We start from the raw sequence: 69,763 nt of genomic DNA, 5'->3' as shown, positions 1-69,763 counted from the left end.
GTAGCAGGCCGCTATTGCCAGTATTGGTTTACTTCGGCTTAGTTCGGGACAGACGCCAACATGATGGAAAGGAGGGTGGGCACGGTTTGTGGGTGAGATACGAGCAAGGCGCTGCAGGCGGCACTACAGTAATCTGTATCGATATCGTCAGTCCTGTCAACAGCTCATGTAATGATGTAGTAGAGTCTACTGACTGGCAATGGTGCTGCATGTTGTGCATACTATTATTATGATGGAGCTGTTGATGGAGTTGAGTGTTATTTCGAGTCGCTGGGCTGATCTCCACCTGACTTGTGCAGTAGAATTTGCGATATTCGGACCAAGACTAGAGCCAGGTAGCGTGAAAGGAAGTATAGTACTAGTAGCTACTTGTAGGTGTATGACCCCTTGTAAGTACAATGTACATGTAGCGGACACGGACATCCAGTCGATTGACCGGGCCCGCGCCCTCAGCGCGCGTACAGAACGCTGCGTGCAGTGCGCATGTTGATCCTATGCGACCAGCGCGCTGCAGCGCATAAATGCATGTGTGTACAGCAGGGAGTCGTAAAATACGTATTTTACGACTCCCGTACAGCTTATCCACGGCTGCGTGGCCAGCGCCCTGGGGCCGCTAGACGTGCGACCGGATTTCCATGTCCACAACAGTAGTATCGTATGGTATTTAATTGTATTGCAAATGTATGATGTGTAATCCTGACGTGAGGGAGTGCAAAGACAAGTGATGTACTTAGCATTTCCATTGTATCATCATGGTCGTTATGAAGACAGGCCAGACAAACACGAAGTAAGTAATTAGTTAGTGAAAAGAATTCGGGTGGACACACCCATTCCCATAGCGCTGCACATCACATCCGAACCAGTTCCGTTATTTTTACAACGTTTCGGCACTTGGCCATCGTCAGGTAATAACAATGAATAATTAGTTAGTTAGTTGTTTGGAGTTTGTGACTGTATAGTACTGATCACTCAGTGTATATGTGACTGCAACTGTACAAGAATGCACACCAGTACGTGTAGTGATCCAGGGAGTAGGTATTTTTTCGCTGGACCACTCCAGTGGTTGTTAAAACTACTCCTTGATATGAACCGTCATGGGATACTGTCTCCCTACAGACTGTCAGTGTAGGCTACTACGGGGTGCTATGTTTGCGACAGTAACTAGTAGTAACTACTTCGAAGTAGTCCATTTTTTATACATGTACATGTACGTCCGGCCATACCATAGCCTAGGAAAGAGACTAAGGAACTACAAGTTACGCTATACATGTAATGTCCACTAACACCACCAGTTACTAAAATAAGCTCATGCAATAACATTGCACGACACTGACCGACGGTACTGACATTATATACACTGTACATGGACATTATAGTTTAACCTTGTAGTTAGTTCCTTGGTCCTTTTCTATAAATGTATCATTACTAGCTCTCCATCCGAGTCCATACCATAGTCTGTCATACGTTGTGTATGATATGGAGGGTATACACATAGCATACACATAGTATACACATGACCTCCTCAGCAGTAAACACATGTTAGTGGCCAAAAAGTTGAACTGTATCAGTTCCGCCGGGCCTTAAAATAACTGCCCACATCATGGTACACATTCCGAAGAGCTTACTACAGTAAATAATATGGAACCTGGTAACAATGCTCGTCCATTCTTTCTGTCTTTTCTTTCTTTCTTTCTTTCTTTCTTTTTCTTTATTTGAATTCGCTAAAACCAAACGGACAGAACTGTCCAGTGACAAGGGAGCGAATGATGAGCGTCATAATCACTATGCATAGGGGTGACCAGTCAACCGTTTCATGTTCCCGCTGTCCTTGAAACAGGTGATCACTGAAACCAGGATAACACCTAACTTCCTAAGGAGTGAAATATGCAGGAATATTTGACTGCTTAGGTATCAAAAATCTGTGGGAGTCAACCCGGGAGTGATCATAATAATTATTATGTAGTATGTGCACATGTCATGATCGTAATACTGTCAGTGGATCAAGCGTAGCCACTGTCAGCCTACTGAGTCGATTCTTACATCATATAATAATAATAATAATAATAATTCGCGGGATTCGCGTTGGCATCGCTTGAATGTTCAGAAACACACAAACTAGCCTTCGCTTCCGCAGGCCACCACTATGCCTATGCCTTGCACACCTGAGTGGCGAATGCAGACCTCACAAGTGAGTCAGGGGAGAGTAGGTGAGTCTCTCAACCAATCAGGCGTGTAACGGCCCATAACCCTGTAAACTGCATCCTTACATCATATCATGTCAGAATATGAGCCTGAGAACTAACTTGACACTGACACAGTGACACTCACACCAATAACTTGAATAAGGCAATATTTTCAAAAAATGACTTACATACTTCATTCTTGTTCTAAACGAAGGGAAATTTTTCTTCAAGCAACGTACCGGTAATTTATAATTGTAGCCCAGCTAGGTTCAGAAAATTCATCAGACAGAAATATCGGACTACTGCCGTACTGGCACATCCACGTGTTTCTTACTTCAAGTTAGTTCTCAGACATTAGTGGTTTTGGGAGATTCTCTGCGTGATCTGCACTGCCGGGTGAAGAATGAAGATGCACGTTGTACTCATCTCCGTCGTTGCGCTGGCTGTAACTACTACAGCGGCCGCCTCTACTACTAGCGATTGCAGCTCCACTACTGGCCGCTGTTCGGCCAGCACAGGCCATGGCAGCAAACTGCACAGCACTGAGTCTTTCGAGCGGCGTCGAGTGCAGCTCCCAGAGAAGCCAAACATCATCATCGTTTATGGCGATGACGTCGGCTATGGCGACCTGAACGGTTACGGACACCCGACCTCGAGGTACGAGGTACAGACTTTTCGACCGCTAGGATACCCTTGGACAACCGCGAATACTAATGCAATTATTATGTAGCAGGGTTGCAACACTCCCATGATCAAGGGTGCAGGGTCATGCAACCATAACCTTACATAGCGGAGTATCCATACTGGACCATAGCGCCATTAGCGGACATCTCCCATCAAAATCAATGATACATGATTATTGTGTTCAAGTAAACTCCTGCCTGGGGAGTGTAATAAAAATGTACAATTTTTACTTTCTATCACACCCATGTCGCACTAATTAGAACACCTCCACACATGATAGATATGCCTGGACCCTCTTGTGTCCGCAACCCCACTGTACCAAGCATAACAAAATCAGTCTAGTGCCGCGAGTCTCCGCCCGGTGGAACCTCCGAATTCCACCCCCCCCCCCCTTCGGACTGGGCAAAGTCGTCTGATTTCCGAGGTAGATTCAGTCCTCGGGGACAGGTGGTCGCCTTGACAGGTTATGGATATAATGTGTCCAATTGCTCTGCCTGACTTTCTACAGGCCACAATACGACACATTGCTGCAGTCGTGTTTGGGGCTTGTGCGGCTGCGCAGTGTATAATGCATGGCAAGAGAGGAAGCTAATTGGTAGCCGAATTGGGAAATGATATTACGTGCCGTGCGGATTTTCCAGGAGTGTCAAACGAAAAAGAACAGGCATGACATGCGCATGCCAGCACCAACAGCCTTTCAGACCTTTGAAGATGAATCATTTCGTTGGTTTGCAGACTCTCATTGGCTAAGACAACCATTGACTGATTTTGATATACCTCATGCATGTTTTGAATGTTCACACCCCCCCCCCCCCCTATCTTTCTTTCTTTCCCTCTCTCTCTTTCTTCTGTCTCTCCCCCCCCCCCCTCTCTCTCTGTATGTCGGTCTGTCTCTCCTTCTCTCTTTTTCCAGCACTCCCAACTTGGATCGCATGATCAGCGAGGGCATGCGTTTGACTCAGTTCTACTCCGCAGCGCCGGTCTGCTCTCCATCGCGTGCGTCGCTGATGACCGGGCGACTGTACCCACGCACCGGAGTATACTCCGGTAAACCGGGAACATTCAACAGCACTGGTAAGCAGATGACCGTGCTAGCAGTTATAGTGTAGATTGAGACATTTGTTAATTGCAGCAATATGTTGAGGTCTTTATAATGGACAAACTGGAAGCACCAATCTGCCACTCCATACGGCTTCACATCAATGTAGATGTCATTAACAATAGTATACTTGGAAGTACGGATGGTTTCACATCTTGGTCACGTGACTGCTGTAGAAAGTGTACATGACATGTGGCCTACATCATGTGACGAATTGATGCAAGGATGGACTCAAGGAGTTGGAACCAACATTGCATCGCTGCGCCGCGTTACCATGTGGTAGATATGCAACAGCTCTCGCACACCTCTGAACTTTTAAAGTAAATCGCACTCGAGCTTCCTCGTGCGTAAACCCACTGTAAACCAGGATACTATTTTGGCTTGCTGGCTTTAATAGAGAATAGGGAGGTTTCGCTCCACGGAATTACATAACGTAGGAACTGCATGTAATTTTCATACGTAAAAATCAGAGCTGTTGGGTTTCGCTCTATGTGATTTCTCCACGAATGCTAAACATGCCGTGTTGCTTTGGAGACGCGTTGGCTGCATGCGCCCACTGCACGCACCACGGACCGAAACCGCGTTTTCCATTTAATTTTGCACGTGGTGTGCGGTGTGTGTGCCTTGTGTTTCGCGCGGCTTGAACGTCGCCATGGATAAATCCGGAAAATGCGAAAAACATATTTCAAAAAGTCCTACGGAGGACCGAAAGTTGCCCTCGCTCCACGGCGCGTACGACACGGATTTTCATACGTAATTACGTAGAGCGAAACCTCCCTAATAACGTGCTCTTTGACTGTGCCATCTGCCGATGCACTGTGTAGGTCTGTCGGTATTCAGCCCGTTCAGCAATGGCGGCATGAACCTCTCCGAGATCACCGTGGCCCAGATGCTCAAGCCACTGGGCTATGCAACGGGAGCACTGGGAAAGTGGCACCTGGGTATCAAGACCCAGTACCTGCCGGCCAGTCGGGGCTTCGACAGCTACTTCGGTGTGCCCATGACGCAGAACGAGTGTACGTCGAACGTTGAGAGCAACAACAAGTTTGGCCCGTGCCCCACGATGCACAACAACACCGTCGCCGTTCAGCCCACGGACGTGCTCAACATCGACGCGGCGTACGTCGACAACATCAAGGAATTCATGACCGTGCACCGCGAGGGGCCGTTCTTCTTCTACTACGCCTCGCATCACACGCACATGCCGCAGTTTGCCGCTCCGGGCATTCGCAACACAACAATGCGAGGACTGTTCGGCGACTCTCTGGCAGAGCTCGACTGGTCTGTTGGGCAGATTCTCGATCATATTGTCGAGCTGGGCATTCAAAACAACACACTGGTTATGTTCTCTGCGGACAATGGCCCGGAATTGAGTGATGTGGATCTGGGCGGGGAGCAGGGACAGCTCAAGTGTGGCAAGGGAACGACGTACGAGGGCGGCGTACGAGAACCCGGCATCTTCTGGTGGCCATCTGTCATCGAGCCCGGCAGCATCTCCTATGCATTGGGCAGCACGTTGGATTTGTCGGTGACGGCGGTCAGCTTGGCGGGAGGCAAGCCGCCGCAGGACAGAGCAACGGACGGTTTCGACTTAACGCCGGTGCTGACGGGCCAGTCGGAGAACGGTCCCCGCGATCACATGTTGTACTACAGCGGGCACATTCTCATGGCCATTCGCCTGCACCAGTACAAGGCTCATTTCTACACAAAGGGAAGCCACTGCCGCAGCACCTATCACGATCAGGACTGCTGGGACGCGACGGGACTGCAGCAGCATGACCCGCCGCTGCTCTTCGACGTCGAGACGGACACGAAGGAGCGATTTCCGCTGGACGTTACGCAGAAGGAGTACAGCGCTGTGCTGGCCGGCATCGTGCAGCTGAAGGCCGAGCACGGGAAAGGCATGACGTTTGCGCCGGGCGAGATGAACATGGGCGGCGACGAGATGAACTTCCCCTGCTGCAACCCCGCCTGCACGCCCCGGAACGCGTGCTGCGCCTGTCCGAAAAGAGAAGCAAGTCAACACAAGGCAACCAATGCTGTCTAAATAGCCTGATTTGTGCAGCACTGAAGAGACCATCTTATCATTCTATTTTATTATTCGGTTTCAGAACTACTGAAGTCATGATTGTCTGCTATGTGGTATGGTCTGTACTTGGCCTGTGGCGGGAATTCCTATTCTTCAACAATTCATAATCTATTCTTACTTTAAAAAAGACCCCTCCTTCAAAACCGTACACATAATTATAACAGTATTATTTATGTTTCCCATTTGTGTCTTTCCCTCAAACTGGTCAAGATATTATGTTTATGTTTACATCGTGACATAACAGTACAAGTCATGTACTTCACTGCGCCTTTGCGGGCCCCTTCCACGATCTTCCGCCGGTGTGCTGCAAAATGAAGCGACTTACAATCGAGTGTGCACACAAGGTAACACACTGAAACCATACGGCGGAGACTTGAAAATGGGGGGGGGGGGGGGGGTTGGAAGACAGGTGTAAGTTCTGATGGCAGGGTCGTTACAGTGTTTGCCTGCTTACAGGCCGCTTTCAGACTAACGATAAAAACTTAAAAAGTGACGGAATGGGAGAGTTTCCAAGGTGATTTGATCTCGGGACGTTACAGGCACTTTGCCGGTGGACAGGTTTTACTCCTGCGGCGGAAACAGCATTCCAGCAGTAAAAAAGGCGCTCAGGGTGGGAGTAGGGGGAAATCTCTTCTCAGTGCCGCGGTGAGAGCTGTACCGGTAATGGTAAGTTCACCGGTAGTGCGAACGTCCATCACGGTTTATCGCCATTTACGGTTCGACGGGGTTCTCGGTAGTCGGAATGCGCCTTAAGTGGGAAATTTTTTGCAAATCGTTTAAATTTAGAGTCGCCACACGTTCAACTCTACAGTAAGTGATTTCCGAAGATCGGATTTAGTGACAGATTGAACATGGCCTCAAATCAACGAGAAGAGAATGAACAAGAATCCATTGCCCCACTCTTGGTGTACTGTATGACTGTGTTAGGAAAGGACTTCTTCTCACGCTGGGCTTCAACAGGAAATACATTGTATACTGGTGAACACTGCCATATGGCTTTACACACATGCAGAAAACATTGTCAAGGAACAGTTGCATAACGGCCAGCGAGGGCATGCGATTATGGCACCATTTCTTTCCGATGCTTTGCATGGAGTGGCAAAGCAGTGGCACAAGCACTGCTGTACTACTGTAATCTAGCACTGCCTCCATGGCTTGCCACTCCATACAATAACCTATGACTTCCACTGATTTCTACTCCACACAACGCATAACACAACGTGCTATACGATGGAGCGCAGCGATCAACCTGGCATTTTAAAGTCAATAAATATCACAAATGTGTTTCATTTGCCTGCGGCAATTCCAATAATGGACAATGGAATGCCGGGATATTGCGGTAAGAAATCAGTAAATCGATGCAAGAGCCAGCTTGCAGAATCAGTGCTGACAAAAAAAGTCCGCAGCCTAAAAATGAAGTCGTGCGAGAATCCACAGCATAAATAACGGAAAAAAAACTCCTTGATAAGATTAGCGGTGAAGAAAGTTTTAAGTAGCCGGGTTAGCAATGCGGTAGCATAAGGAGTAGGTAGGGTATACGTGTTTGTGTGTTTGCGTGGTGGGGATAATTGCATATATGCCTGCAATGAAAGTGGATGTGAAATCTACGTCAAGACCCCCATCAGTTCGGGGCTTGCTCAAAGTAAGCCGACTGCGGCACCAACAGGACAGATCCCCAGTTGCTCCTGTCCATGGCGAACATCAGAAGCAGGTACTCACTACTTAGCACTCAGAAGTACTGGAAAAGAACGAATGAAGGCTCCGTGGGAGCTCCGCTCGAAAACACAGGGAACTGACAAGTGAGAAACGGCGTCGAAGCAGGTAAATAAGCCATGCTAATACTCATGGCGCTGCATGTACTGCAATGGCGATCGAAATCCTGGTCAGCACTTAGATCAATACATGGGCGTTGGTGAAAACCCGAACATCCATGACTCTTCGGGAACCACTTGTGCAGCTGATAAGCACTTTGAGCGTGCCGGCGTACACAATAACAAACCGGCTGGCAGCGCCTTGCCAAGCGCACGGAGCTGCAACTAGATTCCCAGGCAAACATTGTTGCACGTGGTAGTAGGTGCAGCAACTTGCTCCAGGCTGCGCCGTGTGAGCAAACACACGCAATGTTACAGCCTGGCACGGGGAAAGAGCGAGCCATGCCAACACGGCGAACACGCTCAGCGTTGATCGCATGCCAGTGATAGATAACCTGTATGCCCTGGTCAAGAGTGTGTGCGTGTGGATCTACACACCCGGTTTGAATATACACGATAAACCGGCGGCATGGCGAGAGTATACACGGGCAAGGCCACGGCACGTGGCGGGTGCAAACTTGAAAGGCAGCAGCTCACGTTGAGGTCGTCACGTTGCCGTCGACGGGCCGGCTACTGCGTGTTGACCTGCAGGCCGCGGAGGACATGCGAGAGCTTGGTGCTAAGCCATTCCCGCACCACGGACGGCGGGTAGATCTTTCCCAGCTCGGCCTCGGCGTCTTCCATCAGCTTCACGGCTTTCTTCGACAAACTGTGTGACCAGTGCAGGAGGACACACAGGCAGTGTAAAAAGAAAAGAAAAGGGGATACAAGCAGTAGAAGGAGGCACACCTGCATTGATGGTATTCCCGTGCTTGAAAATGGCAGCCCCTTAGTCTGTTTACATGTGGGTGTAGAAGAGAAAAAGCATGCCACCAGCCAACCAATATCTAGCATTGCATATGCTGGAGTGTTATAATACCCCCCCCCCACCGATAGAAAGGGACGATTCCAGGCACATGTACACTTGGTAGCAGCAGCTCTGTAGCCAGTGAAGCTTGTGTTTCTCTATAACCCACTTTCATGTAAAAAATACATACGCAAACCTACACATAAATAGAAACACAAATAGACACGTAAACGGACAGACAGACACACACACACACGCACACGCACACGCACACACACACACACACACACATGACACGCACGCACACACACACGACGCGCACGCACACACACACGCACGCACACACACACACGCACGCACACGAGCGCACAGTTTCAATATACCACGCTTACACTTCAGAGGCACGCGCCCGCTCCTTTCCGTCAAAGATCTGCCGCACCTGGCTGTACTCGGCCAGCAGGAAGGCCTGGCGAAAGATTATGCTGTAAACACCACTGCCCGGAAACGAGAGCCCGTCAGCATTGTCCGAAAAGTGCGGCTCGTTGCGGATGGGAATCTTTTGGGGAAAACCCAGCGCCGACGATAGCTGTGTGTGCTGGTCAGACGCCAGTTGCTGCGTGTGTTCTGAGGCCACGGCGAGGCAGAGTGCCAGCGAAGGAATGGCAGAGGGCATCAGCTCGCACAGGGCAAAGTGGTGCATGTAGCGTGACCAGCCAGTCAGGACAAAGCCGCCGATTGAGTCGACGCTGGTGAGCTGTAGCACCAACGAACACACACACACACACACACACACACACAAATCTGCACACGCACGCACGCACACGCACGCACACACACACACACACACACACTAGCACGCAAGACGAGGCAGCCGAAACACAACAAAAAAGTATTGATACCTGCAGAAAGTGACGTGATGTCGGAGAGAATGGCATCACCAGTAGTCCCCAGAGATACACAGTGTACAGGAAAAGACCACTCTGATAAGGCGACTACCTGCCTCAGAAGACTACTGTAACCAGGACCAAGGGATGCTATTTGCAGCCAAACGACCCTGGATAAGGAGACCACCTGGCAACAGAGACCACATTTTGCAGGTCCCTTGAGCGGTTGTCTTAGACAGGTTTCGCTGTAGTTGCTCACTGCCAAAAACTGGCCACGTGGGTCTTAGCAGAGGAGATCCACAAGAAATCTTGGAAAGACGACACAATTGGCTATTGAACCGCCCGAAGGCTGACAACCCCCAAAATCCCCAACCTACGGATGGACTTAAAAACACGACTCTACTACGTACGGGCTCACCACACCGCAGTAAGAGACAGACAGACAGACAAACGGCTACACCTGCACACACACACACACACACACACGCGCGCACAACACACACACACACACACCACCCGTACTCACGCCATGCTCAATCAGCCTGTTCCACGAGTAGTGATTGTTAATGTGGTGCTGCACCGGTACCCAGTCTATATCCTTTCCGCCTGATCCCTTGAAAGAGCTTGCCGGCCACACGCGGGGAAACACCGAAGCGAACTTCTTCAGCAGTGCCGGTGTAATGAGCCGCTCCACGTGATCTATATAGCCCCAGACCATTGGGTCACCATACTGGGCAAACGTCTAAAAAAGCAGAACAAGTAGAGACAAACAAGTAGCCACACACGCACACATACACATATGCACACACGCACACACACACACACACACACACACACACACACAAACACACACATGCAAGTGCACAGACGCACACACATACACACATGCAAGTGCATTTGCACGCACGCACAAACCTTTTGACGCCCATTGCCGGAGGCGATGATAGCGATGCTACAGCAGAAGCTATAGCAACTTGTGCTGGGATTGCACCATTCAACAACTTGCAAGGCTGAAGAATAGACTGCCACCATTCAGCCTGGTATATGAGCACACCACACAGCTATTTGAAGTGTTTTTTCCGGCCAGTGAATCCCTACTTCTTGGCCTTTTTCTTCTTTTTTCCCGCACACACATCACATCACATACTTCAGCATCCACTGGCTGTAGGTAACCACCCAGGAGAATGAAAGGAAAGTCAGGAGGAGACTGAGAAAGAGAAGAAAGATGTGTGTGACCATAACCGCTGGGAATTGAACCCGCAACCTCTCGATTGGGAATGAACTGCACATGCCACTGCACCATATGGGACACACACGCGCACGCGCACACACACACACACACACCACCTTCACGAACCAACAGGGGAAAAAGCCCAGTGCTAAAATTCACCTTGAGGTGCTCAACATCCCATCCACGGATCATGTCGTCCCAGAACAAAGACCGGACATGCGGCCAACGAGAAGCGATGTACTGCATAATGTTCAGCAGGTGGAACCGGTAGAGGTCCACGCGACTGTGCTGCGAAATGAACTGCCGACACGCCGAGCAATGGCCCATGTTGTCCACCTCGTCCCCGCCAATGTGCACATACTTGGTATGCGGGTGCAGCGCCATCACCTGATCTACCATCTCTTTCAGAACGGAAATGGTGTCGTCCCGCAGCGGGCACACCGACCAGTCGTTCTTCGGCTCCTCTCGCAGGCTGGCAAACTCTGGGTGCTTCAGCACAAATTCCATGTGCCCGTACGTCTGCACCAGGGGAATAATGGAAAGGTCCAGGGAGTGGGCGAGCTGCACCAGCTCATTAATCTCTTCCTTAGAATAGCTAAACTGGGGCGAGCGCAGCACTTCCAAGCGCCCACTGTACGGGAACGTGTCTTCATACTCCACCAGCAGGCCTCCAGCTCCAAGCCTTTTCAGGAACGGCAGAAACTCTCGCAGGTAGGCAAACTTAGGCGGAGCACCCTTCAAGTCCAAGTGTACTATTAGAGGCATTTTATCCCTACGGTGGAGAAGGATGTCTTTTGCTGCTGCTCCTGCTGTTGGCGGGGGGAACTTCTGGTTGTTACTCGCCTCCTGCGCTGCACTATCTTGATGCAGGCCCAGCTTGGGTGACTGGCGAAGTGGGTGCGTTGATTCTGTTGTCAGGAGGCGATAAGCGAGGAAGACGAACATCAGTACTGGAAAAACCCACAAAAATCTCTGTAGTCGTCTCGCAAGGAAGCGCATGGATAATGGGGTGAAATGCTGCATGATCTCTCTGACAGGGCTCTCACTCAGATGTCGACAGGTAGAGCAATTACATTGATATCGAACTGTGAAGCATGGCGAGAAAACTGAGCAAATACTTTCCTCCGCGATCCGGGTTACAAATAATGATATAGCCCTCTTGTACAGTGTACTTGGATTGTCATTGTGTCAAGAAGTCTAATCATTGAACTAATTACTTTGAAGAGTTATTTTTTTACGGGAACAATCATGATCGATCGAATCAAACTTTCGTTTCGCATTCGTTTCGTAGCAAATGCGAAAGGTCCCTGTACAAATATTGTACAAGTAGGTCTACGTCCGGTACGCGGTCCACGAGCAAAATTTTTGCACTCGGCCTCGTACTGTACATAATAATAATTATTATGTAGTACGAGGCCGAGTGCAAAAATTTTGAAAAAGAAAATTCTTGAATCTTGTTGTAGCATATCATGATCGAAATCCGGGGCCATGTGCGAAAGAAAGTGGTGTTTTTCACTATTTTTGTAGGAACAGAATCGATTGCTCGAAGACGGCGATGTGAATTGTTATGTTGTTGCTGTTACAATAGTCTGGCCACAGCCATCATGTGGAGGAATGCTCTGCGCACTCCAGGTGCACTTCAGCGCCTGCCGTGCATAGGATCCGGAATAAGATCATGGAGTGTGTGCGCTGTACAGCAATGTCCTCAAAGATTTGTTGAGTTTTCCCTGCTGCCAACATTTCCCAGAGATGAAGTGTTGATGCTGAGTCGCAGTACACAAAACAATGTGGACCGGGCGCGCTGCGTAGAAGCGGTTGCGAAGGAGCATGGTGGTGTGCCAACTGACGTGGGTCAGCGTGTGGTGGATCAGCTGCTTGGTGACCTACTTTCCCAGTGCAGACAGCAGGACAACACTGTTGGCGAGGAGGAACTGAAGATCCTACTGGACAACTCAGACACGCGTACCGCCGTGTTGAACTGCAACCACGCGCTCTTCTCCAAGCTGCATGCCCTGCTAACACCGGCAGTGCTGCAACTGTGCGATGCTGACCACCTGGCCAAGCTAACCACATTCTTAGATCAGAAAGTGGCCGGCCTGAATGTTGCCGAGAGCATTGTGAACGAGTACAGAGCGAATGTTGCCAATATTGAGAAGTGCCTGGGTGATATCTGTGATTCTTCAGTCCTGGTCGCGCTGCTCAACATGATTCAGCGTGACACAGTCACCGAGAGTTATCAGCTGATTACGGTTCTGTGTAGGCGCCTGATCGCCATTGCTAGAACTGAGCAGCAAACACTGGACGAATGCTTGGACATAGTTCACTGCCTGTCCAAACTCGCAGTTTGTAACGCTGATTTGTTATCTATCGTGCTTGATAGGGTGACAGCCATTCTTGCAGAGCAGATACGCGCCATGGAAGAGGACATCAGCGCTTACCCGGACAAGAAGTTCCTGCAAAAATTGGGTCAACTGCTGTACTCGACGGCATACCTAGATCTGGAGCACCCGGAGCTGTTCAGCACAGTCTCTGGCATGCTCGACCTGTTTCTGGATCACCATTATAAATTCTTCGTGCAGTCGAACTCCATGTCGCGCGGTGCTCTGCTCCGGTGCTGCTGGGCACTCCGCCATGCGGGCCTGAAGCCGTCGAGCATTCTAGAGGATGCACTTGCACTGTCGCTGCGTCGCCATGGCTTACTACCGGCTTACGGAACGCGCTACTCCCGTATGTGTAGCACTCTGGTCAGCACTCTACCCAACACCACCTGGCGTGCCAAGTTTCAGTATCAGGTGTGCGGCGGAACCACCAAAAAGTTATCCCAATTCTTTCCATCGGCCTCCGTGCCGGGCGTAACCACGCTGCCGTCCGTTCCCACCGAGCACGGCGTCGTCGACTTGGTGTACTTCTACGACGAGGCGACGGCGAGCCTTATCAGGTGCGATGAAATCAAAGAAGCAAACCTGTTCAATTGGCAGCCGTCTACGCCCGGTTTTTGGCCGGTCGCCGTGCTTTTCCAGGACTCGCGCGACACGGTCGTCAAGCCAAGGGCGGCGAATCGCGGCATGGCCGTGTTGCCGAGCGGCGTCTTGAGAAAGCAAGTGGACGACCTTCGTGCCGCTGGGTGGCTGGTGGTTATGAAGGATACGGATCGGATTGACGGGAAGCGTTTGACTTACTTTGGAAATTGGGTGGCGTCCAAATGTAAATATTTCATCAACTTGGAAAAAGAACGTGTGAGGAAGAAAACAACTGAAAAGGCCAGTAAAGGACGTGTGAGAGCAGCCAAGCAGAGACCTACAGAACTGTGTACGCAGCACTTGGCTTAGATGAAGCGGTGAGCTGCTGTCGTGCCCGTGCTTTCCAGACACTGCCGTATTCGGTCTCTCTCTCTCTCTCTTTCTCTCTCTCTCTCTCTTTCTCTCTCTCTCTCTCTCTCTCTCTCTCTCTTTCTCTCTCTCTCTCTCTCTCTCTCTCTCTCTCTCTCTCTCTCTCTCTCTCTCTCTCTCTCTCTCTCTCTCTCTCTCTCTTTGGTCTGCTCCACACCACTGTATATACGTGTATATATTGCAGTTAAACTCTCGTGTACATTTTTCGTGGAGTTTGCGCTGTCAGATTGACTCGCTGTGCAGGCTGATAAGATGCACTGATGACCCCACTGCTCTGCCATACGCTGTGGTTGTACATGTAGAACGTGATAACGTTAGTAATTGGCAGAATCCAGCCCATGATGGCCAACTGAGGGCAGCTCGAAACCAGTGTATTGTAAGTGTCAGGCAGCTGTAAAGCATGATTGCCACCTCGTGTATCTTAATCCTGTACTCGAAGAGCTCGCTCGAGCCTGTAACTGCAGCAGCTGCAGCAGGCAGGCATGGTGATGTTTGTGCCGGGCAGCTTTCAGTGTGGTCTCTGTCGGCAGCACGTGTGTAGCTAGCTGTGCAGCGCCGCGCTGGGTTCCCATGCTGCTTGCGCACAATGCCACCGCGCTGGGTCAGCACGGCTGCTGCCTGCCACTGGACATGCCTGCAAAGTATGTGCCCATGTACATGTGCATTTTAAATGGCTGTACATGTACTTGAAGCACGCTCTATCCTGTTCAGAGCTGTATGTAACTGTGACAGGCGTGCTACCCTAGTCAAACTGGGAGTACCTGCAGTAATACTAAAGGGTGAAGCAATTATACCGAATATTCGACTACTTGCTCGGCTGTTTTTTGAAAATAAGCGTACTCTGAATAAATCAGAGCATTTTTTCATGCATCGTACGTACATGCCTTTACTGAATCGGATTTGGAGGAAATGAAGGATACATAATTGAATATTAGATCGGAGAAAATTTGAGTACTTGAACTGGGGGGGGGGGGAGTCTTCCAAACCGGCTGAGGACAACAAGCCTCATATCACAGTCACTATGCTCCCCTTATGTCTTTGCCTGTGAGCTGTGATCATAGTAAACAACACATTATAGTAGTAACTGTGGCAATGCTGTGCAGTCTATCATAAATGCAGCAGCAATATAGACTTGGATGCACATGTACAGTAAAAGTGCCCAGATCCGCAGCGAGCACTGCACTGCCCGTAACTCAGATCTTGTATACTTTTAAATACTGCATGCAAGTAAGCTTTTTTTATTTTATGCGAATCAATAGTGTTCGAGGCTGTCTTTCGTTAAAAAGCCCAATTTTGTGTGACTCTAGATAGTTAGATGAGTCAGAAAGGTACCCGGATTAGGGGAGCCCGAATCTGAACAGTGAACGAGGAGTTGCGGTTGATCATGTCAGCTTATGGAAATCGCCAGAGTCTGTAAGAACTAACAAGCGCCCCGCACATTTTCGGTGTTGTCCCACCAGTGTTCACACAACAACAAAGTCAGTCTGTTCAGTTGGAAGGCCGCTGTCTGTCATTACCAAGAAATCATTTCATAACATGATAACATAACTTGTTTGAGACTGTGCAGAAGGGGCATGCATCTCTATGCAGATGGCACGTGACAAGAAGGCTCTTGTCTGCAAAGAGATCAAGGCGGCTAAGTTATGATGATGAACGCTAGTGTGTTTGAAGCCTAATCTAGCAAGAACTACTGCAAAAACGATGAACAATTAATGTATGTGTCCGCCATAGGGACCAAGGAAATAGTGTATTTTTAAAAATCATTTTCAAAAATCTCTAAAAGAGCAAAACAATGCGGATACTAGTATTCCACTTTACTTCAAGTAGAATTCTGCCATAGAGATTGAGTTGCCGCGGCCCGGGGTCCCCATACCAAATTATTGAGATCTCTCTTCATCTTTAGAAGCTGCAACACTTGAAACTGCTAACAATGCCCAACAACTCAACATCCCAGTTAGCAGAAACTGAGCTTGAGAGCCGGGAAAATAGTGCATACATGGGTAATAACGTGGCATTGCTCAGTGGGACCATATCCACAAGTCCTGATGAATACTGCAACGTTCCGGGGTCTGGTACAGTATCAAGAAATATCCCCAGCGTTAGGTAACGTTAGTTTGCTAGTCTAGCACTCTTCATTGAAACCAGCATTGCAATCCACAACTTAGGCTACGTACAGTTCAGTGATTGGGTAGGACATTGACAGCTTTATCGTACGGTCTTGTTCCGGATGTGGCTCGTGAGCTACGCTTTGTGATCATAGCCACTCGTTGCCTTGATGCTCAGAGAGTGAAAGACGGTGGAGGCACCGGCGGCTGTGGGTGAGCACGTGTAAACGCCAAGCTTCACTTTCTGATCACCCATGGCCAGGTGTGCAATGCGGATCATCTTCCAGTCATCACCCGATCCAGCTTCCACCTGGACAACGAGGATATGAACAGCAAAGTTTTTTCTTTCGTTCAGAGAAGTAGTTCATCAAGTGAACGAAGCTCATTCATTCAGAAACGCACACCATTGTTCAACGCCGTCAGTGAGCGTATTTTCCAACCGTGTGATATGATGTCAGTGATCAACATTAATTGTTGCCTTGTAGAAACTGCTGTGGGGAACGTTCCACCTTAAAACCTTTGTAGCTGCAGTATGATGTCATGGTTGTGGTTTGCCTCTCCTCCACCCCAACACAGCCCTTGACCGTGCCACAATAGAACCGTGATGATGAGGCAGGCCAGAACTACTACCAAGAGTCCATAAACAGTTTTTTTTGGTTGATTTTTTTTCATTATAATTTTTTTTAAATGTTTGGCACCTATGATCAGGGCCGGCCGGGGATGGCCCACGCCTGGTAAAAAGCAAATAATTAAAGAAAAAATTAAAAATATATGGTTCTGCGTTCCGGCTCTCCGCCTTCTCCGCGAACATAAGAAAACTAGAGGAGAACAAACAAACACAAGAAGCAAGAATGACACGAAATTCTTTTATGCACTCTTGCTACTACTGTAAGACATGTAAATAAGTAGGGCTGAGTCGGGTAGCATTTTCTTCGGGTATCGGGTCCGGGTAGTTTTCCACGGGTAGCACGGGTACCCGATCGGGTAATGTTTCCATGGTAAGACCACAAGGCACACCGGCCCCTTCCCTTTCGCACTGGGTAGATATGCGTGAATTATTTGTACACGTGCACTGTACATGATGTCATCTGCGACTTCGGGTTTTCGGGTACTATTCGGTACCCGTCTACCCGAGGTCCTCACGGGTAGCACGGGTACCCGGCTACCCGTGCACACCACTAGTAAATATAACGAGGAAGCAAATCTAACATTTTAACGGGTGACACTTTTCGTCTGAAAACCACTTTGAATAGCCCACTAACCAACCTACCACACAGCTGTCATTGGGCAGTGCGTACACGCGAATGGACAGCTTGTTGCTGGGCCAGTCTTGAGTCGACCAGTCGCTGAAACCATTGGTGACCACGCAGCCCAAGTAGATCTTGCCGTCACAATACTCCAGCCCCTGGGAAGCAGGTAGTGCAGCAGAGTACAAAGCGTTCAGGTCAAGTGACGGCACCACTGGCACGAGAAGGTAACATCCTCCTACATTCACATTTTTATACGCAGCTTCTCTGTGGAGAAACTGTGTGGCCGCTTAGGTGTATGACTGTCACTGAAAACCCACTGTTGCAACCTTGAAAATGTTCTGTCTCCAACAGGAGGCAACGTGTCTACCACAGTACTGGCCAAAGACGTCCAACCACACGAATATAATACTATTATAGCGCCGGGCGCTACGCAGCCCTAGCACCACACACACTGGTCTGTGCACTCGAAAGCGGCGCTACTATATTCACGAGGTTGGATTTCTCTGGACAGAAGTGTAGCATGCAAGATACTGGCACACAAACACTCGCGCACAGAGAGCGAGGATGCAAGCAGTCGAGTCCCGCTGTACTGCAGCTCCAAGTTTCGCATCACGTGATCTTCAGATAGCAATGCAAGAGCACAGATGCAACAATGAAACACACAATAATTATTATGATCTGAATAACCTCTTCCAGGATTTCTTACCAATCCCGGAGATGACCCAGTATACAAAATGAAATATTGATTCAGATTTTTTTTTATTTTCATGCACTTGCAGTTCAGAAAAAGTGAGTTGTGAGCAACACAGTCTCGCACTCAATCGCTGCATTTCACAAATTCATTTCAGGAAAAATGTATTTCAACGTTTCGGTCATGAAACAGCCTTGCAGTTCCGAGAGACCATAATATGATATCTGAATACTAGTAACCAGCAAACCCACCGTCTTCAACCAATGTTCATCGTCCACGAAGACCATGAGTCCAGCCTAGTCACATGCACAAACCATACACATAATGCACACGAGTATCTACATGTACGGTACACTCGGACGTCTCTTATCCGGGCACCTTGGGACCGGGTACTGCCCATATCTCAGATTTGCCCGTATCTCAGAATAACTCATCTACCATGTATCATATCACTTTTTGAAGAAGTTTATTTGGAACGTATTGCACATGTTCAGGATACAAAAGGAACCCATTGATTAAATATGTGTGGATTACATAGGTTGGCAGTGAAAAATAAGCACTTCCGAATACGGAAAAAGTTCAAAACCCCCAAATTCGAAGTATTTGTGCTAAAGGAACTAAAGCTGAAGGTGCCCGGTAGAGAGACGTGCCCGTATCTGAGGCGTCCGGATAAGAGGCGTTTGAGTGTACTTCGAAGTATTCGCAAAATACAGACTCCGGGCCTGCAGATGCAGCACCAACATAGGTATGAATAGTCATACCGGTGTCAATTCGGACTGCACATCAAGCGCATCTTGCTCGATCTTCAAGATCATGATAATCGAAAACATTCCGCCAATACGTTATAGCCTAGAAGTGGGATGCAGCGTCTAGGAGTAGAGTCGTGATACATGTGAAATGATTTCACCAACAATCCATTCTCGGTCATTCAAGGATTCGGACATTAGTGAGTAGAACCCTCTAGATGGTGGTCTGACGGAGCAAACTAGTCATGGCGTCAGTATATCGGCGGTTTCCTTTTATACTGAAATGGGGCCGTCCATAATTATCGATCTTTTGCACGAAGAGAAACAGTTTCGTTTATGGGTGGGTGGGTCAAGGGGAGTTTCGTTTTGAAAAATATTGATATGTGAGACGTCAAGGCATTTTTGCTATCAAGTCAATCTATTTTTCGTTCAGGGGGTGGGGGAGGGTCCCAACTAAACTTTTTCGTTTCGTGAAAAGGATCGATAATGCCGGATAGCCCCTAACATACTTTCAGAAATCCAGAGGATCTGACAGATATCTTTGCAGAAGGCCTCGGTTATATTCACCGGAGTTGATCTGCAGTTGGAGCGCAATCCACTCCACATTTAGGCCTGCACCCTATGTGTGTGTGTGTGTGTGTGTGTGTGTGTGTGTGTGTGTGTGTGTGTGCGTGCGTGTGTGGAGGGCGTGCAGCATAACATACTGCACTGCTGATACGGGACAACCGGAGTAATTAGACACGCGGGGACCCGCATGACTATGCGCATGTGTATGTGAGGTAGACTTGCGCATTGCAACTATGTAAGTCAAATAGTTTATTGTCGTGCCATACCTGATCGAATTGAGATTTGACATTGAGTGTGAGATGCGTCTCGGCCACCAGTTTGGGCGGTGACTGCACTGTCACTGCAAGGATATGGCCGTCAGACTTCAACAATAGAGGCTCATAGTAAGTCCTTGCAACAACAAGACAGTTGGAATACGTTGGAATAATTATTGTGAAACGAGTTGAACTATTGCAGTGTTAATGGAAGAGAGTGTGTGGACTCTACTCATAACTGAACAAGACAGTGTTAAACGTAATTTTAAACTGCTGCACTGACAAAGACAGCTTTGGTCGCGAGGAATGATTGCAAATCGACCAATCACGTGTGTTGTCCATGGCGAGGATGCAAATCAGATGACTTCGGGTCGCATCCTCAAGACCATCGGTTTGGCACACAAGGCATGTGCGGCTCCCTTAAAGTCTCGAGAGCATACACAAGATTTTCCAACGTTTTGCACATTAGACCCGGATGGAGAGGCAAGGAATAATTTATAGAAAAGAAAACGAGGACAAAGGGGCTACATGTACAAACTACGCTATAATGCCCATTAATACCACCAGTTACTAAACAATCAGCTCATGCTGATTGCTTAGTAACTGGTGGTATTACCGTCAAGTACCGCCAGAGTGCCCCGTCTCGCGAGAGCGCCCTACCTTGATTTTACAGCCAGGGAAAGGAAATTCGTATGGCAGAGTGCAGCGAAGTTTGTACGGCGTGAGAACCGTAGTATACTAAGGTCACACTTGGCAGTTTTTGTGTGGAACTCATGTCCGCTTGCAGGCAAATTGATTAGATCTACGGATTGAGTGCACAGCGTGCGACGTGTGTACAAGGTCTGTGTCGTATGACCTACGGGTGGGAAATCACCTCCACAATACGACCACGAAAGGACGAGAAGGTGGGGCGCTCTGGCGGTACTTTACGGTAGTGGGCATAATAGTGTAACCTGTAGTACTACACGTTTCGCAGATTCCCGGACCTTTCCCGAGAGGATTCAAGAACATACCCCTAGTTAGGGCCTAGTGTAGCATGTCTACACGTGCATGTTTGCAATCAGGGATGGCACACAGCGACCCCGGGTATAACAACAACTCACGAGTAACGGCACAACCTTCAGGCCCAGTGACCATTAATATTGACTGCATACTTTCAACTTCATGAATAGTGACAACTCACGAATAACCGCACTTTTCTCATGCATGATCGAGGGTCATTATTCGCAGTTAAGTTACTGTACTCACTTGCGCCAGTAGTCCGTCTTTCCATGCTGCAGACAGACAGACACGCACAAGCAAACAAAAATGCTGTCGTGGACATAATCATTGAAATCCGATGGGATGACCGGGGCCGGCGCCCTTACTGCTTTTAATGCGTACATTCACTGTAGGTCATGTAAACACACCGTAAAAGCAGACCAGCGGTGCTCGCGGCTGCAAGGCCAGCGCCCCGTGGCCGCTTGACTTCTCAACGGATTTCAAAGTCCGCTAGAGTACAATCATCTGCGCCTTGATCCTTGAAGGGTGGTGGCGTTCCTACGGATGCGGAAAATCCGGCTTCCAGCCGAGTCTCACGCGAACCGTGATTTTTTTTATTTTTTAGAGTACAAGCACAGCAGGGTAGAGGTGGATTTACTTTAGGCCAGCAGAGAACGAATGCGTAACACTCCGATCGGATGCAAGCGCATTTTCCCTCGGCACCATAGTTCGATCGAACACAAGTCAAAAATGGTTGCATCATGATGACAAACAGTTGTAGTATAGGCGCTCTCTATCACATGTGATTACTACATACATAAACAGTACACCATTGTCTGAAGTCCTCAGGCTGCTTACAGTGCTCAATGACCAGTGGACAGAGCCAGTAACACAAATATTACTGTACACAGCAATGAAGCAAACCGTTTTTTTTTTTTTTTTTTGCTTCATTCCTGTGTAATATTTGTAAACAGTACACCGTTGTAACTGTTTGCATTCCAAAATACTAGTACAGTCAGTACTGTCGACTCTCCAATAACTGGGTGCCGGAGAACAAACGGGCTAGGATTTCCCCATGCACAGCATACCAATAATTATATTCTACACCGTGACTCGACTGTGCATAAACACAGTACATGTACATGAAAGTGATGAAATGGAGAACGACCTACACATGTAGGGTGTAGGGTATGAGGCTGCCCCCCCCCCCCCCCCCCCCCCGGTCTTCGGCACCCGGCAGTACTGTATGCAATCTACAGACGTGTAAGGGGTACGGGGTATTGGTCTTCAAAACATGAAGTTGCACATTCGATTCACAGCAGCTGTCAAATCCGCAACTTCATGCTTTGAAGACCAATATTCCGCCAGTTCGAGCAAACATTTCCACACCGACACCAATTGATCAGAGTAACCGACTTTGACGGCTCGGGGTACAGGGGCAAGGAGGGAGAGAGGATGCACTCTGTCCTCACAATGTCCAGCTCATTGAAACATGAGCTCTCAAACAGCTCATGGACATGTATCTACTGTCACAACTGACTACAGGCATCGGCAAACTTTACATTTTTAAAAATGGGGACCCGGGAGGGCAGGGTTACGATACGTTTTACTGTCATTCGGCCAGTGCCAGAAGTCGCCCGGACAAAATACCAACAAATCACTCAGGTTTGGTGCATCGTTTAGTTCGAAATTGAACGGAAATAGTACTGGACCACTCGGCCAGCCAGACTCGGTGATTTGTCGGAATTTTTGGCATCACCTTCTCAGGGTTCTAGCCAAACTGACAGGGCGCAATACCACCCCCCCCCCCCCCCCCCCCTCTCTGATAGCGCACGCCTCCACCCCGCACACGACACATGTAAAAAAAAGGGCACTCATGCAGCCACACAGGGTAGCCGTCATGTCGTGATGCTTCTACGGTGTGAGTGCATCCCCGCTATAGAGAACTTCGGCTAAAAAGAACGAATTTCCCTGCACATATTAACATCGGTGTTTGTCACATCAGGACTCGATTGCATTATTTTCATGTCGAACTTGTAACATGCTACATGTACTTCGTAAACGCAGTGTCTAGTCTGTCGCTGCTACAGTGCCAATGACAGAGTGGAACAGTGTATTTCATGTATTGTATTGACAATACTGAATCATTGTGTTTCACAGCTAGCTACGGAATTCATGAACAGGCCTGTACTACAGGTAGTAGTAGGGCTCAAGCTCAAGACGCACCGGTTCCACTAGGAGTCCTGACGCTCCGTCAGCTGCATGTTGCACGCGCTTTGGAACACCGTCCTCAACGCATGTGGGATGCCACGCCAGCCGACCACTGGCACATGCATCTGACTCAAACTTCGTGAACAATTCTGGAAAGTCCTCCATGCTAACGATACGTTTACCGCTAGTGAAACCAGTTGCTCAAATAATTTCAAGCACCAAGATTACTGTGTGGTTATGAGTACGTAAAGGCCAATACATGTAGTGAACAAAACACAAAAGGAGGTAAGAGAGAGCTCTTGTCTTCTTGATCTTGTGTGTCTTGCAAGCTTGATCTTCGACTTAGGATCGGACTTTCAAACAATTATTTTTTGAATTCGACATGGTGATGATGTCATGCGCATAATGCATGATCTGACATGATGCAATCACTCCAAAGCAAAAGCACTTTTTGAAATCGAGAAATTGTACATTTGTTTGTATGCTGGCGAAGGAACTACTACCCGGACCGTATTGCACTATTGCACTAGTACTACTCCCTGCTTTTGTAGCTGTTTACAGGGGCTTCCTCATAGCCTAGGACGGTGTGATCCTCTGAGGAAAAGCCTTGCTTGATTGCCCTTGTTTTTTCTACATAATAGGTTACCCAATTATACAGTTGTGTTTCGTCTGACGGAGACAGTCCTCTAGTCGAAATCATGGCCAATGGAGCTGTTCGCGGGCTGAAAATTATCCTCTACCTTGTCGTGGTGGGCGCATCAGCAGGAATGCTGTACGGCTTTGTGAAAGCATCTGCGTCCATTGATGACTGCGTGTTCGGCGGCGGCAACTGCGTACTGTTCGCAAGCATGGGCAACTTTTCGGAGCACAGGAGTCCTCGCAATGACTGCACTATCGCGAAGCAGGCGCTGGTCAACCTGCAGTCCAGTATGGTACCGGTGAGCGGCAAGCAGGACCTGTGCAGGTTTTGCCTGGCCTCAGCGTCCATGCAGATGATCGTGTGTCTGCTGGGAGCACTGCTTGTCTACTACCGGTGGAGCTCACAGAAGCCAAATCGCTCGGCGTGCTCCATACTGGAGCTGATCGTCGTTGTGCTCCTGACGACCATAGCGCTTCTGACCGCAGCTCTGGTGACGGCAGGTTTGGAGGTGTTCTGCAGAAAGCTCCTCTCCGACTGGGATACATCATTCATGCACCACCACGGCAACCTTCCAAAGCCACCGCACTGCGCGGCGGCATCGCTGTTCAAGTTGTCCGGCGACGACGACGGAAAGGTGGCGAACGTCGACTTCCACGCAGGAATGTACATTGCTCGCGCATGCTCGTTCATCGCAGCCGGTGCCTGGCTGTTTCACCTGCTAGTGTCAGCCATCTCGGTGCACAGTTATCGCAAGAATGGCCCGACACCCATGGAGGAGATTCAGTCGGAGCGCGAACGTAGCCGTGCCAACAAGGAGAAGAAGAAGGCGGCCGCGAAAGGCAAGAAGTCCAAGGACAAGAAGCGCTCGGGTCGGTCCGGCCGCCGCGACAAGCACGCCAGCATGTGGGACGAGAGCGTGGAAATGGTCTAAAAGTACATGGTCTCTGACAGGTGCATACGTTTATATGCTGAGGTCTGGCTGGTACCTGCTTGTAGCATCATGTACACTGTCACGTGTGCACATCCACTGTCTGCAGTCAGTGCAGGCATGGATGCTAATACATGACATCGTGTTTACATCACCAGTGCTGGCGGTGACGTAACGTCGAATGCTCCTCCAACTGACTGAGGTCACTGCCTCTCCTGGTGTTAGTTGCATAGCGGTAGTATTAATGTGCTTCTCGCTGCTGTTCTAGCTGAGATTGGATTGCTCGTGTAGTAGATTTACCATTTCTTACTGGTAGCTGTTGTTGATGTGCTGCGTCCAGACGCGCATATCGAATGCCATTGCAGTACAGCTGTTTTGGATAACAGATTATGTAATTACACATCCCGGTGCAGACATAGTTACCGGAACTGCTGGTAAGTGTTTTGTATTGCCGGTGTATAAACCATAGTACGGAAGATGCTGCTGTTGTTGTCAGCTTTCTTTTCACACAGCACTCATTCTGAATCTATGTCTATATCTGTCTCTGTCTATCTCTCTCTCTCTCTCACTCTCTCTCTCTCTCTCTCTCTCTCTCTCTCTCTCTCTCTCTCTCTCTCTCTCTCTCTCTCTCTCTCTCTCTCATGCTTGTGATCACTTTATTCTTAGAGCTATCTCATGCCTGAGATTGCACCAAAGTAGCCGCCACAGCCCCGGCGTCGACATATAAGCAATATAGCCCGCTTTCTTTTTTCCTTGATGTTTGCTTCAGCTCTGTGACATGTTTGCACTGTGCAGCAGTCTTGCGTTCCTCTTCATGACATCATGCTACAGGTAGAGATGATGCTCTTGCTCCCTAGTGTTTTTTTTAATTCTTTTTAGAATTCTTTTTCAAATGTCCAGATTTAACTATACAGCTATGTTTTACTTGGTAGCATCATGTTCTTGGACCAAGAATTGGTTAGAATGCTGGCGATAGCCTGTCCGCTGGAGTGGTTTTGTTCTCAAGTTCCGTTTTTACTTGTCATGTCATCTCCATGATCCAAGGCTGCCCTCGCCTTGGATGCTTTGCTGAATTGTGTCGACCGTTGATGAATCTTATCTTTTGCTTCAAAGGCACGTTGCCGGTGGATAAGAAGTAGTACTTACTTACATGTACTAGTTGTTGTGGGCTCTCACTCTACCTTTCTTCCAGCCCGATCCGGTACTACTCGCGCCGTGTACCGTATTTTCCGGGGTAAAAGCGCACCCACATTTTTTAAAGATTTTTTGTCATGAAATACAGACACGTGCACCTACCCTGCATTTCACGGTTCATTAGACCATTGTACTGCACTAAAGTATAAGTGGCAAGACCATTGTACTGTACTAAACTAAGTATAAGTGGCAGCATCGAGTTCTCTTGGGTGGATTACAAGTGTTTAATAAAGTGCGGCTTAAGGGAGGTTCTGCTATACGTGAAACGTAGAGAAATCACGTAGAGAGCAGGTGTCTGGGTTAGAGTCTACGGCTTCGCGTGTTTTGGCTCCAGATTTCTACGCGGAGATGGGGTTCTCTACGTTGTGGCACACGCAGAGAAAATGCGTACGGATCTGCTGGGTATCAATCAACTGCAGGCAGAAAACTGCCAAATATGGATGGGGAAAGTCCCAGTACACATTTCACGTGATTTCTCTACGCGAACGTAGAGCAGAACAGCTTTTCTTTACGTTACGGGAACGCGAAGAGAGTTCCCGGCTCTACGTGATTTCTCTGCGTTTCACGTATAGCAGAACCTCTCTTTATACTCCGGAGAATGCGGTGTCTGTGTGCTAGTTCTCGAGAGCATTGCGGACGGTCTTGCACTGTTGACACATACGCAGCACAGGCATTTCTTACCAAGGAGTAATACTCCTTCCTTCATGCTCGTTAGCAAGGTTGCATCACACCAACACGGGATGTTCGCTTTCGGGCCATACTGTCTAGCACATTGTGTTCCGCAGAAGTTCAGAATCCATTCTAATTCTGTAAACACCATGTACCGTATTCTTGCAGGAGTATAAGCCGCACTTTGAACACTCGATCAAATTCACCCCAAAAAATAAAAGGGGTGCGGCTTATACTCCGGGATGATTACATAGGATAGAAGTCTGTATTCTGTGGCAATAAATGGGGGGGGGGGGGGGTGCTGCTTGTACTCCGGAAAATATGGTACTACATAGTATACAGTAATAACTGCTCCACTTCTAGATCTGATCATGACAAGACATGCAGCAATAAAGCGCATTCAGCACTTGTTGCACAGTGGCACACATTAATTCATAATTCCTGATGATCATTTTCATGTGCATTTACAAACATCACCCGGCCAACCCAAGTACGCAAATGGTGCCCCGAGAAGGAAGTCGAAAACACAGTATTTTACGACTTGTTGGTCCCGGCTGCTGCGGGCCTTTCACAGATCACACAAAGCCAGTCACATTACCGCAGTACATACCCTATGACGGTGAGATTCAAATAGAACTACTGAACTACATGTGCTGAAATGCAGATATAACTAACTGTAAATGAAGAGACAAATAATTTATAAAAAATAATTTAATTCAACAATCAGTATGACAAGTTCGTTCTGGCAAAAAAATGAGGGAGGGAAAATTTCAGACAAGGTATCCTGGAAATACGGACGGGACATAACCATTGGAAATTTGGCTGACGGAATCAATATGATTTGCAATACAGGGTAGGTACATGCGCTGGTGTTTAGAAATCTTTACGAGCAGCACGCTGAAACATCTCAGAAACATCTCAGCAACTTAGTAGTAGTAGTTGCTTGCAGTTCACAAAGTCGTATCGCACTGCACAAGACACTTGTGCACTGAGTACCGCATGCTTCACGGAAGCGCCATAGACGGTCAACTGCACACATCGTCAGTCACTGGCATGCACACTGTCTGCTTCAAGACCAACCAACCTCCCCCCCCCCCGCACCCTTACAGCCTGGCCCAGGCTGCAACAGGATCTACAGAATCTTACTGATATGTATACTCTCTAGCGCTGCCTTCCATTGCAATGGTCTAACTGTTAGTGATGTCTTCCGTTGTCTAGCGTTGCCTTCCATTGCTATTCTGCCGGGGGGGGGGGGGGGGAGTAAAGGCGAAATCTGGGTTCGTTCATGTCACTGGAGGTGAAACTGACGTCACGGACGTTTATACCTTCGGATCGGCGTCGGCGTGTTTCCAGATTCTAATTCACGTGGCGAGTCGTGTCGCCAGTAATGCGCTATGCGCGCAAGTCGCACATGATCGGCTCGCGGTTGTCGTGCATTTGGGGCAGCAAAAGGATTGCTTCCCACTCCCCTGGTCAGGAGAGAGTACGGATCGGCGCTGGTGCTCCGCTCAATACCACCCGGTTGGAGGGCGCTGCACATGCGGCTGTACACGTGACCACGTATAGAGGCGGCACGCACTCGGACGACCTCACTGCCCTCGTCTCCAGACTCGACGTCACTGCTCTGTTCTTCCAGAGGGAACCGTTTATGGAGTGGCATCCAGGCCGTCAGCGGACGTGATGTCCTATCCGGCGTGAGTCGCAACGAGGACACCGGCCTGGAACGGTGCAGCGGGCGTTGTAACGTGGGGAAAATGATGCGGCTGGCGTCGCTTCCGGGCTGCTTAGAGGCTGCCCTGGACCTCTCCAGGGATCGGAGGTGCGTGTGACGACCCTGTCCTGCCGATGGGTGACGTCGACCGCCAAAGCCGTAGAGAAGATTTGCCATGCCAGCTGTGAGAAGACCGACGGTGGGGTCCGGCACGCTGACGTAGCGCATCTTCTTGCCTTGTTCATTGGTCTTCTTTCTCCGTGCTTCCCGCTGTCCCGGCACAGCCAGGAGCAGATCGGGCGGCGGAGGACCCTGATCGGTCCGCGTCGGCTTTGGTGCAGCGGGTGCTCGCACTCGTGTAGCCTTTGGACGATTCGCCGGTGCCCGGATTTTCCGCACCGTTCTGTGCATAGCTGCCTTGCCGACAACCATCGGTGGTTGATTCAAGAGTGCTGCAAACTCGAGCTCGTCTTCTGCGTCGTATATCTGCTGTACACGCTCAGTATCGCGCCGTGCGTACTCAATAATGTCTGGATCATGTACGGGCTCGTATGGACGTGAGCGAGACTCTACGGTCGTAATCTGTCCAGGCGTGCCATGGTGTGACCGTGTGGGCTCCTGCTCGTCCTGTCCTTCTCCACCTCCGATCTGTGCTTGTGGCGGACTTTCGTGCTGCCGTTGTCCCCGCGGCTGCTGTTGCCTGCTTTGGCCTTTTTGAGGCTCGTGCCGTTGTTTGGATGAAGACTTATTCTGTTGTCCGGTTGCAGTCTGCTTTCTAGCAGCTTTCACCGTTGGATACACCCGACTCCCAGTGTGTCCGTCAAGTGCAGTAGAATCATGGCTGGATGGTGTACACTGCCCATGAGCACTCGTGTTCTGCTCGGCGGTTTGTCGGGGATGGTACATTGTGCCGTAGACCCGTTCCATCAGGGTGGTCAGCTGATGGCCACTGCTGTTCTCCAGCGCGCCCACAAGCGTCAGCGCGTCATCAATGCGCCACGCCAGGAAGTCGTCCGGCAATCGCCTGGCGGCAAGGGCAGCTGAGATGTCTCGCCTCCGCTCCTCTTCTGATGCATAGTTGTGTGTGCATTCAGCAACAGCAGCAGCAGTAGCTTCGTGTGTCAGGGCACGTGCCATGGCTCGGGTTTCATCAGCGGCTCTCACCGCAGTCTCGACGCCTGCAGCCGGTTGATTTGAAGCTGTCCGAGTTGGCGATCCATTCAAGGCAGGTCTTCCCTCGGCTGGCCTTCCTGGGCCGAAGCCGTCTTCTGCAACTACAGCCCTGTGTGAGATCTCCTGCGGAGCTCCTGTAGCACCAGCCTGACCATCTGCAGGAGTAGAATGAAGCAGAGCAGGCAATACATTACTTGTACCAGGCACAGGCTCAGCAGGACGACACACCCTCTTCCTAATGGCAAAGCCAGGACCCCAGCAGCGGGCTACCCTCTCGTCTATCGAGCCCAGGATTGCGCGCTGCCTGCGCTTCTGCTTTCGCTCCATCTCCTCGAACGGAATGACGTTCTTAAACCTGGGTCCGGGCCGGGGTTTCACTTGCACGGGGGTGCTAACTTGGCGAGTCACTCCCACGCTCCGTACACAGTGGCCGGCGACAGCCAGGAACGGTGCGGCAACGCGGTCGATCATGACCCTAGCATCGACTTCCTTGCCACGTTCCCTGGGCCACGGCTGCGGCTGGTTGGGGTGGAAATAGTGATAGGTGGGGTCAAACACATGTTTACCTGTTTTCGGAGAGGGCGCATTGGTGCCAGAACGTCTGTGATCACGCTGTCTCCGTGATGACTCGTTCTGTGTTGAAGAAATACTTTTGGGGCCGGACGGTGGCATGTTCACATCCTCCGTTGTTGATGGCTCTCCTGGTGTCGGTGCAGGAGCAGCTGCTGGAGAGGCTTGATCGCAACAGGCAACGAGCGAAGCCACACTGCTAGGTGTCAAATCCTTGGCCACACTGCAGTTAGACAGGGGTGGCTTGGCATCATGTTCTGTTGCGGGCCTGTGCTGACATCCTGCACCCGGTGAAGGACACTGGGCTCCGAGCACACCAGACCAGTACTTTGAAAGCGACGGCGTGTCAGGCCCAGTGTCATAGGTGAAAGTCTCCAAAGTTAGCGCAATGGCACGCCCAGCAAACTTCCCGCCCAGTAGGCTGAGGCGCGGACTCTGCTGCCTACCGTACCATCGTTGCGCACACAACACTGGTGGTCTAGCACCGTGCCGTGCACACACGCGCAAAACCACCCGAAGCTGCGATGAGAAGCATATCCTCCCACAGGCTGCTTTCCTCTGTGCTGCAGCGCTACTTCTTAGCGTGATCTGGATTTTACGCCTCGCATATTTGCGCGGAAACCACAGCAATCCTGCGTCATGCAGTCCAGTTCCACTTGAATTCCCGCCTGGCTCTGCTATAGTATCATTGCCTTGTTGCTTCTCACACCGGTAGCTGTACTTACAGGCTGCCTTGCACTTTGATTCATCCAGTGCTGCCCGCCACAGACACGCAGGATGCAGGTCATGATTGGAGGAGCCGGGCGAGATGGGGACGACCGTGTTGCTCATCGTAGCCCAAGCGTCCCGCTTCGCGAACACCACGTTCAACAGGAACTGCTCGTATTCGCGTCTGGGCCGAGGGAAGCAGCTCCAGGGAAGGCTTGGCGGAGCGTCAGCAAACACAGTCCACACCTGGTAGATCCGCTGATCGTCTTCGCCTGCGGGCTGCTCGGGTCGGTTTGAATGGTCGTGTTCAGTTCTGCGCGGCCGCCGGGTACTGTGATAGTGGCGAGGTACTTGAGGCAGACGTTCGAGAACTGATGTGGATTGCCTCCCGTCAGCCACCCTGGGCTGCATTTCACTTTGGTTTTGAGGAGTTTGCGCGAAGTATGCGGCAAGAATATCCTGGAGACTATTGCTAGTAGCAGTGCCTTCCCCCGGGGCAGCAGTAGCTATGCTACGTCCGACGTGGGTCATGGGTGGATTGGCTGGCTGCAGTGCCTCAGAGCTTGCTGTAGTGGCCGTGCGACGCACAGCGGCTGACGATGCCGAATGCTGTTGGTGTTCCGTAGCGGGTACACTGCCAGCGCCGAAAGCAGTTGTGTTTCTAGCTTGTCTTGCACTCCACCTGGACCTGAAGTTAGAGTCAAGGTCTGCTCGGAATGAGTCTGGGGGCAGCAATGTCTCAGAGCCAGTGGCACTGGTGCGGTTCAGCCTGGCTAGCGGAGGCCTATCCTCTGAAGCTCTTCCCATAGGTATCCGAGTTGGCAAGCTACCAGGGGCACGTGTGTTTGCAGCGCCAGGAGATCTCGTCATGGCAGAAACAGCTCGGCTGCACGCTGAGTCCCAGGGTACGCTTGCAAGCTGCGATGACGAAGAGCTTGCTGCACTGTCCATGGCGGCAGACCGTGCGTGCCACGTTGGGTCTCCAGCAGTTGGAACGTTTCTAGCAGTGGTTGCACGAGCCCCACTGTCGTGCTCCTGTGTCGGTGGTGTTGCCGCACGATAACACAATTGAGCTCGCAAATGTCCGCTTGAACGTACTGTCGTAAACTCCGGTGGTGAGATATTTCTGGGTTCCAGACTGATTCCCGGCGCATGCCTACGGGTAGCCTGGAGATCTCTCTGGTTCAGCCTAGCAGCAGCAGCCCGTTCTGAATGCGACATTCTGGTGGGACCTGTTGCCGTTCTTGCTAGGCCCATTCTCTGGCATACAGAGTCCGTTAGCCGCTTGCAAGGAGTGGGATCACGACCTTCTGAAGCAGACCGAGGACAGGGTCCAGTGCTGCTCGAGGCGTTCACGGACTCTGATCTGCGTGCTCTCTGCCAAGTGATCGACCGATGTCGTTGCGGTAGACGATGATGAACACTCGACTGAGCAGAAGGTTCCGAATTCTCCACCCTGGGCAAATCTGTGAGAGCGGAGAGTGCTTGTTGATGCTGGTCTGTGATGCTCTGGGTCACACACATAGCCACAGTGTCGCCAAGGTGCCAATTATCCTCATCACTCTCCTCAGTGTTAGGTGTTCTTATTCCTCTCTCTTCCATCTCGTCTGTAGATGGCGCTTCTGGCGTGCCTGACGGGTACATTTCCCTTAGCTCCTTGAACCTTTCTGCCGTTGTGCCTAATGTTGATGCTAATACAATTTCATTGTCGTCTGCTTCGTTTACTGCTGTTGCTTTTGTTGTTGCTGTTGTCGCCACCGCCGCCGCCGCTGCTGGTGGTAGTGCTCTCACTACCCTTTCCGTCATGTTGGCTGCTGTCATAGAGGCTTCTGCAGGCAATGTAGCTACTGCCATCATGGTAATAAATTCTGACGGTGCGGCCTGCTCTGTCCGGTTGCTCGGCACATTCACGTTCCTCGATCTGCTGCCGGCGGGGTTGGTCTGATTGGAGGGTGATTTAGCCGCAGGATTGTGTCCAATGCCCTGCCACCTGGCTTCGTGCATGTACGGGGCTAGACTGACGTCTTCATCGATGCCGTCAACCACGCCCGGCAGCCAGCCCCAGTGGTCCAGAGCTACACATGCATCGGCACGACTGCACCTCGCCGCCGATGCAGCTCCGGATGCCGATCCACGGCTCTCCGAAGAGTCACTCGTGTCGCCGTCCAGTTCAGGATTGTCGTCGTCGAGCATATCAGCTGATCCTCCGGTGCTGCCAGACTTTGCCGACTTGACGCATCCAGTCGGAGCTCGCCGACCTGAACGAGTTGCCCGATTGGATCGAGCTCTACTCCGTTGGCTTCTTCTCGAGGCCTCGGCTTCAGTCCGGATCGTGTCTTGTCTTCTCAGTGGAGCTGCCGACACTCGTTCTCTGATCTGATTTTGTGCGGTGATTTGCCTTTCCAGACTCGTTTCACCCAGCGGGTCTCTCTGGAGTTTGATGATAGAGGAGAGTCCCGAAGGTAGGTTGAACTTGACGGCATCGCTCCTGGGCCTGAAGCGATTGTACTGTGAGACGGCTCTGGTGCGTCTCAACGCGGCAGGTGCGTCCGTGGCAGCCTGCGTCCTCGCCAGGCCCTCGGCGTACGCATCTCGTTTGATTTGGACGGCTTGCCGTGCCGCCCTCTCTCGATCCGTGCTCGTCATGACTTTCAGGGCTAGGCTGACGAACAGGTCGGGACCGTTGAGCGACAGCTCTCCTTTTTCGGAAGGTCGTGTGCTGCGGCCCAAGACCCGAACGGACAGAAGGCGACGCGGGTCTACTTCCCAGTGGAACTGTAGTGGGCGTGTCTTGTTGGCGGCGTCCAGATCAAACGCATCAAAGTCAGGTAGCTGTGCCGGCACATCGACCGTGAGGGCATGCACATTCCTGGCCAGGGTACCCTTATCCATATGCGGCACGGCGGCGGAGTTTTTCGTCCAGGCCCGGCTCTGCTCGTCGGCGCTTTTGGCACGGCGATCGGCGAAGACCTTGTCCAGGACGTCACGGCCCGACTGTCCCGGTATGGTGTAGTGAATGTTGTATATACAGTCATCGGGTGTTTTCGGCGACACCACCGTGATGCTCTGCTTGGAGACGAGGATACTGGAGCCCTCGACCACGCTGAGAACGCTGCGCAGAACTTCGGGATCATCGAAGGACAGCGGTTTTAGTGACTTGATGCGGAACTCAGTGGTGCTGCCGGAGCCGCTCTGGATTCTCTCCTCCTCGCCTTTCAGGGCCACATGCATGCCCCGCACGCGCTCCATGAACGTGTTCATCTCCTTCCGGCCGACTAGGATGTTTTTCTTTCTCTCACGGTGACGCCGCTGGGCATACTCTTCCGCCAGTAGGTACGCGAATGCTACCTCGGCATTGTTCATCGGACGGATAATCTTCTTGTACTTCTTAGCCTTGGGTGCTGTGGACGGGACTGCACGAAGCGCGGCACTTCCTCTCCTGCTTCCCAACACCGAAGCGGAGCAACGAGCGCCCACCGTGTCTTGATCAGCAAACCGCACGTGAGCAGTTTGAGTTTGAGGCGGACTGTTCGAGCCTCGGTGGCCGCGCCTTGTACCGCCGGCGGTCGCCGCTCTGGTGGCGGAGGGCGCGTGCCCTGCTTGTGTTTGGCTGCCTTGCTTAGTCTGCCCCCCGTTGGTTGCGTTAGCTTTGCCCCCGTTGCCCGCTTCTTGCTGCTTGTTCGACGCAAGCTCATCATGCGGTTCCCTGCGACCTCCTCTGGTAGTACCAGCTCTGGTTTGAGTTGGTCGGTTGTTTCCATTCTTGGTGGTGGTGCCACCATTGCCGTTTTTCCCGTTTTTCCCATGTTTCCCATTCTTTCCGTTCTTTCCGTTCTTCCCGTTTGGCTTTTTGCCCTTTCCAGGCGTATCATTTTCTGACGAACATGAGGCTGCACCCGCGCCTTTCTTCAGCACAGTGACCGCAGCTGATACAGCCTTCTCCACAGGATGGGCTCCCAGTCTAGTTCCAGCTTTTGACTGCACACCTGGGCCTTTCTGGCCTTCGCCCACGCGTGTTTTGGCCGTGCCCTTCTTCATTGCGTTGGCAGCTCGGTTCAAGCTTACCACGTCGCGCATTGCCGTGGCGGCTCCTCGCTTGGGCTTGGGCAGCTTTTCTTCCTCTTCCTCGTCAGTCACTTCCACCTCCTCTCCTTTGTACCAGGGCATTCTCTTGCGCCACGGATAATACCGTGCGGCGAAGTCCAGATCAAGATCAGTTCGCCAGTACCTCTTGCTCCCAGCACCATTAAGCTTTTGGAAAGTGCGCCGATAGGCAATCGGAGCGCGCTCTTCCTCGGAACGACCTTTGGTCATGTGCCAAAGCTCGTGGTCGGTCGGCTGAGAGTTTGGCGGCGAGAACCACTTCAGGACGGCCTGAATGGAGGCGAGGGTTTTCGTGCATACCGTACCAGGTTTCATGAAAGGACAGCGTGGGTGGTCTGACCGTGGCAGGCGGTTGACTCTCTGTGATCTGAGAACATCGTTATAGTCTACCCGCTTGAGGCCTGTCCGGGGGCAGAACTCCTCCGACCAGAACTCTTTCTCCTCTCCTTGCAGCTGATCCAACAGCACCTGGTGCATGCCCATGCGATCGCGCACAAACACGCGCTTGCTGGGACGATATCCGCCGATGAGGAACTGTCTCTCTGCCTTTGTCCACTCGTTGTAGGGCTGGTTAACCGGCTCCTGTGGCTCATTCTCCCTGGCCAGGTGCTGGGCAGTGAACCGTTCCGTTAGCGGCAGCTCCAGTGGCTCATCGGATTCGGACCACTCGCTGTCTCTCTTCATGGCCTTGACTCTAGAGAATGAGCACAGCCGGCCGCCAGCTGGATACGGCAAGAGAAGATCAGCGGTGAGCTGTTTGGGGTCTGGTATGATGCTTTTCAGTGAAATGGGTGCAGTTGGCTTGGCATCGCACGTTACGGCATCCTTGAGCGATTTCGATCGTTCCGACTTTCGCTGTCGTTCCGACTTGCTCCTGGACTTCTTTGACCGCCGAGGTGGATTCTTGCCATCTGCACTTTCAATTGTGCCTGGCTCACTAGTGGTAGAGGATGACGGGGCATCTTCAACAGGATCAGGATGGGTGCCACTGCCTGGGGTTTTTATTGGGGGCTTGGCGGCCGCTGGTTTGCCGCTGGTTGGCTTGGAGCTACTTGGCACTAGTTTTGCACTTAAAGGACCGGTGCTGGCTTTGTCACCGCCATGCTTGGATGAACCTAACAGTTCCGAAGTGACAGTTAGCAACTTTGGCTTGGCCCGGGTAGAGGCCGAGCCCTTTACCGTGCTCCAGCCTTTGGCTCCCGGCGTCTTAGGGCCTGGCGCTCTCGAGTCAGGTAGTTCCGGTGTATCCCGAGTTTGTGCGGCAGTGGTGTGCTCAATGGGCGGTAGAGGTGGCGGCTTGGGTTTATAGGACCGTGGGCTTGGGCAATCCTGTAGGTCAGAGTCGGAGTCATCGTCCGAGTCATCCTCATCCTCGTCCTCGTACTCATCATCATCCTCATCTTCGTCGCTGTCAACCTCATCGTCTTCGTTGTCGGCCACGATCCCCTTCCAATCTTCGTCGTTGTCGTCCAGGATCTGGTCGCATGGAAGAGCAAACTCGGCGTCAAACTGCACTGGCAAGAATTCAATCTCAAAGCTCTCCAAATCAATCTCGCCTGGAAAGTCAAAGTTGAACCCTTCAAACAGGGCGCTGGGCAGGGAGGTTTCACTCCCAGTGTTAGTGCTATGAGAGGAGAGCGCAGGCGGCTGCAATCCGAGCACGTCCGACGCCTCGAACGAGAACACCGAGTCCCCGTGGCTGGTGCGCACGGTGGGCAGCATGGCCGAGAGGAGACCGGGTGCCGCACTGCCCAGAGGGTTGCGGATCAGCGACAGATGAGAGCGGTGCTGGTGCTGCATGCGCGATAAACGCTGCCGTGACAGGGCGGCTGCACTGCTCCCGCTGAACGTGAACTGGTTTCTGCCGCCGTCCACCGTCGTGGGCGCCTTTCTGGCCGCGGTTGCCAGTGGAGGTCGTCCAGTTGGCGCCGCTTCCGGCCCTGGTTTCGGTTTTGCAGACAGCTGCAATGGAGAGGGCTTGTGTTGATGCCGTCTGCGTGGCGTATTCTCCGTACTGGAGTCGTCCGCATCGAAGATCGCAGCGCTTCCTCTGTCCAGTCCAGGATACGTTCTGGCATGGCGTTCCTGGCTGCTATCGTCACTACTGGCAGACTCATCGCTCGGTGTTTGACTGTACTCCTCTTCACCCGCTGGCCAGTTTTGAGACCTCAGCGGACCGTAGTCCGACGCGGCGGTGCTCTGATGCTTCTGGTGCTCCGCATGGGCCTCAGCAGCATCCTGCATGGCTCGGCCCCCTCTCGCTCGTTTCTCGCGCCGCACGGCCGCCTGGTACGCTTGTTCGCGGGCGAGTACGCGCTCCTGCTGCTTGCGAACCGCCCGCTCTGCATCCGCTTTGAGCTTTTCCTGCGCTTGGCTTTCGGCCTCGCACTCACGCTGCATCCAGTGTAGCACTTTCTCGTTGGACAGCTCTATGAGGCGTTTGGTGGCGCTGGCACGATCCAGCGGCTCATCCAGCGAGTGTTGCTTTGCCAGCAGCAGGAGGAGACGTCGTTGTGCGCTGAGTCGCAACAGATAGCGGCCAATCTTGCCCTGGTTGCCCGCACGGTGAAGTATGGAGCCGTCGGGATCAGCCTTCAGCAGCAGCTGAGCACGCAAGCACACACACACACACACACACACACACACACACACACACACACACACACACACACACACACACACACACACACACACACACACACACATATGCGCAATAACAGGTACACATGAACACAATATACGCACACAAACACACACATACACACGCACACACAGCTTCACTAGCTGCATTTGATTCAACCAGAACTCATACACGTCAGTAACAAGTACCCTGTACTGGTACATATGTTACATAACATAGTGTGGGTGATCAGTCTGGCACCACTGCCCTATGCATACCGGTTATCTGACCTCCAATATAGAGGTAGTTGCAAGTCACCTCAAGTAACATTTCACGTACCCACAAACTTGCATTATGATATACCGGTCATCTGCCCCCCGCCCCCAGATACAGATTGTCAGGGCCGGTGGTGGCAAGCTGCACTGAAGTGGCAATGCACGTCATAACGGTCAATTCTTGAGCCTTGCAAGCTGTTGAATGGGGCAATCACGGCACACGTTGCTAGGGCTTTTGCGGTTGCATCGCTATCAAGGCGTCAAACGGTCAACAGTACACGTACTTACAAACACACACTGTAAGTGACGGAGTCGCGACGCTTCCGCCAGTGCTGTCCGGCCCGACGTCTCCTCGGCTTTGTCCCACTGCCAATCTGCAATCTTCTTGGCCTCGTAGTAGCGCAGCAAGAAGCTCACGATTGCCGGACAGTTGGCGCGGACGGCCTAGAAGGAAAAGTGCACGCGCGCACACACAGCATCGCACAAAACTCGCGTGAGCTTGCTGCGCGATGGAGTGAAGCGGTTGTGTCAGGCAGAGACTCCGCTGGGTGTGTTCGTGGTACACGCGTATCCATGTTCGGTGAAGGAGAGTTGCCGCAGACATGTACAGTACTAGTAATTCGAAGTATGTACTACATGTACGTTCACTTTGTATGGGACAAATCTTAATCAAGGGGGGGGGGGTGTAATGGGAGGGAGAGGGTATTATACTCTGGGGGTACTCAAGGGGGTACTGTACTGGGAGGCGGGGGGGGGGGGGGGGGGTACTATACTCTGGCCCATATTTTTGGGAAGGGGCATTATACTTGGGTATGCATTGTGCTCCAGCAACTACGTTGACTGCACAGTCAGTGTCAGAGTTCGCCAAAACGAATTGCCGCATCCGCAGGAACGCCGTCGCCCACACGGATCAAGGAGTGAGAATGCACGGGGGATAGAGTCAAACATCACATTCACTCACGTGAAAGAGGGGCGTGCGTCCTTTCTTATCACCCTGCAAGAAGACCAGCGGGTCCAGGCACTGGATATACATGAGCTTCTTCACCAGCTTGAGGTTGCCACGGCGACAGGCATGATCTAGCGCCGTCATACCGCGCTTGTCGCGGTAGCTTGCAGAGGCGCCTCTCCTCACGAGCACCTTCATCATCTTCATGAAGATGTCGTTGTCCTCCTGGCACATAGCGTACGTCAGCGCACTTTTCCCGGTTTCCGCGTCAAACTGGTTCGGGTTGATGCCGGGGACTGGGGGCGGAGGTGGCTGGAAAATGGGCTCAAAGTCTTCGGTCCAGCCCGACGCCCTGCTAACGGGCCGCTGTTTCTCACTCGGCGCCGCAAACAGGAGGTCGAAGTGGCGCGCCCATCCATTCTTCACGCAGCGCAGGATGTCCCGTCGCCCCGACCTGCTACTGCCTCTTGATGGCACATCCTCCTCGCCACGACTTTCTGAGAGAGGTAAGGTGTCGCTCTTGTTGCTCCAAACGCTGTCCGCGACGCTCGTTGTCCTGGGTATCACTGGCAAGGGAAACGCAGTGCACACAGTTACAAATACATTCACGCATGCACGCACACACATGCACACACATGAAAACACATGCACACACATGAACACACATGAACACATAGCCGATTTTATCAACCATCCATGACTGGTATTATTTGTATTTGCCATTCTCAGACCCCCCCCCCCTTCCTCCAAGATCACTATCAAGTATCATGCTACAGTCGTCGCCAAAAAAAATCCGGTCAATGCCATGGATACAATCATGTTCTGTGGCATGGTGCCTATCCCATGCATGCATGTCAGTAGAGGGTCCGCGCTGCACTCTGCCTGCTGCAGTCGAGTCGATCACAGCACGGACTGTGCACTGCAGAGACTGAGTGCAGGCCCGGCAGCAGAGCATGTGCCGTGCACTAGGCTAGCACACCGGCACTAGCAGCGGCATGGCAGTGCATGCGGCCACGTACAGCTACCGGTATCGCGGTAGCTAGCATAGCATTGGCTGGATTTTTTTGGCGACGACTGTACATGTACATGTATATACAATTGTACAATTGTACATGCACTGGCTTGCTGATGGGTTTGTATGCATCTTTGCTCTTGCACTGATCTTGCAGTGAATGGGATTTCGGTCTTTGACCACTTGCTGGTGAGCTGATCTACTCACCTCCCACCGCTTCAGGAGCTGCATCTGCGCCTTGATCCTTGAAGGGCGGCGACGTTCCTACGGATGCGGAAAACTCGGCCTCTAGTCGAGTCTGACGCGGACCGTGATTTTTTGTGTTTTTGCTGTTGCTGTTATCAACGTTTTGCTTTGCAATTCTAAATAGGTATGGTTGCCTCTAAGACCATGATTGAGAAACAGAGGGTACCAGGTTCAAGTCCTGCTTGGAAGCGGAAGGAATTTTTCCAGCCGTGCTGCGACCCACAGTTAATTGGGAACTCGTGGCCTGGCACGAGGGTAACATGGATGCAGCTAATGGGATTTCGGTCTTTGACCACATGGTGGTGGGTCTGATCTACTCACCTCCCACCGTTTAGGCGCTGCATCTGCGCCTTTGATCCTAGAGGGTGGTGGCGTTCCCACGGCGGATGCGGAAAACTCGGCTGAGTCTCACGCGAACCGTGAATTTATTTATTTATTTTTTATGGTTGCCTCTATGCTGGCAGTGAAGGAATGACAACATGATTCAGAGCTTGTGTGAAAGTCCGCCAGGGCTGAATTTCCTGCACCTGCAGGAGTGCCCTCATCCTAAAGGCTCAACGTGCATGTGCAGCTCCTAAAGAAGTGGGCGTAAGTAATTGGTCAGACCTCCTCCCACCCCCTCCACCCCTCCGACCCCATGAAGAGCATGCAGGTGAGCCAACCGAATAGTTTGGGTTGTATTCTAGGCAGTTCCGAACTTTTTGCAGCTAGGCTGCAAGAACATTGCACAAGAACATTCAGCCTCAGTACGAAGGATCAGACCCTCATAAGGTACGGGTGGTTCATGCCTGCGCTCAAATGCCCAGAACTTTGTTTTTTCATAAACACAATAGTGTGCTGCAGTGTATGAGTTACTGTGACATGAAGCTACATTGTACATGTACTAGCAGGGCCGCCGGAACCGGTCCGGTCGGTCCAGTTGTGACCGGACCAACTCTGGCTCAGGTCACCCCTGGGATTCGTCTAAAACGGGGGAGAAAAAATTCTGGGTACATGTACATGTATTATTGATCATGCACCCGTAGTAGGCCATACATTGTACATTGATATCCATGAAAAATTATTCCCTGTGGTGGGCTCTGAAAACTTGTGAAAGGGCCAAATTCTGCTATTTCCGACCGGATTTTTCAAAAAAATTGTCCAGAAGAGATCCCCGACCCCCCCCCCCTCGAACCGGACCAACTTCGCCCGCCTTCCGGCGGGTCTAACTAGTAATTCGTTCTGGAGTGCATGTACATGGGTAGGCATCGGCGGATAATGCTCGAAAAGCAGTGAAATTGGCAAAACCATACAAACCTTATGGCGGGCAATTCCTCGAATTCTGCTCCATTTCTTTATCCACATACCAAACATGCATGAAACTTACCAGAAAAAGTACCGAATTCTGCCAATTTTTCTGCCGGCATTATCCGCAAAGGCCTATACATGGGTATTGCACACAAAGCATCCTGGACCCGCTGACGCTAATGTAGTCAACTCGGCTAGTAAAGAACAGCAACTCGAATCCACACCACTTCCTCCTATGCACCCTAAAACATGCAGCCAGTGCAGCGTCTGCGGGGTAAAGACCTCCATGGTACATGCAGTGCTGCCAAACCGTCCAATTTTTCGGACAGTGTCCGATTTTTGAAGGCTCTTCCGAAAACCGGTCTGAAAAAGGAAAGGTCTGAAAAGTAGCCAAAAATGTCAGAGATCATTACTTTCCTACGCCAGAAGCCCTGTATTTTCACTTTCCAGCGCAACTTAAGACGCAAAACAGTGTACGTGTGCTTCTAAAAAGGCTTCCGCTTGGCTGTAGATAGGGTCGGGCGGATTCTGCCGGCAGAAAAATTGGCAGAATTCGGTACTTTTTCTGGTAAGTTTCATGCATGTTTGGTATGTAGATAAAAAAATAGGGCTGAAACAATTATACCAAATACTCGAGTACTCGCTCGGTTTTTTCAAAAATAATCGTACTCGGAATAAATCAGAGTACTCGTTCATACTTGGTACATGCATTTACCACAGAAATCTGCAGTTTCAGAGCAGCAGTCAGCAGATATTGATGTGCAGACTGTGTGGTGAACATTTGTTCACGAGTAGAGAGAGCCCAAATGACCCACCAACCAATATACCCGAGAAAAATGACTACTACTCTGTTCGATCAGGGTTGTATCATGTGATTTTAAGCCCCTTGGTGTGCAATTTTTAGGAGATGGTATGGTATGGTATGGTATTGATTTATTTGAATTCGGTATCTCAACAGTACATTGTACAACTTGGGAAGATCCGAATGACATAGATACATAAACATAAAAGTGGAGTAGGTGCTACAGCGGATCATTTTATCGCAGGTTGTGGGACTAAACTAATACCAGTATGCAAGTACACAAGAAATAAAAGCTGAATAAATACGACTGCATGACATTGGAGAAAAGCACCAATTAGAGCAAAACAAAGCGACACATCACTCATCGAAAACATTTTCAAAAAGGAGCTGTTTTAACCGGGTACATTGTGGCCCGTCATTAAGAAGGCAGGCAAGATGGGCGTTAAATGCAGAAGACGTATTGCAAGACTTCATTTCGAAGGGCAGAGCATTCCAAAGTAAAGCAATCCTACTAGACAATGAGCGATACCCCGATCGAAAGTGGTCAATGCATCTTCAAGGACCGGTCCAGACGGCAGGTCGTACGTGCTTGTGGGGTCGTGGACTATAGCATGGAAGTGGTCATTCAGGTTAGGTGCAAGAATGGGAGACGACTTTGGTTTACGCTTTGTCACATAGTTGATTGTAGCCCATAAGCGACGCGGAGATTTTCTGTATTCGGCACAAATTCTCTGATAGTGCTGGTTCCGCAGACGACGATAGAGATTGTTACATTGGGTGCGAAGGCGCTGAAAGCTGTTGTAACGCTTGGTGTCTGTGGAACCTCCCTTGCGCCACGTGCGAAAGGCCGCTTTGCGCCTCCGAATTAGTGCTTGTAGCTCTGACGTAACAAAGGGGCACTTTCGACGAGGAGCATGTCGGTAATGCTTAGGCGGTTTATATGGCGCTACCAAATCCAGCACTGAGTCAACTTTACTTGTCCATTCGTCAACCATACTATTCACGCTGGAAGAGAGAGAGAAAGTACAGAGGTTTGCGGACTCTAAGAGGGTCTCCAATTGCTTGATATCGGTGTTGGAAAAGTCCCGACTGGGCAGGCGCTGGTTGCAGTCAGTCGGGAAAGAGTAGGGGTCGGGGGTGGTCAAGGTTGCACATACCAAACAGTGATCGGAGTGCTCAAAGTCATGAACAATGCCGCCTGAGACAGCATCTGTATTACTTAGAATGTAGTCGATTGACGATGACGACTTCGGACAAACACGAGTTGGGTCGTGAATACAGTTTAGAAAGTTAAAGGGCAAAAGAAAGTTGGTAAGGAGAGACGAGTAGAGCTGGGATGTAGGTTGGAGAGAATCCACGTTCAGGTCACCCATTAGCACCAACGAGTTACCCTGGAGTTCTGTCAGTTCCTGCGCCAGGGAAGTCCAAAACGATGCTGGGGAATTCGGGGGTCTGTAGAGGCAACCAAGATGGAAGGGAGCAGCATTGCGTCGCCGGCGAGATGTAAGCCAGAGCATTTCAAAATTATTTGAGCTTTGTAGCAAGTGCCGGGTAAAGCCAAGTCTAGTGCTGGTGTACACACAGACGCCTCCCGCCTTGCGGCAGGGGACTGAAAGACCACTAAGGCAAGGGCAGCTTCGTGGACACTCTCGGTCGCGCCGGAACAGCGTGTACCCGTCAATAGCTAGTTCTGAGTCAGCTACTGTATTGTCAAGCCAGGTTTCAGTAATAGCGAGAACATCCAGGGAATGGTCGGAGATGAGGGATTGAATTTCATGGAGTTTATGTCTGAGGCTACGCACATTTAAATGACCGATATTGATGTTATGATTAGTATGATGACTGGGTAGAGATATTGGTGGTGGAGGATGTGATCTGGGGGTGAACGGTGGTGCGAGTGGATTTAGAGGAGACATGTTTACTGATTGGAACCGTGGGCGACTCGATCAGTCTCCCAATACCACTTCCGCACAGTGAAATCCTCGGGCCAGAACTCCTTGTCCAACACTTTCGCCGTGTACGTTTCAGGAACCACCAGGTGTGCGTACGAAAGTCCGAAGTACTTTGTTGCGGAAATGGAGCACTTGATAACTTCCACTTGCTTCTTCTGACACCATTTCGCGATAGCGTCAGCTGAGCAGCTGGGATCAATGTTTCCCACATGGATTGCACTGCATTTCACACGGCGACCTGCAACGAGACGGTCAGACGTGCCAGAGGGTTGTTTGGGCGGCTTGTGGTAATATGATACCACTCTGGTTTTCTGTGGGACTGGCTGGGCTGGGTTAGGGCTTGTACGACGTGGGTGTACACTAGAGCTAGAGGGGGGTCCGGAAGATTGCAGGGTAGCAGCATAGGATTGCGCACCATAGCCCGTGCTTGTCCCCGTTTCATCAAGTGGCGTATGTGCATGTGTTTGACCTTTTGCAAGGTGCGTGCCTCCCGTAGCATGCAAGGCAGCCTCCCCGCTTTTTAGGACGGCTAGCTCGGTCTGTACGGCAACAAGATCAACTCTCAACTCCTGTACGTTCTTTTTCAAATCCACGACTTCTCTATTCGTCTCGTGGAATTTGTCCTCCATTCCCTTCATGGCGGTTATTTCCGCCTTCAACTCCCTTACTACATCTGTGAGGTCTGACAGGGCTGAGCACAGGCTCGAAACAGCATGATCGCTACCAGAGAGACTTACACCATTGTAGGTGGCGTCCTGCGATGCCCTCAGTGCAGCAACAAGTTCGGTCCTCGTGGCTTTCCGCGGGACGTCCAGACCACGGTGTCGGATGAGGTCCCTCAGCTCTGAGTCGATCAGAATAGCAATGTCCACTTTGTCAGTGGACTTGTCAGCCATACTGGATACAAGGCAAAAAGTATTCCGAGGGCCAAAGGCCCAGGGAATCACGAAAAAAAGGGGGTACTTTCCGGGAGCTCCAAAAAAGGCTACCGCTCTCAACCGTCTCAGTACAGGTTTGATGAAGAATACTCGAATACTCGAATATTCGATCGGAGAAAATCAGAGTACTCGAACTCGGAATCTCAGTGCCAACTTTCAGCCCTATAAAAAAATGGAGCAGAATTCGAGGAATTGCCCGCCATAAGGTTTGTATGGTTCTGCCAATTTCACTTCTTTTCGAGACAGAATCTGCCACCTTTTCGAGCAGAATCCGCCGGTCCCTAGCTGTGGAAGTGCAAAGACTTTTAAAAGTAACATGCCTGGATGGCATGTGCACTGTACAGAAGCAGTGTGTGACCACACGCATGCATTACAAAGTTCATGACAACTTACTTCGGGTTGCCATATCAGTTACCATGGCAACGGGCGAGTTTTCGTGGTATTTCGGGCAATATTTTGAGTTCTATGGAAAAAATTGCTGAGGAGAAAATTCGCACCATGTGGCCAGCCTCGGGGGTGAAGGGTGTCCGATTTTAGGCGAAAATTATTTGGCAGCACTGTAACATGTGTGTGTGGGGTACATGTACTTCAAGTACAGTCGACTCCTGATATAACGAACACCATTGTGCAGGAGAATTAGTTCTTTATAGCCAAAGTTCGTTATCACAGACGTGCACTCACACCATACGAGCAACAAGGCATGCCTGGCAAGTGGTCCATGACAGTATGAATGTACTTGGTTTGCATGCAGCCCTACAAGATTTGGCTCGTTATAAACGAAAACTGTTCGCTATAAAGGGTCAATTTTGTATGGGTTCAAACAGGGACACGGACAAGGATTCGCTATATCACGAAATTCGCTATATGCGAGTTCGTTATAAATAGAGTCGACTGTATGTGCATGCGGTGGTGCCCCCAAAAAAGTAGCTACGGATTTCTTACGCACGATGAGGAAGGTAGTATGCACACAACCAGAGCCATCAAAGTTCTCATTATCGCTTCACGAGTAATACGTACCGTAGTCATCGTCAACATCGCCGTATTCGTCCATATCTTTCGCCGACGCATCTCGAACCGGCGATGGAAGATCATCCGATAGATCGAGTGGACTCACAGCGGGGTCGTCCCCAGACTCGAGCTCTGACGACTGTGATTCCCCTTTCGGTTTTCCGTCCCCGGCATCACCGTCGTCTGTAGCGCTTTCATCAGTCGCAGAGTCGTCAACGTTGTCAAATGAGAACGCGCTGGTCTTCGACGTTTCAGAGTCGCCCTTGCCGGAAGCACCTCTCGTCCGGGGCCGGAGGGTGCCTCTTTCCGGTGGAGAAGCCCTCGTCGAGACTCGCCGCGTTGGCTGCGCGGGAGTTTCCATCCTGCGCGATTGCTCGTGCCAGGCCTGGACTTCGGCAGCAGTGTACGCGTGCGATGGAGTCTCTCTGTCTTTGCTCTCCTCCTGCATGGCCGACTCCTCTTCGTCTTCGTCCGCGTTCTCCTCCAGAACGGGCATCGCCTCGAACGTGCGCTTCTTCTTCCTCCTGGGTTTCTTGCGCTTAGGAACATCCTCCTCGTTGACAGGAGTAGCCATGCTCGATGACCAGGCGTTGTCGTTCAGTTGTGCATGTGGCAGGTGATCAACAAAGTTAGTTTCTCAGATGCTCTGCGATTGCGTTTTTTCTGCTTCGCACACCAAGCACGAGCCAGCCGGCGTAGGAAAGTAGCGACAGATTGGCCTTGCCCTGCAGACTCTGCTCAGGCCAATGCGAGCACCTGAACGGAAGCCTACGGAAGCCGTTTCAAGAGCGTCCGCCGAAGCAAGTAAGCAGTTACCCAGTTCACGAGAATACTGCAAGTGTAGTGCGCCCTGAAAGGCTGAACTGTAGTCTTGTGTTCCTGCATGCTCTTCTTGCACAACATTTTTAGTTGCAAGCTTATGCGGCACGGTACGGTAGCTAGATCTACTCGGCAGTGGCACCGGCAGAGTCTGCAAGCCGCAGAGCTGGATGCATGCTGCTCATCCAGCATTACGTAGTCGCTGACCGATCCGACTGTACTGTCTGTAGGTCTACATCACTGCATGTGCCATGTACATACATGTATGATGAAGTCAGTCAGTGCATTCAGACTGACTGTGTTCATGATGACTATCTACGATGTGTCCCAAGCCTGCGGCCGCAGGAGCCGCGCGAAAACCCAGTCACTGAGTCAGGAGTCAGGACTGGGCCCTCTAGGGGTGTGCGGATAATGCTCGAAAAGGTGGTAGATTCTGCTCGAAAAGCAGTGAAATTGGCAGAACCATACAAACTTTATGGCGGGCAATTCCTCGAATTCTGCTCCATTTCTTTATCCACATACCAAACATGCATGAAACTTACCAGAAAAGTACCGAATTCTGCCAATTTTTCTGCCGGCATAATCCGCATATGCCTAGTCAAAACCAGTACTACGTACAGTCAACTAATTACTTCGCTAATACCGACTGCGGATAGAACGACGCGAATAAGGAAAGAATTTCCATGACCAGAGCAAAGTCCAATCTACAGATCTAACATTCTAGTAAGGGCGCGACAGAACTTCGTTCGTTCGTCACTCTTTTTTCGAGGAGTTTCGTTTTTCTGAAGAGATGGCATTATTTTGGGCTATTCAGAAAAACGAAACTCCTCCAATCTCCACAACCTCATCCGATGGGAGAGATGGGATTAGTTGCGAAGAGTTTGGAATAGCTACGTCGAGATGGTCGATCTGATCGGACGTCATTATCGCCATGACAATTCCAATGAAAAACTCTAAAATGATAGAAACCGTTCTATTGGGACACTTCAACTAATCTCTTTAAAAAATTTGTTCGAACAGTTGATGAAGACAATTCGAACGCCCCCTAGCTGCAATACTTCGGGTATAAGGACACTATTATCAGGGAGTCATATTTCGATAGACAGTGGACAGGGGGTGAATCATGCATTGGTCAAAGTAGAGGCCTTATGAAGTTATGGGCTATTCAGACAACGGGCAAAGTCACGTCTGAAAACGAATTTCTATGGCGATGCAGTCGTGTTTCAACTCACAACTGACACAAGGCCCAGGTACCGGGTACAATCGCAGGTCAAACACGTCTGAATCGTAGAAACGACTACGCAGTCACAGTTGACTGTACTGTAGTCTAAATGCCCTATTATAGAAACAAGACGCTTTCCTGTATACCTGGACACACAAGCGATACCGCAATAGGCACACGAGTGTGCAATCACATGTATTTCACGGTGTAGCGAGTGAGGCGGATATCGTGGCGTTGGAATGGCTTGTATCCAAACACCGAGGAAAGAGAGCGCTTTAATTTAAAAACACAAAGGAGGGAGTTGCATTCTGGGGTGTGACAGGAGTGGACTGGCTTACTCCATTCGATTGGATAAGGGTCGAGTGGAAGGCGTGGCGAGAATGTGCAGGCAAGAGCAGGCACGACGACATGATCCCGGAATTCTTGCTAACAATGACTTGGAGCCTCTCTTTATGTGCTCCGAGATCTGCATCCTCCGCTTGAGGTGGTTCGAAATACTCGGTGTACTATTGTGAGCTGATCGGACCTCACCATCATGCTACTGCCGCGTCGTGAAATGTCTTTTTATGCATTTTACATGTCTGAAGGTCACTCACTCAGACACACATACCCACCTCTCTCTCTCTCTCTCTCTCTCTCTCTCTCTCTCTCTCTCTCTCTCTCTCTCTCTCTCTCTCTCTCTCTCTCTCTCTCTCTCTCTCTCTCTCTCTCTCCTCTCTCTTTCTCTTGCTGCCTCTCCTTCTCCCTCTCTCTCTCCATGTCCCTCCCCCATGGAGCCTGCCATGTAGATCTACATGAAGGTCGATCACCAGATCTTTGTTCCTGGGGGCACACCATACTTCACCTGTACGACTCACGTATGTAGGTATGTAGCCCACCCACCTACTGTTACTTGTGGGTGTGTGGGCATGGGTGCTGTTGTCACATTGCCTGGTTTTGTTTTCCATCTCTTGGCAGGTACTGTTACATATGACACTTTCATAGAAGATATAAACACACATGCCAAACACCAGAAGATGTGTGAAGATGAAGTACACGTACATGTACATTGTCTATCTACGGCCATAAACAATTATAAACAGTCATGGCGACAGAATTACACATACATGTACATGAACAGGGTCTACGCAATGTGAAAAATGAGCCTACGCCACATCGTATCGAAAAATTAAATTAAAGACCAGGCCAAATACGGCACATCACGTTATACTACTTTGCACATGCACTTTACATGTTGTCCAGAAGCCTTCCAGACCCAGTCCTTGTCTACGGATGGATGCCCATCACGAATATGCATTGCAGCACGGACACAGATGGTTGAGGAAGAGCGAAACGACCGAATGACGGGATGGCGAACATTGAATGGTGTTGGTGTCATCCATACAGGTGGTGTGGGGTGGTGTGGTCTCACTCACTATACCAGTGCTCGTGCTCTGGATTCTTCCCAATGCTCTTCAGAACACTCACAACAGGTTCTCTCTGGTCTCCCTGACCATGCTCCTCAGCACACAATGCTCGCAAGTCAACATTGAGTAGACAGACATTCTGGGACAATTCACTGTGGGTATGTGGGTATGAGGCCAGAAGATTTGGTGACAGATAACTCCAGTATCTGTGATGTCACAGGCAAACTGCCTTGGATAGTAGTGGAGTGGTTGCAGAATGCAAATAATTGGCTGTTATTCCAATAGATCAATAGGTTTTCATCCCGCCGTTCTCATTAGTTGAATTTAGTTCCTTTCCAGGAAAGGTCTGGCCAACGAAATACTAATGTCCATATCAAGTGTAGATATGCGGTCAAGATACTGCGAATATTCAGAATTGACAGACGAGTCCATGGCAGAGCTACTGGATTCCTTTGCAACAGATCAAACCAACAGGACAGGAAGAGACGTGTCCTCGCGGATCCAGCAAACAATAGTCCTGGAATGAACCTACGACTACGTACATAGATCTACGGCACGGCACTAGAACGATCTCTTGCCGTCGCTCGTAGTATGCACGTCAAAATGCAGCGTCGTCCAGGAAGTCCAGTGAGAAAGCGCTGGCATCCGCTGCCTCTGAGTCATCTCGGATGGGGGCACTTCTCTGCCGGGCCGGTCTGGCGGTGGCTCTGGTCGGTGCGGACGCCACGGTTGTCGAGACACGTGCTCGTAACTGCTGCAGTTTGACGGTCTGCTCGGTCCAGGCGCGAACCTGGGCCACGGTGAACGCGTTCGACACCGGCTTTTTGTGCTTATTGCGCTCCTGCATCAGCAATTCTTCTTTCGCTTCGTTCTCGCTCTCCTTCAGTACTGGCATCGTATGGACGCCGTACCATGATTTGCGATTCGGGACGAACTTCTGTCTAACAACTACCTTCCCTGGACGACTGGCCATTCTCGGTGACTAGAAGTTGCAGCTCAGTTGTGAACACAGCGGGAACTGTTCGAGGGAGCGGCTTTCCTGGCGCGGTCTGATCGGGTTTCTCTTCGCCACAACGAATTGCCAAGGTCATCAGCGCATGGAAGTCTCTTTTTCTCGGGCTGCTGCGACTGCAACCAAGGCAGAAACTTCAATTTCCTCCAACAACATCCCGGCGGCAGAACTCTTTCCCAATACAGTCACAAGAAACCTCTCTCAAAACAATGTCGACCTAGTGCAGATCCACTCGCTATGCCTACAAGTACAACTGACGACGCGATGCTCTCGATCGTTCCAAGCGTGGGCAGGGCGAGTTCCTGGAGCAGGCCTACGTGCACAGGTACGAGACTGCATGCAACTGACTATGCAAGCCACTCAAGTCGGGGCTGGATGGTCGTAGATCTTGGGCAAGCGTGGGGCAAGGCAGCCACACTCACACAGATCTACACAGTGAATAGACTGCATGTGTGGCTATGCAGGCCTATGCGGCCACAAAGCTGCATGCTGCTGTGTGAACCATGGTGAACTGCTATGTGCTGGCAACTGAAAACCGACCCCCAGGGCGGCGCGGCACGCCGCCCTGGGGGTCGGATTTCAGTGGCCAGCACTGTAGTTTAGATCTACCCGTACACATGGTACATGGCTGATGGTAGTGGCACAATCGCTTGTACAGTACAAACAATTACATGCACGCACACTCGCGGCACAGTCTGTGTTCGAACCAGGGAGTCATAATTATAATTTTTAAACCCTACGACTCCCTGGTTCGAACCAGGGAGTAGTACAATACCGGTATTGTACCGGTATTGTACTACTCCCTGGTTCGAAGCGAGTTAGCTAGTTTCAATACTTCCTTGCACATGTATGCATAAGTCCGTGTGTCCTTGTACTTTTTAACCCTTTGAGCACGCATGACGTATTAATACGTCACGTACAGTGTCACTGCACCCACGCATGACGTATTATTACGTCGTGAGTGTACATAGCGTACAAACGCGATTTGCATGAACCGCGTGAGTTCAAACTATCGTAACTCGGTCAATTCTTGGCCGATTCTCACGATCGAAATATGTATCTGCAAGAGAAAACTCTCAGCTTGCGATAGAAACAATCGCCGAAGCGATACGACCCCGGGTTGTTGAGATATGCGACTCGACACGGCAAATTCAAATCGATTTTTTTGCGAACTCTGCAGAACGCGTATTCTCCATTTTCGATCATTTTCGCGCTATCTGCTGCCATGGAAACTAGATTCAAATGATGGCAGCGGATTTGGGAGTCCTCAAAAAAAATTTGAGCTCGATACGAGCAAGGAGAGTGAAATGGCAGCTGAGGATTTGATCTCCTGGCCGTGCTCAAGTCTGTCGAGCGCGTGCGTGAAGTTTGCCAGACTGTAGCATGGGCTTTTGGTGTCGCTCCGAGCTGAGCTTGGAACTATTTTGTTCCTCGCCTCAAGACCTTTGCAGGAAGCTCAAGATCGTGGAATTCGTCCAAAGGAAGGTAAAGTTATCGATCCTTGAACAGCTACTACTTTCATAGGAAAAACGCGATTTTTGCAGGTGTTGACGTGGGGCGGCATTCAGGTAGCGTCGTGCTCAAAAGGTTAAACCATTGCCAACAAATGCACTGCAACGGTCCATTGAAGGTACTTTTTTCCGCACACCCATATCATCGTAATAACGTTATCCACATAAGGAAGCAATGCTATTCGGTATTGAGCAAGCGGTTGAAGAAAATGAACTGTTACTTGTAAGTTGTAATAATTATTGTTCCACCACCACCACGCCAAGAAGGCCTGGTGGACATACTCCGTACAACTAAAAGCCAAGACGTGAGTTCCTGGGGCAAGCACGTCTCAATGTTCAGACTGCGAAGTCGTGCTCGCGATATACATGATTGTACAGGTACAATGTACTTCTATACTTCTGTTGTACTAGTAAAGTAATTAGTCTGCACGTCCGCGTTACCACCGGCTATACAATTGTATTAGTACACTACACAATATTATAGAAGAAGAAAAAGAAAAAGCGAGGGCTGCGTGAGCCTGCGTCCCACCTTCCTGTGTAGATTCACAGGTGGCGTGAGTTACGAAGTCTGAAGAGAATGTTGAACGGTCTCTGCTAGGATGACAGCTGCACCTTAGCTCAGTGGTTAGAGCATCGCTGGCCTCAACACTACAACAGGTTTGAGGGAAAGATGCAAACGGAAAAGTCTGTGTCCGAAGCTCAAGCGAAGATCCCTGGTTCGAGTCCTGATAGAGCGAGTCAATCTTTTCTTCAGACACAGACTTTTCCGTTTGCATCTTTCCCTCAAACCTGTCAAAGAGCGGTGCTTATTTTTACTATAAAAAAGAAGTGTGTTTACCGCCATATTGCCAGGTGTATCTTTACCACCATATTTATCAAAAAAAGAACAAAGAAGTAGCGACAAACTCGGCCATTTGAAAATAATCTGAACAGTTCACCTCTCCACACTGCGCTCTTGCCGTCTTGGCCCACATTCACAACACCATACTCCACAGAGCTTATATCCGCTCAGTGCAAACTACTTTGCAGAGTAGACACCGTCCATCGCTTCACCAGTTTGTGAGACAAGCAAGAATTCGAAACGTATCACGGGAAATTCCGTCACTCACCACAGGTACTCAGCAGGCGGCTGACCCTTTGGCCAAAGCTACCGCATTAAACGCCCAGTTTGCCTCCGTGACTCGGCCAGATGACCCGTTGCTCTCTATTCCCCTATTCTCACCCCTCGGAGCCCTCAGCTTGTTTCACGTCCGTCATCACCACAACTGCCACTGTCCGGCGTCATCTGAAGAAGCTTCCGACGTGCAAGGCATCTGGTCCCGACGGCATCAACAACCGGGTCCTCAAGGCCCTGGCACCATCCATAGCATTCCCTTTGTGCCGTATTTTCAACATGTCATTTACCACGGGCATATTCCCTTCCGCATGGAAAACAGCGAAAGTCATACCTGTACACAAGAAAGGTTCCCGCCACGAACCTGCAAACTACCGCCCTATCTCTCTTCTTCCCTGCGTGTCCAAAGTATGTGAACGCATCTTTTATGATCACTTGTACAGACATGTTCCGCCGTTTCTGAGTCCCGCACAATCTGGGTTTCGTAAAGGCGACTCCACCTCCCTTCAACTGACCCGCATCGTGCAGCAGGTGTGCCAGCATAGGGATAACAGAGCGCTTGCTGGTATTTGCTTCTTTGACTTGGCCAAGGCGTTTGATACCGTCTGGCATCGAGGACTTTTGGCCAAGCTCGAGCATGCATTCAGGGTACGTAAACAACCACTCTCCTGGCTGAAATCTTATCTCTCTGAGCGTTATCAGTGCGTAACTGTGCTTGGCACATCCTCGGCTGCAGAGCCAGTATTGTCAGGCGTTCCTCAAGGATCAATTCTTGGTCCCCTACTATAATTTACGTAAACGATTTACCTGCAGTCTTCCCTGGAACGTCTCTGTTTGCTGACGACACGACCCTTCTCACCTCATCAGCTTCCCTCACTGGCCTGAAAAACAACTTGCGTGCTGGCATTCAGGAAGTTCTTTCCTGGATGTCGTCCTGGAGATTGTCCCCAAAATCTATCAAAAACAAAGATCATGCTCTTCCCGCCCCAGCCAGAGTTCACAACCCTCATCCATGCCAACTTTCCAAATCCAATTGACATAGTGTCTTCTCACAAACACCTTGGCATTGTGATTGACTCTGCACTCTCTAGGGTACCCCACATCGAATAATTATATCTGTAAAAAAATCAAGTATATCCTTAGGAATTCTCTCCCCCCCCCCCCCCCACTGCTCCTACCTCCCACTTTCTTGCAAGCTTCATTTGTATTTAGCCTACCTTCGCCCAATATTTGATTATGCCGATACGTCTTGGGTTGGATTATCCTCTTCCGCTGCTGCAAAGCTTGAAATACACCACAAGAAAATCCTTAAAATTCTCCTCCGTCAACCCCGCATGCTCTCATCATCCGCCCTTTATAAAATCGCTGACACAACCCCGTTATCACATGGACGCAGTGCACACTTGGCTTCTCTTGTCCATTCCATTAAGCTTGAGTTGTGCCCACCTCATCTCATGTGTTTTAATTGGTTCTCTTCTCTAAGAACTAGAAACTCGCTCTTACTCCCTAAGTGTAACTCATCCACTCTTTTGCGCTCCCCTCTCTTTATTGCTTATTCTGTTTTGGCTCACTCTACCCAGAGAAGTTAAGGATCTGACCTCACTCCGCCTGTTTAAGATCCGTGCCGCCCCTTATTTACTACGACATAAAATTAATAGCTCATTATCCACATGTCCTTTGCGTCTCTGTGTTTTTCACTGTTTTTATTTGACATTATCTTTCTTTACGGAGTTGTTGTTGCTGTTCATTTTGCTACTCTTTCTTTTTTCCCTCCCCTTACTTTTATTTATCGCCGTGGTTGGCAATCACCCACTCTCTTAACATTGGCCGGTGTTTCCACCGAGTCTTGAGATGTTGTAATAAATATAAATATAAAGAATCAGTAGATTGTCACGAAACACATAGTGCAGTGCCAGTGCTGCTGGGACATGCATACAGGTGGTGCTATAATTTAGACAAGCGCGTGAAGCAGACAATCCACAGGGTATTAGAAGTTCACACAAACCTAACGTCGCACATACATGTACATGTACGTGTATGTGCGCCATGACCTCTGTCTCTGAACCCTTGAACCCTTTATACCATGCAGACCACCAGTACTGATCAGGTACATGTATGTCGTGCACCATTGTGTAACCTACATGGTAGAACTGTAATACAATCATGTAAGTAGTTATTCTCCTACCTACGAAAGGATGCCAAATTATGCTCCAAATATTCAACCACCAAATTATGCTCCAAATATTCAACCACCAAATTATGCTGAAAATATTCAACCACCAAATTATGCTCCAAATATTCAACCACCAAATTATGCTCCAAATATTCAACCACCAAATTATGCTCCAAATATTCAACCACCAAATTATGCTCCAAATATTCAACCACCAAATTATGCTCCAAATATTCAACCACCAAATTATGCCAATGCCGGTATAATCCGCCGGAGCCTATTCTCGAGGTTTGTGGTTTCTCGTAAAAAAAAACAGAAAAAACTCGACCATCAGGTCCATCACTGCATCAGTTAGCTTGAGTATTTGCAGGTGGATGGAAGACGCTCGCTGTAACAGTAAGTTGGTATCCCTTGGGAAGTTTGGGGTTGCTAGATGGGAATAACACGGGCGGGTGTGTGTGTGTGGGGGGGGGGGGGGTTAAGAACAATGGATGGCATCAGAAACCAGGAGGATTTTTCGCTTCCGTCAGTATGGCTAGTAAGTAGCAGCAAGAGTACATAAACCATCATGTACTCTCTTGCTACTACTTACTAGCTACTACTATACAAGTACGTGACATTGTACTTGCTTCGTATTGGGGTGAGATACTAGTACGCGGGGGAAGTAAGTAGTTGCCTTACAGGGCCAGGGGTGTGAGCCCGCCTAGTCTCAGCACCGGGAGTACAGCTCGTTCGACTCGACTCCACTGTGAGGACCTTGAGGTGGATTCCCGGAGCAGGAACAGGTCCTGCTCTAAAGCAGATTGGGTGCGTCGGAACGAATTTCTACGAGGCTGGGTTGTGATGTCGATAAGGAGTGCGTTGTAAAGGGTGAGGGCACTGCTGATAGGAGAATCTCGGTGACTGCTTGTGTGTGCAAGTCCGATGGAATACATGGAGGTCCTTTTCTGCCGAGGGGTGTTTGGTTGGTGTTGACGTTGTCGTGCAAGACATACAAATGTACATGTAGTTGTTGCAGATGGCGTGGAGAGTTTTGGTGGTGGTTTCCCATACTATTACTAGTAGAGCTTGCTTTTAATTACCATAAACGTGGTGTTCACGAGGTGTTTGTCGCGCTGGAAACGGAGCGTCTCTGTAAGTTTGTATCCCTGGTGATGTTTGTGCCTGGACAGCACTATAAATATTATAAGTGGTGCTCTTCAGGTACAATCTTCCTCAGCCTACTCAAGCTCAACTGATGAGGGTGAATTCCTCGAAACACTGTGTATTGAGCAGGGAGTGGTGCTTTCTTGCAGGTTTGCCGAGTCGAAGGTTCGATGGACTTCTCGTGTGCTCTGGATGGCAGTCGTGAGTCAGTCAAGTGTCAAGTAAAGTCGGGGGAATAGTGCGAGCTCCAGTGTGGAGAGCAAACCCTTTCTTATAAACAAGAAGTCGTTGGATTGGGAGAGCACTACATAATGCAGTGATCTCTGTGCACAAATTTCATTAGCTTTCTCAAGCTCAACTCATGAATGATGTAGCGTGTATTGAGCAAGCAGTGGTGCTTTTCTTGAAGGTCTGCCCAAGGAAAGGTTCGATGGACTTCTCGTGTGCGCCATGCAGACGGCAGTTGTGAGTCACTCAAGCGCCAGGCTTTCGGCAGGAAACGCGAGCTCCGACATTATTTCTGATTTCATCCCCACCTGAACGGCCCCAAGCAACCACATTACTCTCCGGCCTGAGGGCATAGGCTAAAGGGGAAGTTAAGGCAAAAATTAAAATTTCACCAGTTGTAGTCTTCGGGGTGCTGAGTCGAATGGTCGTGGTCCGAGGAAGCTGAGACGCTCCCTTCCTACTTGAATCCCAATCGAACTCGCGCACTTCCACCGAAACTGGGTGACTGCGCCCTACTAGATGGGGATTTGTATGCAAAATGTCACTAAAAGCGCCATTTCGTTCTTATAAAAGCACGGATGACCGCGATTGGCCCATAATGTTGTAGTCTTTTGGACGCTGAGTCGATTGGTTTTGGTCCGAAAAGGCTGCGATGCAGCGTTCCTCCTTTATTCCCAATCGAACATGGTTGAACAAGTGGTCACGTGCTCCTGGGTGCCCAAATCACCTGGTCACCACGCCAGCAGGCGACAACTAATTACTTTCACACCAAGGTTCACCTTGAGTGACAGGATTGCACCCAAAAAAGGTCAAACACGCTAGTAAGTTGTACCCTGCAGGCACGGTGACCAGGTGACTGGTGTACGCAGGAGCACGTGACCGCTTGTTCAACCATGTTCGATTGGGAATAAAGGAGGAACGCTGCATCGCAGCCTTTTCGGACCAAAACCAATCGACTCAGCGTCCAAAAGAATACAACATATGGGCCAATCGCGGTCATCCGTGCTTTTATAAGAACGAAATGGCGCTTTTAGTGACATTTTGCATACAAATCCCCATCTACATGTAGTAGGGCGCAGTCACCCAGTCTCGGTGGAAGTGCGCGAGTTCGATTGGGATTCAAGTAGGAAGGGAGCGTCTCAGCTTTCTCGGACCAAGACCATTCGACTCAGCACCCCGAAGACTACAACTGGTGAAATTTTAATTTTTGCCTTAACTTCCCCTTTAATTAAGCCTGAAAGCCTAGCGCGGTACAGGACCACGAAAGAGCATGAAGGTTCCGGTGGGGAGCCAACTGGCTCCCTCTTGGAACTGTAGCTCGTGATTAAGACCCAGCTAGGTAACTGTGCCTAAAATTCAAGTCTCAAGCGGTTCACATGATCATCTGGACATACACCGTATTGCTGGTCTGCCTCTATGATAACATCTCCTCTCTTCCTTGCTTACCGCCATTGGTCTCTCCTCCCACAACATCTAAAATCCTGCCAATGTTACAATACATTCACACAGCTACTGCAGAATGCAACATACTAGTCGATATCCAGCCCTGCCCTAGCTTCTCTTGCTTTTCAGTTCCCCTTTCATTCTTTTTCTTTCTCCCCTCTAGCTCTATTACCGCCATGGCTGGCTATCGCCCACATCACCATTTCATTGGCTAGTGCCACGTGATTGTGAATAAATAATAATAATAATAATTAAAGATCCTACCGACCGAATATGCCTACAACATAGAGTCTGAGACGCCATCCTCCACAGACACAATACGCGGTACGTACATGTATCCTTTATGACTATCCTGACACGCGCCAGTGCCCAGTGGTCTCGACGTTATCCAACACGACCAGGCACTAGCATTGCGGCGCCATCCCAGGCCAAGGCAGAACTCACTTGTTTGTTTGATCCAGTACAGCACGATCGCGCCAGGGCAGGGTTTTCTACAAAACCTTCTTGACTGATAGTGATAGGTGCAGGCGAGATGTTGGCAGCCACCCAATGTCAACCTGCTGCTGCGGTGTTGTAGTTCCGTGGAGGACAAAGGACACATTTTGTAGCTTGTGACTAGAATACAACGGTGGAGTACATGATTGTACTTTTAGTCTTTTCAGAACGACATACAGCTAGCCTGCATAACCATGATAACAGGCAAGTACAGCAGCACTGGGTCGGTCTGCCACAGCATCGACAGGTCCTAACAAACCGACGTCGCCAACCATCATCCTGGACACCAGATCGCCAGACGCCAGTGACAGTGACAGTGACAGGCTGTGTTGTTGTTCTGCATGGCTGCAGCTCAGCCAGCCTGGCCTGCGGCCAAATCCAACACCGGCGGAGATGCATTGTGAAGACTTACATGATTGTACATGAATGTCATGTACTGTATGGTCATGTAGATCTACTGTCGTGGACATAGAAATCCGGTCGCACATCTAGCTGGCCATGCAGCCGTGGACAAGCTGTACACACATGCAGACGATCGAGCGCGCTACAGCGCATAAAATATTTTTTTTTAAATTTGCGCTGTAGCGCGCTCATTATGTGCACTGCACGCAGCGTTCTGTACGGGCGCCGGCCCCGGTCAATCCGACAATCGACTGGATTTCCATGTCCGCTACACTACACTACCAGGCATGCACGTGACATGCACATGAATGGTGTTTTTGCATCGAATGATCGATATCGATGCACACGATGCATGTTGAGCTGTATAGCTGTATACACATACAGTACATGTATCGTGAAAAAATAAGTGAGTCAGGCTTCGGCGTTGTTGAACGATGTTTTGACATGATTGATCGTAAAAATGAGTATGTAGATCTAATCCACAGCTCGAGTGCATCCGCGCAGTCCTTATCGGAGTTCAGTGTCAGGTCGCATCGACACCTACGCACTGCGAAGGTTCAGCGAAGCGAGAAACCCAAAAAGAGAAAAATATTAGATCCTGGCTCTTGAACAAGTTGAAGTACCTGCACAGGTCGTCCTTTTGTCTTGCAACGACTCTTGTACTATACTAGCAGTGGCAGTAGTGTAGAGAGTGAGAAAACTGTTGGATTGTTTGGTTGTGACAGGCCACTGTCGACCAAGCAATGGAGAAAAGGACGTGAGGTGAATGATTTGATCAAGAAATCTTATTGGGCAATGATTTTGTGTGAGTGACCATTTCCCCAGGCTGCAAGGTCGTGTTACTACTACTAACGTGTGGATATTACATACGCCGATCTCTATGCACGATGGAGTCACGAGTGCACGGTCCTTTGTTTGCGATGAACTCGCCTCTTGTAGCAATTCGGTCGTTGCTCGCTCTAGTAGCGCCTCTACTGCTACGTCTTATTGTAAATCGCGACTCGACGACGACGTTGGCTGAAACGGATCTTGCATGGGATTCGTTTGGTGCGCCTTATGACTGGACCACGTACCACAACTACACGGCATTAGAGGACACGGTAGCTCTGCTAGTGGCGGACTATCCGCACCTATGCCGTAGCTACTCCATAGGGAAAAGCGTGCAAGGCAGAGACCTTCTGGCCGTCGAGCTGAGTAGCCATGGACTTGGCGAAGTCGACGATGGCCGTCCACACGTGAAATACGTCGGCAATGTCCACGGAAACGATGCGGTGGGACGTGAGCTGCTGCTAAGACTGGTACAGCACATGCTGGTCAACAGCGCCAACACGTCAACTCCCAGCATCAAACGACTGCTGAGCGAAACGCACGTGCACGTTCTGCCGTCGTTGAACCCGGACGGGTTTGAGGTCAGCACAGAGGGTGATTGCCAGGGTGCATCCGGCCGACATAATGCCAACGGGCGAGATCTGAACCAGAACTTCCCGGATCGTTTCAATCACGTACCGCCAGTCGAGCCGGAAACGCAAGCAGTGATCAATTGGATGAAGTCAACTCCGTTCACCCTGTCGGCCAGTTTTGGCGGCGGACAGCTTGTCGTGAAGTACCCGTACGATAGCACGCCGTCGGGCGAGCGCGGCTACGCCAGCACTGGTGACGATGCCGTGTTCCGATGGCTCTCGATGGCGTACGCACTTGCACACCCCACCATGCACCTGGGCCATGCAACTTGCTCGCCGCACGACAACTCCTCGTTCCCGTCGGGCATCACGAACGGCGCTCAGTGGCTCGTCGTCAACGGCTCCATGCAGGACTACAACTACGTGTTTGGGAACTGCTTTGAGGTGAGCGTGGATCTGGGTTGCTGCCGCTACCCGGTGGGCGCGCAACTGCCCCTGCTTTGGGAGAGCAACAAAGGAGCACTGCTCGCGCTGCTGGCCACCGTCTTTCAGAACGCTCACGGCCGGATGGTCTCCGCCGAAGCCGGCCGGTTGCTTAGCAACGCAAATATAACCGTGGTGGGCGCTAGCCCCGTGCACGCTACCGTGCCGACGGTCAATGGCTCCTTCTGGCGCTTGCTCAACGCTGGAGACCACACGTTGAAGTTCAGCGCTGCGGGGCACGCGTCGCTCACCCGTACGTTACGGATTGTGGAGGGTGTACCGGTAGATCTAGGTGCCATTACTCTGCCGGTTATGGCCGCTACGACTACACCGCCCAGTACTACTACTGCTAGTGCAGCGACAACAAACACTCCTGCAGCAATAACAACCACTCCCATAGTAACAACAACCACTCCCGCAGTAACAACAACCACTCCCGCAGCGACAGCAACCACTCCCGCAGCGACAACAGCCACTCCCACAGCGACAACAACCACACCCTCAGCGACAACAACCACACCCTCAGCGACAACAACCACTCCCGCAGCAACAACAAGCACTCCCGCAGCGACAACAAAAACAACCTCACAACCCACATCAGCCTCATCTGTGCCTGCATCATCTGCTACTACAACTGCTACACGCATACGCCCTTCTTCATCTCACTCTACTCCTTCAGCCCCTCTGACGCAGAACAACACGGTGACAACAACTTATCTTCCACCAAAGAGTCGAACACTCTCTGCTGGTGGAATCGCTGGCATCCTAGTTGCTGCAGCTGTGGTGGCTGGCTTCGTGTTCGTGGTCATGGTCAACCTACGACGTTTCACGATCAAGCGACGTGCCTACTCCAAGCTGGGCGGTGGCAATCAGGTGACGAAGCAGCGCGTTATGTACTCACATCTGGATATCCCTCCCGAACATGTCGGTCGTCTCTACTGAGTCTGAGCGTGGATGCGCATCTAGAGGTACAGTGCGTGTGCGTGTGCGTGTGTGTTCAGAGGTGTATGCTTGTGTAGGTAGGTGTGTGAGGGTGTGCGTGAGTGTGTGCATGTGCGATGGAACAGGATCCTTTTGCTCCTGTTTGCTTGCTGCGTGGAGTGTGAGGCCTTGTCTAACCCCAGCAGAACTACTGCCTCCAGCCTAGCCCGGGAAACACAACAGCATCGCCAATGCGTCCAACTGCTTCCGCATGCAGCAGTAGCAATTCGCTTAGGTGCATGCTTGGCGAGGTAATGCACTGAAGAGAAGCCACCGACTGCAATGCCCGCACTACAGCATATAGCCACGCGATATTTGAGTGTGACAGTTTATCATGAATATAGCCATGCCGGCATGGGATTCTTTGTATAGTAGTCTTGATAGGACATGGTTGTCCGGGTTGAGAGTACGGTTGGAGCACGGCCAAGCTCGCTGCTGGGACCTGAAACTTAGGATTCTCACAGGATGGCGCCCACACGCGTATTCCGCCGTGTTGGCGTTGCAGCCAGAGATGCACATAGCTATGCCCACAGGCTGCTCATGATCACCGACAATGATGTTGCCTTCAGTCTATGATAGCCGGTAGCCTACTCGGCATGCAGCCCCAGAGCTGCACTAGACGTCAACGGTTTTGATGGCTCACCGGTGCTGTGCATACAATGGCACCTATGCATAGAACATGGCTGCAGCCCATTTGCGGGTCAACGTGTCCCACATTTGACACATGCAGCCAGTTCAGTACATATTTCGATATTCGTGAGTACACAGTTCATGACCTTTTATGCAGGTCTGGTATCACAGTGTGTACGGCTGACAGAATCAAACAGCGGGAAGATGATGCATAGCTCCCATTGGTCTGCACTCGCTGAACGCCGACGTCGGCTTACTACCACGTCATGTATTGTATTCCCATGTTACAGTACTGACGATAGTGACTACGGGAAACTCGGAGTTGCAACACGGCTTCTCTCTCTCTCTCTCTTTCTCTCTCTCTCTCTCTCTCTCTCTCTCTCTCTCTCTCTCTCTCTCTCTCTCTCTCTCTCTCTCTCTCGTATGTATGACAACTATTACTTGATGATGCTATCACCCTAGGCAGCAGCATGTTGCACAATGTTTGCCTTGATGGCAGTGCTGCGGCCCTGCTGCTCATCCGGTAACGACTACATAATTGCATAATTCACTCACCGTTCTCCTAGGGTAGTATTTATTTTCAAACTGGATCGTAATTTTATAAACTTGTCAGTCAGTGGCAGCTGAGTTGAAACTTCTCTATAATAATTATTCCCGTAGCTATGCAAAAGACGTTACTTCAGTAACGTCTGGCGCTAGCCAGGGTCCACACAGCTTTAATTCCGTATTTGTTTGTTTGTGCCATCGGCATGCCTGGCGCTATCCCTTACCTGTCCCGTACCGTACCGTACCATCAAAGACAGCTGGCCACAATATTCAAATAGGGCTTTCAAATGCAAGGTCATAACGTGAAGCAACTTGGAAGAATGAGTACCGGTATGACTGTATGTACTTCAGTATGCGAAGTGTATCAGGGGAATGCATGCAGGGCGATAGTGCGGGTTCGAATCCCACGTTATGTCTTGAAAAAAAGATACTATAGAACGGGTAATTTTAGCGACGTAAAAACCCTAGCGAATTTAGCGATCGACTCATTTTCGCTAAAGTTTCAAGTCGCTAATCCGTTGAGACATTAGTAGTGCACTGGTGATCCGTGAGTAAAATCGCTGCTAATCGCTAAAGTAAAACGTCGCTAACCGGTTGACAATGGGAAAACGCTAAAAAAATAGTCGCTAAAATTACCCGTTCTACAGGATGAGAAATGAAAATTTTATAACATCCCTATGCTTTTTTGCCTACAAAACATAGGTCATCAAGGTGCACCGCGGTACCGGTGGACGGCAGGGAGTAGTACAATAATGTGGTATTGTACTACTCCCTGGTTCAAATCAGGGAGTAGTACAATACCACATTATTGTACTACTCCCTGGTTCAAATCAGGGAGTAGTACAAAGGTTCTTTACTCTAGGGGTTGGTAGGATGTAGAATTTTTTTCTTTCTTTGTGTTGTAAATGTCGTTGTCAGCCTTTTGCTTGTGGCTCAATGATTATGATGATGAATTATTATTATTATGTACATGTAGCGCTAGCGTAGCGTAGCCTGTAGGCTGTACTGCAGCTAGCTGAGAACTACGGTACGCGTACAGTCCATTCATTGGAAACTGGCACCCTAACTTTTTGGTGTCTCTCTCACATAGTTGTAGATATCGTGAAAACAACAGTACATCCTGCATTGTGTGACCCGTGCAATTACTCCTTGCCACATTTGAGGCCAGAAAAGTCCAAGAACAGGGAAATAGAAATTCAGCCAGGTTTTACAAAATTAGGACAGGTATGCCACGGCAAAATGTATGGAGAAGCAGATCCAAAAACCAGATTTTTGAGATTTAAAGTGGGTTTTTGATCCTCAATTCGGCCCAAAACCGACTTTCAAAAGCCAGCGGGGCCAGTTTCCGATGAATGGACTGTAGATCTACGGACTGTACTATGGAGTATGGTATACTCGTACTGACTCACTCTGCACAGGTCGGTACAAGAGCAGATACGGATGACGTGTCGGCCTCGCACCTGGCAGTCGACGTAGTCCGGTACACGGGAAAGATTAGTTGTCTTGTACTAGTTAGTTGTAGTCTAGATTAAAAAAAAACCCAAAAACTTGTTGAGTCTTGTATTGCAGCTGTGCCAGATCGAGATCGATCCTTCGCCGAGGCTTCGGACGCCTGCATGCAACAGAATTTTAGCAATGGCACCAGCAAAGTGCGTAACCTGCCAGAAGGACAACAAAACCAGGCTGCTATCTTGCCTGCATGTCCTTTGTATGACGTGCCTGGAGGAGAATACAAGAGAAGACGACTCAGCGGTGGGCATCAGCTGCCCTGCTTGCAGGAAAAGAACGCCACTCACGGCAGGATGGTCACCAGGGCTTTCTTTACCCAGCGCCTATCCAAAGCAGTTGGCTTGCGAAGCTGGCTCGCGATCCGGATCAGCTACAGTTGCGTTGCTGTGCGAGGAGTGCGGAGATGACGAGATCGCGGAGTTCGTGTGCGAAGAATGTGACTGCATGCTATGTACCGCTCATGCCGAAGTGCACCCGCGCACGCGCGCGACATTCAAGCACAAAGTCACTGGTATTCATGACTCGAACTCGAAGCTATCCGAGGGCAACACACCTGCGGACGATGATGGAGCTGAAGATGAAGCTGGTCAAACCAGCGGAAACGCTTTAGCCCCACAGGGGCATAACAAGCATCGCTGTTCTATTCATCCGTCCAAGTCGGTGAGTCACTTCTGCTTCCCTTGCAATAAGCTGCTGTGTGCTGTTTGTATGCAGCAAGGAGTACACACGATTGACAGCCACGCTCAAGAAAATGGAGCTCAGGGGAGGCTGACTGAGCATGCACCGCGCCCCATCCAGGAGGCAGCAGGCGAATCCAAAGAGAAGTTGCTTGAAAATCTGTTGAGCACTGTTGACGGGCGATGGACGAAAGCAATTGCCAACGTTAGAACAAGTATGCAAACTCTTCATGAGCAAACAGAGAGTGCCTCTGAGCAGGCTGTTGAGTTCTATGACACGTTGAGGGAAGAGATCACCAAACGCCAAACGAGAGTTCTGGCTGAGCTGGACGAACGGCGTACAACTAAGCTGCAGCCGTTGGAAAAGCAACTATCCACACTCCTGGAGGCTGTCAAGCATGGTGAGAGGATAACGGAGATTGTCAACTCGTGTGACGACAACACGGACTTTCTTAAAATGAGCAACTGGCTGGATAGCACCGTTGATGATGCCAAGCGCTCGACGCAAGACTACTTGCAACCGTGTGTGTCCAGTGCAATCACATTTGCTCCAACAGATGTCGAGGATCTGTTCACCGAGATTATTCGGGCTGGCTATACACTGGATCTTGCAGATGGTCGCTTGGAGTGTAGCAATCTGCGATATCTGGGAGAGGACGCCACCGTCACTATTCAGCCAAAATGTTCTCCGGAAACAAAGCTTCAACTGACTCCAGAGCGAATTCACCAACATAGAATCAATGTGATTGCTGCTCTAGAAGGTGAAAATGATGATGATGATGGCGATAAGTTTAAGTCATGGACTGAATATGCTGTGACCCGCATTGATAACGACGGTACAGTCCACTTTGCATTCACTCCTCAACAAGCCGGCCTCCATTGGATCTTCAGTAGAATCCATGATGTGTTCCTGCGCAAACGTTCAGTGTCAGCGCATATCTGTGAGCGTGCAGTATTTGATGCTAACCGCTGCTACCACTCTATTCACATCAGCAATGATGGACACACTGCAAGACAGACCCAGGCAATTGTACATCAACAGTTTGGCACCTCAAAAGCAGTATGCACTGGGAAAGTGGCAGAAAAGACTGGTATCAGCTATTTCAGAGTTCAAATTGCTCAGACCCGAGAAGCGTATATCTTTCTATGCGTATGTTCTGCCGAATCGCCAGAGCTTGGTTCTATTCACGCAGACCATGCCCAAGTGTTTGGCTGGTATGGAAAGGGTTCAGGCAGCAATTACCAAAAGCGGAACGGCGGTGCACTTGGTCAAAGGTGGAAAGCCAGAGATCAGATCACGCTAGCTCTCGACCATGATAAGCACACCCTCACCGGCACACATCACCGCACTGGCGTCAGTGAAGTGCTGCACGACATCCCCACCACTGGCACCCTGCGCTGGTACGTCACTCTGTACGACACAGGCGATCAGATCACTATCGTGTGAACACACAGCACGATTGACGGCTTGCCCATCGCCGCGCACCCGTTTGCTGTTTCGGCATGTGCAAGAAACGTTCCCCCGGTCGCGATTACCCTCTCTTATTGTGTGGATATGTCCCTCGACATGCAGATCTCGTAGCATCCAGCCTGTCCCAGATCAAGTCGCCTAAATGGGGCACTATGACATATCGCTGCTAGTTCTAGAATACACGACAATTGACAGACATGATGTCATTACATGCAAGATGATGCGCATATCCACCACATCCACTGTACATGTATGAGCTGTGGGTAGCCGTTGCTAGTTGCTATCTAGGCGAGAAGAGAGACGTGACTATTCATTTTTTTATTTATTTTTATTCACAAAATTAAAAGACACCAATGTTTCTCGAGTCTGGCACTTGCTCAACGCTGGAAGACATACATATACGCTGAGGTTCAGCTCTGTGTGGGTCATGCGGGCTCACAGACATAGCATTTTGTATTGGCGTACTGTAGCATAAACAAATATGTATTCCAGATTTAGACTATTTCCACTTGATCTTTTCCAAGTCCACCCATAGTTTGGGGATTTGAGGAGGTGTCGGCCGTTGGGCGGTTCAATAGCCAATTGAGTCATCTTTCCAAAATGCATTTTGAGTCTTTCTCCCCTCTCCCGGGGAGACCCACGTGACCAGTTTCAGCAGTGAGCAAGTACAAGTGTGTGTGTGTGTGTGTGTGTGTGTGTGTGTGTGTGTGTGTGTGTGTGTGTGTGTGTGTGTGTGTGTGTGTGTGTGTGTGTGTGTGTGTGTGTGTGAGTGTGTGTGTGTGGTGTGTGTGGGTGTGGGTGCACATCCAGTGCATTTGCAGATTTGCGTGCTTCTCTTGCGACGGGCGTATACATGGTACATGGTGTGTGTGTGTGTGTGTGTGGTGCCAGCGAGCTGTGGGCAAGGCTGTTCGGTTAGCTAAGGAGGCGTGGATCAGCGCAATTACGGATGAAGTTGAGGCCGCCCAGAGGGACGGCTCTGTCCGCTGGAAATGTATTAAGAAGTTGCGGGGAATGCACACTGGCCGACAGTCAGCGGTGACATCCAGCGTCCGGGATGAGAATGGCAACTTGACAGACGGTCCAGAGAGTTTAGGAGCATGTTGGCATCGCCACTTTGATCGTGTCCTTAATGTTGAGAGTGTGTTTGATGCGGAAGTCATTGAATCCATGCCAGTGCTTGACATCAGGCAAAGTCTTGACGACCCGCCCTCTTTCGAGGAAGTGGTAGCGGCGATCAGGAAGCTACACCCAGGCACTGCGGGTGGACAGTCTGGAATTGTCCCGGAAATGATTCTTGCTGGTGGCGAGGCCTTGCATGAGCGCGTCCACAATGTGATCAATGAGGTATGGACCTGCGGTTCTGCCGTGTCTGACTGGCGAAACGCAGAGATCGTCCCTATCCCCAAGAAAGGTGACTTACGGTCCTGCGATAACTGGCGTGGCATCAGCCTCCTGGATGTGGTCGGCAAGGTCTTTGCTCGTGTTCTTCAGGGTCGCCTGCAGGCGGTGGCGGAGGATGTTCTGCCGGATTCCCAGTGCGGATTCCGCAGGGGCCGTGGCTGCAGTGACATGGTATTCACTGCAAGACAACTGATGGAGAAGGCAGTAGAGCACGATTCTGAGCTATATGTGCTTTTCGTCGATCTGCGCAAGGCCTATGATTCCATTCCGCGGTCTGCTTTGTGGCTTGTGCTCCGCAATCTGGGGATTCCTCCGAAGCTGCTTGGCCTTGTCCAGTCGCTCCATGAAGGCATGGATGGCGCGTGTTCGGCTCCCTAACGTCGTCACGGACAACATCAACGTCCGGAATGGCTTGCGTCAGGGCTGCACACTGGCGCCTACGCTCTTTAATCTATATTTCTCTGCAGTGGTCTCTTCGTGGCACCGCCAGTCTTCTGTTCCGGTTTGCTGATGATGCGGCTCTCTACACCACCTCTTTGAGCCACCTGGAGACGATGACAAACGAGTTTGTGTCCTGTGCTTCGAGTTGGGGTCTAACTGTGAGCGTCCAGAAGACCAAGGCCATGGCGGTGAACTGCTCTGACCCACCACCTTCCATTGATCTTCAGGATGGAGGAAGCGTGGAGGTTGTGGACAGCTTTACCTATCTTGGCAGTGTCCTGAGTGCAGACGGTGCTCTGGACAAGGAGCTCACCTCCCGCCTTGCCAAGGCCTCTCGTGCTTTGGGCGCTCTCCAAAAGCCAATCTTCGGGTGTAGCGACCTATCCATCAAGTCTGAGCGTCTTGTCTACAAGGCCATTGTCCTCCCTACCCTCTTCCATGGAGCAGAGACTTGCCCCATGAAGGCCCGACAGATGAATCGCCTGAATCTGTTTCATCGCTCATGCGTCCGTTCCATCTTGGGAGTCTCAAGGAGCGATCAGCACTCCCGTCATCTTACTACTGCTGATCTAGCCCAGAGAGCGCGTCTTCCTGAAGACATTGGCACTCTCCTGCGTGAGTACCGTCTGCGTTGGCTGGGTCATGTTGCCCGTATGGACGCGGCACGGATTCCTCAACAAGTGTTGTTTGGGGAGCTCGAGGCAACCAGACCACGGCATGGGCCAAAGAAGCGTTCGCGAGAGACGATTTTCGGTGATCTGCGCTCACTGGATATTCCGGAGTCCGAGTGGTATCGGCTCGCGCAAGATCGTCCGGAATGGCGCAGGCGGGTCCATCAACATCGTCTTCCTCCCCCGGCACCGAAGGACTTTCACTGCGCATGCGGCAGAGCGTTTAGGAGAAGTGGCGATTTGAAGCGTCACATCAAGTACTGCCCAACTCAGTAGCCTATCATCTCCACTGGAGGTGGGGCATCAAAGGTCAAAGGTGTGTGGTGTGTGTGTGTGTGTGTGTGTGTGTTTACCGTAAAGTCACGGATAAAAGCCGGGCTTATAAGCACACATTGACATAAGCCGCTTTCTGCATCAGGCTTTAATGCAAGCCAGGCTTGTATGCAAACCATGCTTATACGCACCACTGATATTTTTGCCAGGCTTGTATGCACATAGAAGCCAGGCTTCTACGCGCAACACGCGTAGATCTACCACTGACTACCGGTATGGCGGCAGTTTTACTATGTACCGTACATAGCGCATGCACTCTTGACCCACCCGATCCGCGCTTGCATAGAAGCCAGGCTTCTACGCGCGACAGGCTTATATGCATTTGATCCGTTTGATTTTCAGGCTTCTATCCGCGATGTGCTTGTATGCAAACCCGGCTTCTATCCGCGACTTTACGGTATGCGTGAGCACAGCGGGTGCCCCAGGAGTGGGTGGACTGCC

General features: G+C 50.4%; 7 protein-coding genes across 8 annotated transcripts in view; 3 read left to right on the top strand and 4 right to left on the bottom strand.

Moving 5' to 3' along the window:
• Nucleotides 1–144, bottom strand: part of LOC135818298 (taste receptor type 1 member 1-like) — a 3,748-nt gene extending 3,604 nt beyond the window's left edge. The window contains exon 1 of the mRNA XM_065331651.1: nt 1–144. This exon is cut by the window's left edge and continues 3,604 nt beyond it. The gene's annotated coding sequence lies outside the window, so the exon portion shown is untranslated.
• A 1,934-nt stretch (nt 145–2,078) lies between these two features.
• On the top strand, nt 2,079–6,312 carry LOC135818297 (arylsulfatase A-like). Of its 2 annotated transcripts, none has more exons than XM_065331649.1 (3): nt 2,079–2,840; nt 3,781–3,941; nt 4,791–6,312. In XM_065331649.1, the coding sequence occupies exons 1-3, from the start codon at nt 2,587–2,589 to the stop codon at nt 6,011–6,013; spliced, it is 1,638 nt and encodes a 545-aa protein (XP_065187721.1). In that variant the 5' UTR covers nt 2,079–2,586; the 3' UTR covers nt 6,014–6,312. The 2 variants fall into 2 exon arrangements, with proteins under 2 accessions (XP_065187721.1, XP_065187722.1); XM_065331650.1 differs by having other exon boundaries at nt 2,763–2,847.
• A 1,014-nt stretch (nt 6,313–7,326) lies between these two features.
• On the bottom strand, nt 7,327–12,003 carry LOC135818296 (hexosaminidase D-like). The gene is made up of 4 exons (XM_065331648.1): nt 10,988–12,003; nt 10,124–10,339; nt 9,106–9,467; nt 7,327–8,575 (listed from the first exon to the last, which is right to left on the bottom strand). Exons 1-4 carry the CDS (start codon nt 11,849–11,851, stop codon nt 8,437–8,439), a joined length of 1,581 nt encoding a protein of 526 aa, XP_065187720.1. The 5' UTR covers nt 11,852–12,003; the 3' UTR covers nt 7,327–8,436.
• A 3,701-nt stretch (nt 12,004–15,704) lies between these two features.
• LOC135818295 (uncharacterized) lies at nt 15,705–23,370 on the bottom strand. Its single transcript, XM_065331647.1, has 6 exons — nt 23,038–23,370; nt 21,079–21,104; nt 19,843–19,966; nt 18,515–18,559; nt 17,593–17,727; nt 15,705–16,632 (listed from the first exon to the last, which is right to left on the bottom strand). The coding sequence occupies exons 1-6, from the start codon at nt 23,185–23,187 to the stop codon at nt 16,459–16,461; spliced, it is 654 nt and encodes a 217-aa protein (XP_065187719.1). The 5' UTR covers nt 23,188–23,370; the 3' UTR covers nt 15,705–16,458.
• Nucleotides 23,371–27,545: 4,175 nt separating this feature from the next.
• LOC135816992 (uncharacterized) lies at nt 27,546–46,760 on the bottom strand. The gene is made up of 5 exons (XM_065330097.1): nt 45,815–46,760; nt 38,576–39,126; nt 37,903–38,058; nt 29,904–37,323; nt 27,546–29,492 (listed from the first exon to the last, which is right to left on the bottom strand). The coding sequence occupies exons 1-5, from the start codon at nt 46,377–46,379 to the stop codon at nt 27,763–27,765; spliced, it is 10,422 nt and encodes a 3,473-aa protein (XP_065186169.1). The 5' UTR covers nt 46,380–46,760; the 3' UTR covers nt 27,546–27,762.
• A 12,587-nt stretch (nt 46,761–59,347) lies between these two features.
• LOC135818294 (carboxypeptidase D-like) lies at nt 59,348–63,138 on the top strand. The gene has a single exon (XM_065331646.1). It carries the CDS (start codon nt 59,664–59,666, stop codon nt 61,599–61,601), a length of 1,938 nt encoding a protein of 645 aa, XP_065187718.1. The 5' UTR covers nt 59,348–59,663; the 3' UTR covers nt 61,602–63,138.
• A 1,200-nt stretch (nt 63,139–64,338) lies between these two features.
• LOC135818293 (E3 ubiquitin-protein ligase TRIM45-like) lies at nt 64,339–67,114 on the top strand. Its single transcript, XM_065331645.1, has one exon. The coding sequence runs from the start codon at nt 64,452–64,454 to the stop codon at nt 66,447–66,449; it is 1,998 nt and encodes a 665-aa protein (XP_065187717.1). The 5' UTR covers nt 64,339–64,451; the 3' UTR covers nt 66,450–67,114.
• The last annotated feature ends 2,649 nt before the right edge of the window (nt 67,115–69,763 follow it).

The sequence above is a fragment of the Sycon ciliatum genome, chromosome 5 (assembly GCF_964019385.1).
Source record: "Sycon ciliatum chromosome 5, ocSycCili1.1, whole genome shotgun sequence".
In the NCBI taxonomy this organism is placed as follows: Eukaryota; Metazoa; Porifera; class Calcarea; order Leucosolenida; family Sycettidae; genus Sycon; species Sycon ciliatum.
This window is presented reverse-complemented; position numbering and strand designations above follow the sequence as displayed.

What these genes read in the sequence shown, in the direction of transcription:
- LOC135818297 (XM_065331649.1), top strand. Translation starts at nt 2,587, where the DNA reads ATGAAGATGCACGTTGTACTCATCTCCGTCGTTGCGCTGGCTGTAACT. An exon ending in TACGGACACCCGACCTCGAG is followed by an intron (nt 2,841 to 3,780) that starts GTACGAGGTACA and finishes CTCTTTTTCCAG; the next exon opens with CACTCCCAACTTGGATCGCA. An exon ending in GGGAACATTCAACAGCACTG is followed by an intron (nt 3,942 to 4,790) that starts GTAAGCAGATGA and finishes TGCACTGTGTAG; the next exon opens with GTCTGTCGGTATTCAGCCCG.
- LOC135818296 (XM_065331648.1), bottom strand. Translation starts at nt 11,851, where the DNA reads ATGCAGCATTTCACCCCATTATCCATGCGCTTCCTTGCGAGACGACTA. An exon ending in GGGATGTTGAGCACCTCAAG is followed by an intron (nt 10,340 to 10,987) that starts GTGAATTTTAGC and finishes CTGCTTTTTTAG; the next exon opens with ACGTTTGCCCAGTATGGTGA. An exon ending in CGGGCGCGTGCCTCTGAAGT is followed by an intron (nt 8,576 to 9,105) that starts GTAAGCGTGGTA and finishes CTGGTCACACAG; the next exon opens with TTTGTCGAAGAAAGCCGTGA.
- LOC135818295 (XM_065331647.1), bottom strand. Translation starts at nt 23,187, where the DNA reads ATGGAGGACTTTCCAGAATTGTTCACGAAGTTTGAGTCAGATGCATGT. An exon ending in TCAAATCTCAATTCGATCAG is followed by an intron (nt 18,560 to 19,842) that starts GTATGGCACGAC and finishes GCATGTGACTAG; the next exon opens with GCTGGACTCATGGTCTTCGT. An exon ending in TGCCCAATGACAGCTGTGTG is followed by an intron (nt 16,633 to 17,592) that starts GTAGGTTGGTTA and finishes CTCGTTGTCCAG; the next exon opens with GTGGAAGCTGGATCGGGTGA.
- LOC135816992 (XM_065330097.1), bottom strand. Translation starts at nt 46,379, where the DNA reads ATGGCTACTCCTGTCAACGAGGAGGATGTTCCTAAGCGCAAGAAACCC. An exon ending in CGATGTTGACGATGACTACG is followed by an intron (nt 39,127 to 45,814) that starts GTACGTATTACT and finishes TTCCCTTGCCAG; the next exon opens with TGATACCCAGGACAACGAGC. An exon ending in GTCACTTACAGTGTGTGTTT is followed by an intron (nt 37,324 to 37,902) that starts GTAAGTACGTGT and finishes TTGCGTGCTCAG; the next exon opens with CTGCTGCTGAAGGCTGATCC.
- LOC135818294 (XM_065331646.1), top strand. Translation starts at nt 59,664, where the DNA reads ATGGAGTCACGAGTGCACGGTCCTTTGTTTGCGATGAACTCGCCTCTT.
- LOC135818293 (XM_065331645.1), top strand. Translation starts at nt 64,452, where the DNA reads ATGGCACCAGCAAAGTGCGTAACCTGCCAGAAGGACAACAAAACCAGG.